Source organism: Oryzias latipes, chromosome 14 (genome assembly GCF_053564925.1).
Source record: "Oryzias latipes strain Hd-rR chromosome 14, Olatipes_Hd-rR_3.1".
NCBI lineage: Eukaryota > Metazoa > Chordata > Actinopteri > Beloniformes > Adrianichthyidae > Oryzias > Oryzias latipes.
The window spans coordinates 30,790,506-30,859,697 of NC_136250.1; the positions used below are offsets into that span (position 1 = coordinate 30,790,506).

Below are 69,192 nucleotides of genomic sequence, written 5' to 3' on the forward strand. Positions count from 1 at the left end.
GTAAAACAGTAATACAATAGGATGATAAAATATCAAATAGAATAGAATAGAATTGAATAGAAGGGTATTTAATAATCCCTGAGGAAATTTTTTAAAAATGGCCATCTTAAAAAAACACATAAACACACATGCATTACAAATAGAAATATCACAAAATAAAAAAATTGATAATAAAGGTAAATAATTGGAAAATCAGTGGGTAAAATTAAAAGAAATTACTTGTAAGATGCCCTGCCAGAGAGTTGTATTGCCTGATTGTTATTCCTAGAGAATAAATAAAAACACAACAAACATGGATTAGATCATTTAGCTGTATGATCTTAAATTACATAATTTTCAAATATATGAAAGGGGAATTTTTTTAAAACACTCTTGCTATGATAACTTGAGCTTGTAGTAAAGAACACCTTTAAAAAAAAATCAGAGACAAGACACTGATCACAGGAAGCCTGTGTGTAATACTTACAGTAACTTCTACTCAAATCACTGTTGACAGCTGATTTCTCCCATCCGCCCTTTCTGTGACTACTTATCGACTACAAAACAGCCTAAAAACATAATGTTTGGGATTCTTGTCATTACGTCATTGGAAGTAAAGAGATACGGGGATTTTAGTGGCTGTCACTCTGACACAATCTCACAGGGCTGGTCATCACAATGAATACGGGTTCTAACGTTAGAAACTTAATGAGGCTTCTTTCATTCAACAGTGGATTCATGTATGTTATATTTAAAAAATGTCGTTTTCATGAATGTCATATGAATTAACTTTGTTGCACAGTCCACCCCGTCTTAAAGTCTGGGTTGTGAAAATGCTGTGTCTAACTTTAACCCGGATCGCGTTTACATAAAGGCAGCACACGGAACAACTAGCTAGTTAGCATAGCATAGCATCAGTGTTTAAACAAATCGCCGTCTCCAAATCAATACTTTTTATTAAACTTTCTTTGCTGCTGTAAATCCGGCATGCTTTTCCCCTTAGTTCTATCTGAATCATGTTAAGAACCTACAGATCATTGGCTATAGACACTAGCTTGAACCGACACCAGCTTGAACTTCACTCACACTCACAGGCAGACACAACTTGCACAGGGTAAGCAAAACAAAGCTGAGCTAATTTGCGGTGGGGGTACTCTGCAAACGACTCGGCTGCAGTGTTCATAAAGCATTCACACATGTCACTTGGCAAAGGAGAACGCTTCAACTTAGTATTCAATAACATTACAGGACGTACAACGAGGGAATGATCAAATGCATTACTTACGGGCTGAGACTGATCCCGTTCAGAAGACCTCTCCGCCATGTTTGCCGCCCGCGTCCTCCCAACTGCTGTGCTGAACAGCTCCCTCCCTCGTCACTTTGAAAGTGAGGAGTGTAAGGGGCCATTCGATTGGCTAAAAGCGAACCCGCCTGCTTTGCCGATGAGTTTGATTGACAGATTCACTAGCCAATGGTGACATTAGTTGACCCGCTCCGTCAGATGACTCTCAATATTCACCGTAGAAAAATCTCTCACACACACGGGGAGATTCACAAACGAGAACGGGATTTTGAATGCACAGTCTGCAGTTCGAATGATCTGTGAGTTCACATCACATGTGTACCTAAAAATCATGTTTGTGAAGCACTTACTGTGCATTTCTGATACATTTATTGTGAATTTCTAAAATGTTTTTGTGAAAAACAGTGTGCACATTTGTGAGAAACACTTATTGTGCATTTGTAAAACATTTAGTGTGCATGTGTGAAACACAATCTGTGTGTTTGTGAAACACAGGGTGTGTATTTCCGAATTTATTTTTCACGTTTGCATAAAATGACATTTGTGAATCGGAGCGTGTGTATTTGTAAAACAGATTGTGTGCATTTCTGATTATTGAGACTGAATTAACTCCATACCATCCTAACTGATTGTGTTCACCTGTGTCTCGGTTGTCTGTATGTATTTAAGTCTTGTCATTCCCTTCCTCTTGGGCTGGTCCATAGTATGTTAGTCTGCTCCCCCGGTTTGGGGGGTTTAGTGTTTCGAGTTTCTAGCCTGCAATCTGCAGTGGTTTTGGTTTTGTGTCCTTAGTTTTGTTTATTAAAGCCCCCGTTCCCCTGCAACCTCCTGCCTCCTCTCGCTCTCTGCGCCTGGGTGCTTCCTCCCTTCTCCCCCCGTAACAATCCCTCCCCCTCCCCTTCCCTCTGACACACGCGGCTCCGTCTCCATGACGACAGGCGCAGCTGCGGCCCAGAGTTGATTGTCAGATAGAAAATGACTCCCAATCACCTGTTAGTGTGATTCAGCCAGCCACCGGTGAGTTGCGCCCCCCTCTCGAGTTTTTTGACTTATGTTCCAAAGACTACCGCAAAGAGGTGTGGCCGCAAGCGTCTTGCAGCAGAGGGCGGTGGTCACGTGCGCGTCGGGTCTGCTGTGTCGGAGCAAGGAATTGTGGGAAATAATCCCCATTGCCTGCTTTTGTCGAAATTGGGTTGAGCATGGGGGTTTTTTCTGCCTAATTCCTTTTCATGTGCCTGTTTTACGTTGTTTCACTCTGAGTTATTTCATCTTTTTTTTTTTTTTTTTTTTTTTGGACCATAAGTGTGAAGGGGAAACAGGATGAAGACATTCTTAATAGTCTGATGTGTCAAGATAAAAGTGTTATGTGTCGGCAGCTGAAGCAATTTCAAATTAAAAGCACAAAGTTTACTCTTTGAATATAGTAGCTTCTTTGAATATAGTAGCACATTATGTAAAACGCATCGGACATGGCAAATGCCGCCCCCTATGAAGTGCATATCAAAAACCGCCACTGGCTGTCTGTCAAAAACGCTCTTCATCAGCTGTGTTTTTTCTGGCTTTCATGACCGCACTATGGCGTCACTCTGTGAGCTGCAAAGAGATTGGTCGTTATCCCGGAAGAGCGGCAGGTTACGTCACCGCCCACCTGCAGCAGAGTCCTCGTTAAGGGTAATTAGGAGCAGGTGCGCCACAGCCTTTGGTCCTGCGGGATGTGTCTGTGCTGGAGCTTCAGGTCAGCGGTTCTTCATTCTGCTCGGTTGGTTTTGTGGTTTTTCTGCTTTTCACCCTGAACCTTGGAGTCAAATGGGATGTTTTATGGAGCTGCTGTTCTGCTGTGAGGACTTTGTGCTTCCTTCACCCAGAACATCAGACAGAGAAGCAGAAGGTTTTGTTTGTAAAAGGCCTGAAGCTTTCATTCATGCGCACAAAAACGGAAAAAGTTTGATTTAGGGTTAAGTATTTTCTAATTAAATTTTTAAATAACTATCGAATGATCTCTCTATGAAAATCTATATGAAATATGCATTTTAAAATTGTAAAAAGAAATCAATATAACCTAAAATGTGTATTTCAAAATCTCTTTAGTGTATTCCACAGACATTACAGATTTGTTGTGAAGTTAACAGATTTTACAGAAGTCTGATCCTCAACAGTGCAGCAGAGAACATTCTGCTTCGTTTGAGATCCTACATAAAAAATGCGTTCCTCAGCGTCCAATCAAATGGAATCGGTTCAACAATGCATAATGTGTAGTTTTTAGATTTTAAAATGTCCTCCAAGTGCACCAGCCTCATCGATTTTGGCGCTTGCCTCCGGCATTTCAAGTGTCCTGCCATCTTGGAAATTTATTTACATTCGGATCTTCAAAAAAGAAGGAAAAGGTATGGGAGACTTTTTTTTTCTTCTTGTTTTTATTGCAGATACCTCACATTTTAAATTTAAATTAGCATCTAATCATTGAAGTCCTCAAATAGGACACGCCCTCTAGCTCTAACCTGCTGTTTCTTTTCCTTCCAGCCTGCCGTATCACCAATGTGCGACCTTCTGGTCACCACGCCATCTTTGTGGCCGCCATGCCCCTCTTTACTTTGTGTCATGCATTGACTTGTATTTGTCTACAATTTAGTCATTTTAAATGCATTGAACTGTAAATTAACTTTACATTTATCTGTTTCACGATTAATCTTTTCTCTTAGATCCTGTTCCAAGTTCTTCCTCATCTGTGGTAAAGTCACCTTTAACGCTGTTTCCTTTGTCAGGTTAATGTTGAGGCTCAGCATCAGTCTTTGGTGTTCAGTTGGTGGACTATCTCTCCAGAGTGTTCAGTTTCTGCAATGCAACTTTGAGAACTGTCTGAGGCGGACAGACGCAAACCCGCCGTGAGGAGTCGAAAGCAATGATTGCTGTCGTTGAAAGTGTGGAACTAAACCTTCACACAGAGATCCTGCTCACTTCATGGCAAAATCTGCAACAAATGTAAACGACCACGAAATGAGGGAAAGAAGCTTTGAAAGTCGCTTGAAAAAAAGGTCTTCAGCTACGTTGCTGTCAACACATCATAGTGTGGAACTGGGTAAGTGGTCCAAACCATTAATAATCAATGGAGCAATTTCAACTAAGGCTTGAAACTCAACTGTGTTGAATAAATCAGACATTGGAGCCATGAAAGTGCAACCCATCATTTACAAGTCACTACAATGAAAAGCTGTTGTTGGCAAAAGGAAACATTACAGCTGGAGTTCCTGAGGGACATGATTTATAGGAAGAAGCTTCTCAATGGGATTGATCAGAAATTGAGCTGCATTCAAGCTGGTGCAAAGTCTGCTTCTACCCCTGGAACGGTTCTACATCCACCTGAAGCTGGGCTGTGCGGCGTAAAGGTCAAAGGTGACATGTGACCAAGAATGCAAGATTGTTTTTTCAGCAAACTGGATGCATTGTAGGCATTTTGGTGAGTACCGTTGTGAATAACTAGTACTAGAACTTTTGACAGAACATAATGGACACTCATCACAGAGAACACATGGAAATGAAGTTTTCAAGAACAAGGGGGAAGTTGGAGTACAGACAAAAGATATTACAGAGAATCAAAAATAAGGAGTAAATGAAGCTGAAAGTCAGTCCAGAGTGGAATTTACATTTTCTTGGAAGTGAAAGTAACACCTGATGATAAATTAAAGTGAGAGTGCTTTAGATTCCAAACTCAGAGCTGGACAAAAAAACAACCGAAAAACTTCATAAAACATGAAAAGCATTCTAAAAACAAACTCACTCATGCACACATTCCATGACAACACCCACACGGTTTCACCAACATGACCGTCAATCCCTCATATTGAGACGGAGGAAACTGAAAAACTGTAGCCATGAGAGAAACATCGGGTTTGGTTCTGCTGTGAGGAAACTGTATTTTGGGATCTGTTTACTTCAGAACCAGGCCTGACCACAGGGGCATCCTCACTACAGCGCTCGCCCAGACTCCAGCACCATTACCAACCTGCAGACAGTGCTGGGTAAATGTTGGGTAACTTTGTAACATCCGGTCTTCATTCTACACACACCAGACAACGGTTGTGTGATGGGTTTGGGTTGAGATGGTTAATCGTCACAAATGAACAAACCATTTTATTTTGGCTTATATATACATGGGGTAGTACAGTGTTTTCAACCTTTTCTGAGCCACGGCACACTTTAACCTTGACAAAAATCCCGTGGCACACCAGCATCCAAAAATTTATAACAAGGAGAAACTCATAGTCTGTATTGATCTACAGCCCCTCCATAATCTCACATGCATGTTTGTGATAATTGTGGCAGAAAAAGCTGGAAGCTGCAGCTGTTTCTTTCTAAAAGATGTAATAAAAGTTAAGTTAGAAGATTTAAAAACTGTTCGTTGTGGTTTCAAGACGTTAAAGGAAGACTCATTGTGCACCGAGACACTCTCACTTTAACCCAATGCATCATGGGAGATGTAGTGATGGCAGACAGACTCATTGTTTTGTTCTCTTGTTCCACGGTCTGACACCGGATTCTGTGGAAAGCTACACCGCTAAAGACGAGCTTTAGCTGGTATTTCTGTTGGAACTGAGAGACTTTATGAGCAGAATCAGAACAAGGAAGTGAAGACTTTAACCACTTCTGATTGGTCAGACTGCTGACATGTGATTAAGCCTCCAAGAATGATTGGTGGAGACAGTTAAAGGGGCGGGACTTTTCCAAAAACAGATCTACCGGTATCTGCTAAAACGGTGGCTAAATCATCATTCTTATCAAAGTGTCTTTGATAGAATCAAATGAACACAAAGAAAATATTTTGTGATCTTTCATATTCCTTACTACTCAGTGTTTTATCAGGACCTGTTTGGATGAACACAGAGCTGATATCTTGGAGATGGAAAATGTTTTTAGAAAGGTTTATGAGGGCAATTTCCCATGGCACACCTGACCGTTTCCCACGGCACACTGGTGGAAAAACACTGGGGTAGTACATGTGAAATGGTACATGAGAATGTTTAAACATGTCTTTAAGGTTGATTGTGGTAATTTTCAAAACAAAAGCTGTGGAAAAACCATGTCTCCTGAGACATTCATGTTTCTCTGAACTCTGGGTTTTGTTCTGAAAAGTGGCTCAAAAATACATTCAGGAAGTTCAAACTAAACTAACAAAGTTGTCTTGAGTGAAGGTTGGATTTTTTTTCTAGCAGGACTTTGTGGTTTGATGTTTATTTTGAAACAAAGGTGTATATTTTGCTTTGAACTCAATACATTTTTATATCTCTAATAATATTCCTTCACAAAACTGTCCTAATTCACCTTAAATGTTGCCTCGTGGTCCTAAAGACATCTTTTCCGTTGCTCTGACCTGTTAGACTGACTGTCCTGGTGAAAATTAAGCTGCTCGTTTTCTTTGTGGTGGCAGAAAAAACTTCCTCTGAGTTTAGTGGGGAGTCTTCATTTACAGTCTCCAGGTTTCTACACGTCTTGATGGCCTAAAGCAACTTCACACTAAGCATTGGCTGGTGAAGTCCACCTCCATGTGATTGCCTTATTTTTCCAGTAATGTGATGACATTTCAACCTCGTTTAATTGAATAAACTCTGCTCAGCCTCAAACTTGGTTAACTGAAGTTCATGTGGGGTCAGGTCTCTATAGGGGTCTGGGGGGTCTAAAGCTAGAACCTCCTTCTGAATGGATTTCTACCTTCTTTTTGGGCTAAAGTGGTTTGTATGCTGGGAATGTTTTACAATTAAGTCCTTCAAGGTTTTTTTTTCTTTTTATTTAAAAAAAAGGGTAAAAATGACTTTCTTTGGTCTGTCAAACCATTCAAATCAAATTCTTAATGAGATGTGAGTAACATGTCATTAGAGTTGCATCTCTTTACCTACAACTTCACTAAATTCCTTCCCTGAAGTCTGACTGAGGTGTCTCCGGTATGTTAACGTGACCCTGTGGACGGATGGGTTGGCTTCCCTCTCACAGTCCTCTATGCCGTCCTAACTTGGATGTTGACTAAAAGGCTCCAACAAACTTGTTAAAATTACACTAAACCTAATTTTTTTTATTTCTTGATGGTTAAAGAAATTAAACTCCTAGGTGGGTCTCTTTTGCCCCTGGATCAAAACATAACAGTTTAATGCTTTGAATCCAGTGGATGGATGGTGGTCTTTTGATGCTTTTTATCCACACTGACTGCATTTTATTCTAATTGGGTGGGTGGTGAGTCCTCAGGATCATTTACTTGGTTGAACTTTTGTTTTTTTCTTATTCTACATCCTAAAAAAACCTGGTATGTTGCTGTTTTTGAAGATGGTATTCACAGTAAGTAGCTCTGTGACGTACCATGGATCTCTAAACACCTGATGAAGACATTTACCAAAAGCACAGACGACTGTTTGGCTTCGCTTCTGCGGTGCTTCTTTTGATCATTTTGAGTTTCTTATCCTTGGAAAAAGTCATCTTTCTTTCTCTCTGAAGGTTTCTGGGTATCTGCATGACTTCATCCCCGGATGAAACTTTGGGCTAAACATAGTGGTGGGCTGCTAAAGTCCACCCTGCGCATTCTTTAGTTTTCTCTACAAAAACAAACTTTTTGACTTTTTGTTTTGATTTAGTATTGTCATGATAGAAAAACTGGTTTGTCTGAAGTGTAACCTTTAGACATGAAACTTGATGCAGTGTTGGGTTTGTGGTATTTGTCACATTTACCAGAACATTTCCATGGGTCCATCGAAACATTCAAATATCCACATCTGTTCATGTTGGGTTGAACATGAGGTTCTGTTTGTGTGGAACAAAAACCAAACCCACATGAACTGATCTCTACAATCATAGCAACTGTTTCCTTACAGGGTTTACTTCAGCAGTGAGGGTGCTGTTGCTGGGAAACCAGGATTGGTATTTGCTGGTGAAACTGCAGCAATTTCAAGTTATTTTTTGGACTAGAAAAGTAAGAAGCTTGTGCTTGTAAGAGGAGAACATCAAGTACGAAGGGAAGTGCCTGCTTTAATACAGATGGTTCCTATGAAAACGCCTGATTTTCACCAACTTACTGACGTGATCCTAGTTTGCTGGACAAACTGGTCCCATTGATTTTCGTCCATCAAAGGATTGGTATTTCAAAGGGTTTTTGTTTGATTTCTTGGGTGCAGTTTTGTAACATTCAATTCAATTCAATTCAATTCAATTTTATTTGTATAGCCCAAAATCACAACAGTCGTCTCGATGGGCTTCGAAGTAAAACATGAAATCAAAAGGATCACGAATACAAAGAGTTCAATAGAAAAATACTAAAATGAACTAACAAACTGACTAAGCTATACTGGCATCCCTGCCCTTAGACCCCCCTTCGCGGTAAGGAAAAACTCCCAAAAAAACCGGATTCCGGAAAAAACGAAGAAACCTCAGGGGTGCCCACATGAAGGAGGGATCCTCCCCCAGGACGGACTGGTGGCTAAACGCTCTACCTCCAACCGTACTTTTACCAATTCTAGGAACCACAAGCAGTCCTGCATTTTGCGAGCGAAGTGTTCTGATTGGTTGGTAAGGGACTATGAGGTCCTTAATATAGGACGGGGCCATTCCATGTAAGGCCTTATAGGTTAACAGGAGGATCTTGAACTTAATTCTAGAATCAACTGGGAGCCAATGGAGCGAAACCAACACAGGAGTGATGTGATCTCTTCTGCTGGTTCCAGCTAACAATCTAGCTGCTGCGTTCTGAACAAGCTGGAGACTTCTTAAGGAACTCTTAGGACACGCTGCTAACAAGGAGTTACAGTAATCCAGCCTCGACGTAACAAATGCATGGATGAGTTTTTCAGCATCACTCTTAGAAAGTATATTTCTGATCTTAGCAATATTCCGCAGGTGAAAAAAGGCAGTTCTACACGCCTGAGATATATGAGCCTTAAATGATAAATCCTGGTCAAGTAAAACCCCAAGGTTTCTAACTGTGGAATTGGGGGCTATACTTATACCATCCAGGGAGACTATCTGAGCAGACAGAGCATCTCTGAGGTTTTTAGGACCAAGTATAATGACCTCAGTTTTTTCTGGGTTCAAGAGGAGGTCATTAATTGTCATCCAGGTCTTGATGTCACTGATGCAGGCGTTCAGTTTCTCTATCTGGTCATTCTGGTCAGGCTTTATGGATAAATACAACTGCGTATCGTCGGCATAACAATGAAAATTAATGCTGTGTTTCCTGATTATGTTTCTTAGGGGTAACATATAAAGCGTAAACAGGATCGGTCCCAAGACTGAGCCCTGTGGGACTCCATAGTTGACTCGAGTGCACTGAGAGGAATGGCCATTTACATTAACGAACTGATACCTATCAGACAGATAGGATTTAAACCACTGGAGAGCAGATCCTCTGATCCCCATGTCCTGCTCTAATCTATGGAGTAAAATACCGTGGTCGATAGTGTCAAAGGCAGCACTGAGGTCCAACAGGACCAGAATAGAAAGTAGTCCCTTTTCTGAGGCCAATAACAAGTCATTAGAGACTCTAACTAGTGCAGTTTCCGTACTGTGGTGAGGTCTAAACCCCGACTGAAAGTCTTCAAAGTGGCTGTTGTCCTGTAGGTGGCAGTAAAGCTGCTTAACTACAACTCTTTCTAGGATTTTAGAAATAAAGGGCAGGTTTGATATCTGTCTATAGTTGGCCAAGATGCTAGGATCCAAACTGGGCTTTTTCAGAAGAGGTTTAACAACTGCATATTTAAAAGACTGTGGCACGTAACCCGTTTCCAGAGAGGCATTTATCATTGTTAATATGGGATCATTAATTAGGGGAAAAGTTTCTTTAAAAAGTCTAGTGGGAATTGGGTCTAACAGACACGTTGAGGATTTGGAGGACGTAATAATTGATGTTATTTCCGCTTGATCCACAGCAGTGAAGCAGTCTAATGTTACAGAGGTTTCTATGGATGCCTCCATTTCTACCGCTTCAGCCTGTTCTGGGCTGATAGTAGGAATAACTTGATTTAACTTATGTCTAATATTTGAGATTTTACTATCGAAAAATGTAAGAAAATCATCAGAGCTGAGAGAAACAGGAACATGTGGTTCTACTGAGCTCTGACTGCGAGTTAATTTAGCTATAGTGCTAAAAAGAAATCTTGGATTGTTTCCATTCTCTGATATTAAGGTTGAATAGTACTGGCTTCTAGCTCTACGCAGAGCTTTTTTATAATTTAATAGGCTATGTTTCCAGATATCCAGAGACTGCTCTGAACCGGAGCGGCGCCATTCTCTTTCCAACTTACGGGTTTCTTGTTTAAGAGAACGAGTTTCAGCGTTAAACCACGGTGCTACTCGGTTTTGTCTGACGAACTTAGGTTTCAAGGGGGCAACAACATCGAGTGTACTCCTGAGGGCTTGTAAGGCATCATTAACAAAGTGGTCATTTATACTAGGACTGATGCTATGGGAGCTGGTCTCAGAGTATTTTCTCAGAATATCACTAAGTACTGGCTGAACTGTGTGTTTAAACTCAGACACAGAACGGTCAGTTAAGGTTCTTCTAAGCTGTTTCTTATTCACTGGGGCAGAAGGATGTTCCAGTGTAAGCTGGAAGGTAATCATAAAGTGATCAGAAATGATGGGGTTAAGAGGAAGGACACTCAGCTGGCTGATCTCTATACCATGGGTTAGAACAAGGTCCAGGGTGTGCTTATGACAGTAACATGAAGGGGATCAAGACGGTATCTGTGGAGTGTTTTTTTTTTCAGAGGTTCTTTCATTTGTCAGATGCATAGCTTTCACTGGTACACATATACACGTCAGAACAACCTAACATTGACTGCGGTGCAGCTGAGGTGGTCTGCCTTATTTATTTTAAACGTATGGAATCTTTTTTTTCATGTTAGAGTGGACTGTTTGCATTGGAATAAATTTAATGTTAGGAGATTTGAGTCTTGGTGTTTGGATATTTAAGCTGTTGGGAAAATGTGGGCATCAAAATGTAAACGCGCTCATCTGAGGTTGAGAGATAACTCTGTTCGTCTCTCGGTGGGGAAATTTCCATAGGCTCCACAAACACCTGCGTGGATTTACTCGACTGTTCCAATAAACAGCCGATTCTGGTTGCAGAGTGGATCATCTGGAAGGAGCGGTTTTCTATTTAATACAAATATCTCATAAAAAGTAATGATACAATTTCAACACATCCTTTTTTTTTTTTTTATTTTAGAAGATGGAAGAGACAAACCAAAAATATGCTGCAACTAAATACATTTGCATTTTCATCATCTGTTAGTTGAATTGCTTTTCATTAAAAAAAAAGGAAACTGTTTCTATGGAATAAATTTCTACTTTGAAATTCTTAAAAAGGAAAACCAGAGGTTGTTCTATAAAAATCCAGACTAATAACAGTTTGGTATTTTCAAGTGAAATTTGTGAATGTTTCTGACAATATGGAGCAGAACTGTAATCCAGAATGCTTTGCATTATTAAAGTTTCTAACTTAAGTTCTGCTTCTGGCCAACTAACGCTGAGGGTGGCAGCGTTGTTTGCAAGTTCAGGGCTCCAGGATTTAGTGAATCACCCACAGGTACATGTTCATTAAAAAAAATAAAAAGTCTGAGGGTTCAGTTCTGAAGTCTGGTCTGGATCCATCTGTCATCATGGAAACCCATCTGGATAATGGAGACCAGACTGTGAGTGAGCTGCTGACCTCCAGACACAGATCGTCACAGCGCTGGAGGAACGATGGTGTTGGAGGAAGATCAGAGACACTACCACAGAAGAAAAGGAGTTTCCATCTCCACACAGGCAGTTTGCTAACGTGACGATCAGAGGAGGAACTCACTAAATTGGGTTAACTAATTTGGGTTCAGATGTTTGATAGAACTCTGTGATGAACAGAACAGCTTCAGATTACCTGCTCATCACGTTTTAATTTTTGTTTTAAACCACTCAGGATTATTGTTGGTTTGATGTCTTTAACCTCAATGTGTGAAGATTACTTCGTCCAGAGAAAAATCCATGTGATGTGAGTCTTTGGCCAGCAGAGGGCAGCATTGTCTCCAACTCTTAATCAATTAAACTTTATTTATAAAGCACTTTTCATATAATAGTATAACACAAAGTGCTTTACATAAAAAAGAAAAAAATAAATAATATGAAAACAAGCAAGAAAACTAAAATAAACATGCACAAAATAAATAAAAATAGGGCCCCCTCCCGTACCTAGACAACCCCCCACTTCTTTCACATCTCCCACCCCCAATGAGAAATAGAAACAGGCTGAGCACTAAAACAAGATGTTGGAAACGCTGATAATTGGAACCTCCCTCTTTGTGAACAGCCGCACAACCAGCCAAATGCAGCATCACAGGCGGGGACCGCTCCACCACAGCAAAGAGGTGATGCAGGTCCCCATCCAGAGTCGCAGTGGCTGAACATTAGCCGACCCAGAGGGAGAGGTCCAACTGAGGAAGCACCGAAAAAAAAAGTAAACATATTGATAAAAGCTATAAACAATAAAACTGTGAAATGAAGTTAATTAAAATTAAAGTACCGGTAATACATTAAAATCTATTGTAAGTTCATAAAAAAAAAAGATAAAATGGATAAAGAAATAAATAAATAATGGTAGTAAAAAATTAGCCAAAGGCCATGTTAAAAAGATGGTCTTTGGCCTTTTCTTAAAAACTTCAATGCTCTCTGCGGCTCTCAGGTCCTCTGGCAGACTGTTCCATAAACGGGGGCCATAGTGCTGAAACGATGCTTCTCCGTATGTTCTGGATTTTACAATTGGAATGGTTAACAGACCAGAGCCAGAGGATCTCAGGGTCCGCGAGGGTTCATACTTTAGTACAAGATTGGATAAATAAGAAGGCGCAAGACCATTAAGACATTTAAAAATGCTTAAAAGTATCTTAAAATCAATCCTGAAGCATATGGGGAGCCAATGCAGGGATTTTAAAATTGGGGCGATGTGAACCCGCCTCCTGGTCTGTGTAAGAACTCGTGCAGCAGAATTTTGGAGAAGCTAAAGGTTCTTAATGTTGGTTTTTGGAAGACCAGCAAGCAGGGCGTTGCAGTAATCAATTTTACTCATGATAAAAGCATGCATTAGCATCTCCATATTAGCAGAAGGCTATAAGAAAAACGACAAGCAATATTGACCTGAATCTCCATCTGTTCTTTGAGCAGAGCTGCTGGACACTTCAGAGGAACCACTACTGCAGAAGAACTTCTTCCAAGCTTTGATCCATGTTTGGTTTTGGAAAAGGAATAAAAGCATCCAAACTGCTTTGGTCTTTCTGTCCTCGAGTTGCTCTAAACTTTATAAAGTGGTTGTGCTGAACAGAACTATGCTTAGTGAATGCTGAATCCTGAACTTCAAATGATTGTTTGGCTCCTTTGGGACTTAGAACCTTCCGAAAACACCTTTAAGGACCATGAAGAGGAAACTGTTGGTATTACTTTATCTCGTTGGTCATATTACAATTTTTATTGTTTTTATTTATTTTTTTACTATTGATAAATGTACTTTTCATCGAGTCATAGTTTTTAAAGACAGCTTTCTCGGGCACTTGTAAAAATGAACAAATAAATAAAGCTCTTTTTAAAAAAAAAAGTTAAGTAATTATTTTAAAGTTTCTATCGTTTCCGGTTTTGTTCAAGGAAATTTAAATGAACCGGCAGGGACTAAGAATGTTTCAAAATAAATCGTAGCTAAATGTTAGCTCATTCAATCGAGTTTTTATAACCGTGATATTTCTTAAATCCTAAATCAAGTGTACACTTAGAATTTTTACCTCAATTTCAGAACCAAATGTAGTCAAAGTTGTATCTTTTTAAAATCATTCACGTGCACACTTTAGGAAACAACTTTTATTTTGATAGGGGAAGAATCACTCGCTATCTTCCGTTGTCCAATATGACGTGGCTAATCCGATCTGTAGAACATAAACACTAAAATATGAACCACTAAGGGTCTGAAATCCAAAGGAAATTGTCTCTAACTAGAACTTTCTTTAAATCAGATTAGTTTCGTTCATCAGATTTCTTTTAGCAAAGAGAACTACAAACAGATTTGAGTTGACGTCAGCAGCTAGCATAAAAAGTCTTTGAAAAGCTGAGCATCGGAAAAGGTGAGTTTTATATTATTTATTATACAATATTTATTGTATAATCCTGAACCCAAAATGAATGCTTAAAAATGATGGCATGTCATTATTAACGCGCAGAATAAGCACTGAGACATTTTTATTAGTGCAGCTTCTGGGACCCTGAACGCATCAGATCTTGTGAAATCACAGATTAGTCATCGAGCTGCAGGTACAGACGAACTGTTTGTTTGATGGACAGAATTGAACCTCCTGTTTCAAACTGGAGACGTGTTGTGGACTTTGTGCTCATGCGCAGACGTGCCATGTGTGAAATGTCCCACAACTTTGAATGCAGTTTATTCAAATGGTTCAGTAAAGAAAAAACCCTGAACCATAACTTTGTTTGAGAGGTTTAAATAGTATTCTGACAAAGTTCTTGGTGCTGACCCACCTGCTGATATTATTATTGAGGATTGTAAAGTGCTTTCTAAATAAAGTTTTATTCCTTCATTCAGGCATGCACTGAGAGATGTCGGACAGTGAAATGTCCCACACAGCTGACGGTTCAGAGGAGGTCCACGTGGTTCCGGATCCTCCTCCTGCTGAAACACCGGACAACTCCTCCACACCCGATAACTCCACTGATGTAGCCCCGACGAGAAAAGCCAGAAGGAGACCCGAGTCCAAACCCACCGCGGAACCAGCGGTCACTCCAAAAGAGGACAAGGATCCACCCAAGGTAGATAGATCTGTCCTCTGTTACTGCGCTGTGGAAAACTAACCGGGGGGAGTTACACTGTTGAGAAAATGTAGCAGAAATTTAATGATTTTAAACCAAAACCCACCTTTGCCTGACGGGATGTGGATAGGCTCCAGCAGCCCCATAATCTTGCACAGGAGTAAGGAGGTTTAGACATTGGATGGATGAACAGCTCCGTTAGTTGTTTGCGTTAAATAAGTCACTTTTTTTAGATTTTGGATGATTTAACATCCATCATATTGTATTAATCAGATTTTTCCGCCTCTCAGTTTGCTTTTACTACTTATAACATATTCTTTGTTGCTCTGTTTTTTCCCCTCCTCTTGTCTTCTTTCAATCTTCAGACTTCCAGTGATTCCACTGTGTCTGAGGGCGGGTGGGGATACTGGGGCAGTTGGGGCAAGTCTCTCCTGTCTACAGCAACAGCCACTGTGGCCACTGTGGGTGAGTGTCCCACTGCTTTGTGTGCAGTGACTTCTGTGCACCTTTTCCCGGCTCGGTCGTCCAAAAACGAGATAACGTTTCTTTACCTTCATCCCAGCAGCTGCTTCATTCTCAGGAGTTTTCCTCCGTTTCAGCTGCTGAAGCTTTTTCTGCTCCCAGAAGCTTCTGCAGCTCGTTTGTGTCGGAAGCTGTCGTGGTTTGCCTCCTCTGTGCTGACCGCTCCGTGTTCTGTTTGATCCGGGTCAGGACAGGGGCTCAGCCAAGTGATCGAGAAGGCAGAGACGACGCTGGGAATTCCCAGTCCCACCGAACTGTCCGCTCAGGTGGAAGAGGAGCAGAGGCAGCAGGGTGAGAGCTTCTCCACCTCCACACAGAGGGTTAGTTCCTGACGTCCAAACGCAGAACCTTTTCTGCTCAGAACCCACAGGTGAAGGGGGGGGCAGCCCTGAGGGGGACAGAGTGGGGCAGGATGGATCGTCGGCTGTGGGGGGCGCGATGGGGATGCTGTCTTCGCTCACCAGCGTTGTTCAGACCACAGTGAGTGTTGGTTCCTGTTGATCCGCTCTGGAAACTGGAAGCAGGTCGCCACCGGCGGTGATTTGAAAAACTGGCGTCTGCTCTCAGGGAAAGACGGTGATAACAGGAGGTCTGGATGCTCTGGAGTTCATCGGCAAAAAAACCATGGATGTGATCGCAGAAGGAGATCCCGGCTTTAAGAAGACCAAGGGCCTGATGAACAGGAACTCCACTCTGTCCCAGGTGAGCCGCTGAGAACGGTCAGCCTTTCAGGGCCTCTGGAACTGGAGGATTGATGTCGGTTCTGGTGTGCTGTCTAGGTTCTGCGGGAGGCCAAGGAGCGAGAGGAGCTGCAGGATGCAGAGAAAGAGTCTTCTGATGGAGAGAAGAAGGTGGTCGCCCACTACGGGATGCTGTTTGATGAATTTCAGGGTCTGTCTCACCTGGAGGCGTTGGAGCTTCTGTCCCGAGAGAGCGAGTCCAAGGTGGGTTCTCACTCTGCTACGACCCAGGTTTTGCTTTGCCTCCTTACTCAAACACCGTGAGCAGCTGTTCTGTTGGCTCAGCGATGATGTTTGAGGAACCTTCAGCTGCCGATCCAAAGCTGGCCTCATCCTGGGCCGTCCAGTGGAGAATAAAGGTCCTCGTGTCTGTGGAGGACGGCTGTTCCTCTGTGGAATCCAGAAACACTTTAGATTGTTTCCAGCATGAAGGACTGTTTAGAAACACCAAACAGAACCTCGTTGGAGGATCTTCTCCTTCAGGCTTTTCTGGTAGACGTCACTATCAGGATCCAACTGCAGGTCGCTCCTAGTGCAACCATTCCAGGTTCAAGCTTGACGTTCTCTGAGAATATTTAAGTCACACGTTCATCTTTTAAGCTCCTAGAGAAGTCTGGAGGTCACAATGAGAGAAAGAAAAGCTTTATTTTTAGCTAAAAGCGGTTTCATATCTCCAGCCTCACTTAGGAGCGCTGTGATGAGAGGATTGTGTGTGAAACTCCTGAGGCTGCTCCTTGAAGAGGCTGGGCGTAGACGAAGACCCTCAGGAACCTGACATGTGGATGTTTTCCATCATAGGTGAAGTCGGTGCTGACCACTCTGTCTGGAGACGAGCTGCTGCAGCTCAGGGAGGAGCTGGAGGCCATCAAGGACTCCTTCTCCATGGTGGAGTTTGACGAGGAGGAGGTCGATGAGAGGAAGGGTAAAAGCGGACGTGGAAGTAAAAGCAGAACTTTCAGCTCCTTGCAGCTGAACTGACGGGAGGTTCTGGTTCCAGATGAGGACGGGGGGGAGTTTGAGAAGGAGCTGACAGAGGCTCTGGGGGGCCTGGAGATCTCCGCTGCAGCCGGCAAACTCAGCACGGTACGAGTCTCTGAGCTTCACGTTTGGAAAACACGTCAGGGTTCTGTCGAGTAAATGTGGCCCAACAGGAAAAATGAAGCCCAAATTCTGCAGGTTTTGAGTTTGATACCAGGAGATGAGAGGAAACGATGCAGCAGGAGACTCCAAGCTTTTTCACAGAACGGTTGCTGCTTTTGCATGATCCTGCTGGTGTTTGGAAAACCTCCTTCTTTCCTGTCCTCCGTTTGACCAAAGGCCTCACAAGAGGAACAGTGAGAACAGAGCATTGGTCTCATGGTAACAGGAATAGCGGTTGTTTTTCTGGCCTCCAATAGGCCTGTAAGGAGGCCTGCAGCAGCATCAGGGACATGAGCACACCAGCAGAGGAGGAAGAGGAGGAGGACGGAAGTGGGATGAAGAAAGCCCACTCTGTGGAGGTATGTCTTACACACATTCCTTCACATCACCTGAACTCCTCTGATCTTTTAAAAACTCCAGAAGTTCCCTTTTTATCGTCTTCATGATATATTTAAAACCCAAGGGTGACATTTGCATCTCCATTTAGCCTTTCAGTCCTCAGACTTTCTGCTTTATTGTTATTCAGGAAGTAGAATTCACACCTTCACAGAAACCTCCTGGATTTTTTTTCCTTTCCCCGTCAGGACGTTCACGCCGCTGCCATCAGGAGCCTGGCAGAGCTGACGGCTCGATCCATCGAGCTTTTTCACAAACTGGCAGAGATGATCCTCTTCTCCAATGGCAGCGCAGACGCCAGCGTCCTGTCACAGTGAGGCGCTTTCCTCTGAGCAGCTCTCCTGCCCGTCCAGCCTCTCATTGGCTCCTGTGTTGCGTGTCTTCAGGTTGACTGTTGTCCTGTGTAAAGAAGTCTCTCTGCTCTCCAAGAAGTTCACGTCCTGCTTGACGGCAGCGGGGGTAAGAGGGCAGCGTCAGTGTCTTCTTCCAGAAGCTCCTGTTAGACGGCTGGAACTGAGACTGACGACATTCAAGAGTTCCTCCTGCAGAAAGCCCAGTAGCGCCCGGTCCTGCAGTGAGGCCACGGCTGCAGTTGCCATAGAAACCAGGGTTTTTCCATTCAAATGTCCAAAGTTTCACTTTTCCTCCACCTTTTATTTCTTAATATAGATTTGAGTCAAAAACGAGTTTTATAGAAGATGCGTTTATTGTTGTTGGTAAATAAAATGAAACACTAGAATAGGCAGGAAGGGGTTAAAGCACAGAACCGAACTGCAGGATGCTTTCAGGTCCGCTTGATCCCGGTACCGGTTCCACAGACGTTCTCTCTCTGCAGGCTAACGCTTTGCCCTGTTTTTCAGTCTCAGGACAAAGGAGACGTGCTGAACCCCCTGATTACAGGAGTCTTTCTTGAGGTGGGTGTGCCATCGCTGAATGTTCATGTTGCCCCTCCCACAGCGCTCCTAGAAATGCTCCTCCCACACAGGCGTCCAACAGCGCGTCCTACATCCAGGACGCTTTCCAGCTTCTCATGCCGATCCTGGAGATCTCCCACATCCAGAGGAGCGCCGCGTCTCCAGAGAACCGACGCCGCTGAAAGCCTTTTGAAGAACTTCGGCCGGAAGGAGAAAAGCTTTTAGTCGCACCGTTCTGGGGGTTTGTGAAGCACAGAAGCAAACATGAGGCGTCCTGACCTACAGGGACTCCACTGCTTCTGCAGAAACAAACAGGGAAACACTTTATTATCACACTTCTGCTCAAAAAATTCTTTTAATGAAAAAAATCGAATGAAAACTTGTAGGGTAAGGTGGGACGCTTTAAATAAGAAAAAAAAAATTAAAAACAAAAATCTGAAACAATTAGAAACGACCCAAAAATGTGTGATGTTTGCACTTTTGTCCCGGTATCTTTGTTGTTTTTCTCCGAAGGTTCTTTGACTCTCCCCATCAGCAGAGACGCTGTCGCCCTTAAGGGTCATCTAGGGATTCTGACTCAGAGTTGCCTCACCTGAGCACGAGTAAAGGAGGGTTCCTCGCTGCACTTGTAACCTCCACCAAGGCTTAGTGCTACATGGAGGGGTGGGGTCCCGTGGGAGGATGGGTTCTGCCCCCAGGCGGTAGCAGACAGAAGTCATTTTACTACTAATCAATAAAGAAGCTTCTGCAGTCACTTTGCGTTGACGAAGCAGAAGCAGCTTCACCTGCAAGGTGGCCTTCAAAGCCACACCCTCTTTTTAATAATTTTCCTTATTTTTAATCCCCTGCTGTTGTTTTACTTTATTATGAAGTTGTTCTTCTGTGTTTTTCCCTTAAAGCTGCAGCTGTTTCTGTGCTAAACATGATGTTTCTGTGGAGGACTGAAACTCACTTCATTCAATTGTGTAAAAATGTAAAATAAAAGGGTTCGGATGGACCGATTTGAACGCTGTTTTTCATTAGTTTCCTGTGACTTTTTGTCAAATCTTTTCCTTTCATGGTCATTGGTATCACATGGTCTACAGAGGGAACTACAGAGGGAGCAGCATGTGCAGCAGCTGCTCTTTCACCATTTTTTACCTCATCTAGGTTTCCGCGTCGCTCAGCAGATGCGTGTTTGGGGAAAGAAATACACATTCGTTTATACATTAAAAATACAGTTTCACATGAAAATACCTGTAAAACACAAGGAGTAATGAATGTTTCAATGAAATGTTGATATTCAAACAAAAACATGATATACCTACATGTCTCATGCTGTCTTTCATATGTTAAACTAAATTCATATTTACATTTTAATTATATGTGTATTGGAACCGTTACAAAGGTTATCATGGTTGAGTCCTGCACAATATAACCATCATATAGTTTGATAAATAATGTTTATTCTAATGTGTTCTCTGCTTGGCATTTTAGTTACATATTTGGGTTTATTGTTTTCAGTTTACAAACTTTTTTTTAAATAGTGTTTTTTTTTGTATTTCTGACATTTTTATTATGATTATTCCTATAATTTATTAAAAAGGTACAATGAATGACCCATTTACTGCATGGATGAGGGCCTTTAGGAAAAAATTTGTGTTGAAGTAGTTAATATGAATTTGACATATGAATATATTTAAGTAACAAAAAAATGTAAAGATAAGTCATACATTTTTATTTAATGGATGGATGTCAACAAATGAAGTAGCGTTGTGGAGCTTCCGCTCCGGACCGGCAGGGGGCAGTGTGCACGTTTATAGTCCACTCCAAACCGGAAGTGAGACGGTAGGAAATGAAGGAAGCAGACGACAGCGTTGTGTCGAGGGAATTTTAAGGTAAACCGGTTACCTAATTAAACGACTACATTTTTTTTCCCGGGCAGCTTCAGTCAGATTAAACACTTTAACAGGGCCACGTCATTTATTTATTCTTCAATGCTGCGTCATCTCTGCAACTTGACCGCGCGCGAATATTAACGTCTATGCTAACTGTTAGCATCGATCACGGTTTGTTTTCATTTTCTTTTCTGCTTAAGAACAATTTTAAAGTATATTTGTTTTATTTATAGTGTTAGAATGATTGAAAATATCGGTTTTATATTTGTATTTCGGCTGAAGTTAAATTAGTAAAGCCAGTTCCGCACTACAGTCAGTACGGAGTCGGCTGTCATGGCAACAACAGCGTTTTTTTAATGCTGTTCTTTGTTGTTTCTATTTTTATTGTTAGTTTTTGCTCGTTTTGAGAGCCTCCATACAGCGTGTACTTTCATTATATATAAAGATCTATGTGGAAACGCGTCAGGTAGACTGTAAAAATCCCAGTTACAGACTACAGAAACGTCATTTTACCATGTAACTTTCAGTGCTGCTGTTGAACTGATTTTTTTTTTAAACCAAATATATGGTGACACCCAAGACTACTTGGTGGATTATTACATACAGAAAGCAGTTAGTCTTCAATCTATCAATAGCATTTTGAATCAAATTGATGCTGTGAAACAGGGAAACAATTGTTAAGGGGTCAAAGCAGGACAGAGTAAAGACACGGTTTGACCCTGCATTTGACCTTAGATCAGTAAATGATGCCATCATGACTGGGTAACTTTTGAATAAATTAAGTAGACTCTTATTAGATGCTCAGCTTCCAAAGATTCCCTATTTTTATGTTGTATACTTGTGATGATTTGACGGCATTACTCTGAGATTTAAGTACGTTTTTTCTAAATCTCCTTTCGCAGTTCTTTTTTTGTTGCACGGTCCCCCTTCCCACCCCCCCTTGAAGCCCTGCAGGACCGTCGGGTCTCCTAGGAACCTGCCAACATGCCAGCTGCTCTTCAAGATTCCAGCCAGATGATCTGTGAAGTCTGGGCGAGCAACGTGGGGGAAGAGATGAGGAAGATACGGCAAATTATCCAAAGCTACAACTACGTTGCCATGGTTACAGGCTCTCCTTTCTTTGTTGACAGTTGAATTCTAAAAAGAAAAACAAAGAACGTAAATGTGGTGATTGCAAATGTGTGCTAGTCTCTTCCTTTCCTGGAGTGTCCTAACCCTGCATTTCTGTGTCTTAGGACACGGAGTTTCCCGGAGTCGTGGTCCGACCCATAGGCGAGTTTCGCAGTACGGTAGATTACCAGTACCAGCTGCTGCGGTGCAACGTGGATCTGCTGAAGATCATCCAGCTTGGTCTCACATTCATGAACGAGGATGGGGATTACCCCCCCGGCACGACCACGTGGCAATTCAACTTCAAGTTCAACCTGACGTAGGTGCTTCGTCGTCTCATGGGACTGAAAACGTTCGCTGCTTCCTGTCAACCTGCTGGCAGCCTAAGCCACTTATGTGCTATGATGACAACAGTCTTTAAAAATAATAAAAAACATAAACAGAGACGCCTGTAAATTAAACTCCAGTACGTAAGCCTTAAACAGGCTGTGAAAGATGCAATGAGCCACTTCTCCACTAGGAGACAGTATTTCACACAGAAGTTTGTGCCTCAGCTGTTCTACTGTGGTGTTAAACTGCATGAACTTTTTACTTTTTTTTTTTTATTAGATGTATTTTAATAATTAAAAAAAGGTTGATTTACATTTTTGTTTACTCCTTTTCATAAATCTCTGAAAAGTGAAAGGTTCACAGGTTTTCTAGTGAAATAAGATGATCAAGTCCTGAAATGATCCTTGATGTTCTCTAACGTTGTGTGCAGTGAGGATATGTACTCCCAGGACTCCATAGACCTGCTCCAGAACTCGGGTCTGCAGTTCAAAAAACACGAAGAAGAAGGAATCGACACGCTGTACTTCGCCGAGCTCCTCATGACGTCGGGTCTGGTTCTGTGTGAGAACGTCAAGTGGCTGTCCTTCCACAGGTCGGTTGTCTGCTGGCTTGTTCCATGAACGGGGGTGGGAGGGGGTCTTCTGTTTGATCTTTCAGAAATCATAAAATATAATTAAAATCACTTTAACCCAGTAGAACCCACGGTGACGTCAGTGTAACAGAAAATATCAGAAATGGATTCTTTGGTCCATTTGGTTTGTGGTTAAAATATGCACTTTATTTTAAACAACAAATGGGTCTGGGTACTTATGGGTTAACACCAGAATAGAGATCCAGATAAAACAATGTAAGCAGGTCAAAAACATCTCTTTTACTCTGAACTTAATCCTTGTCAGAGGAAAAACTTCTCTGGGATCTTCAGGGAGAAATTTCAGAGATTAGCTGCATGGAGCTGAATTCTGAGCTCCAGTTAAAGTTCTGCCTCTGGTTCATTCCAAATATGATCTCTGATGCTAAAGCATGAAGAGACTTGAACAGAAGCAGAACTATTTGAAAGGCTGTTGTGTGACCTCGGGACTGATGGTCAAAATCAGAAGCGGAGCAGCAGCGTTCTGGATGAACTGCTGCTTCTTTTCTGGGTCCAGACGTTACAGCAGTCTGACCTGCTGGAGACAAACTCCACAATAAACTGGTATCTTAGTCCTCTTTGGTTCTGCTGATGTTTCTTAGACGATATAATGTAGATGACGTTCAAGATTATGGAACTTTAAGTCTTTGCAGAGCTTTTTAGAGCGACCGTCACCATTTTCCCTGTCTTCCTCTGAGACAGACACGATCTAGAAAAGGTTTCTGGGATGCTGCTTCTATTCACATTGATAGTAAACTTTTGCAGAACCTCTGAAACTGTTCAATGTCTAGAGGAGTTGATTCTCTGAGTTTTTAATCATTAATAATTTTTGTTTTGTCTCAGTGGTTATGACTTTGGCTATCTGGTGAAACTCCTGACGGATGCGCGGCTTCCAGAGGAGGAACACGAGTTCTTTCAGATCTTAAACTTGTTTTTTCCTGCAATTTACGATGTGAAGTATTTGATGAAGAGCTGCAAAAGTCTGAAGGTAAGGCCTGCGGGTCACAGGGTTTATTGCTTTCTACATCCCCGAGGAACGTGGAGCCGTCTCACTCCGTCTCCGCTTGTTCCTGCAGGGGGGGTTGCAGGAAGTGGCCGATCAGCTGGAGCTGAAGAGGATTGGCCGGCAGCATCAGGCGGGGTCGGATTCGCTGCTCACGGGCATGGCTTTCTTCAGGATGAAGGAGGTACAGTCTTCATCGTTTTCCGGCTGACAGCTGTTCTGTTGCAGCTGGAAGTTTTTGTGAATCTGCTTAGATGGTTTATAAAATGTCTTTCGAGAAATGCATTTATAAATGCGTAGAATTGTAGATCTTTAGTGTTTTATGTGTGGACATACACTCACCCACTTTAGCAGCTCCACTTTGCTTGTACCCTCTTTAGCCTTCAGAACCGCCTTAATCCTCTGTGGTTTAGAATCAGCAAGGTTCTGGAAACATTCCTCAGAGACTTTGGTCCATGTTGACATGACAGCATCAGTTGCTGCAGATTTGTCAGCTGTACATCCATGATGCCGATCTCCAGTTCCACCGCATCCCAAAGGTTCTCTATTGGGTTCTGGTGACTGTGGAGGCAGTTTGAGTCCAGAGAACTCATTGTCATGTTCTAGAAACCAGTCTGAGATGATTCCAGCTTCATGACATGGAGCCTTATCCTGCTGGAAGTAGCATCAGAAGATGGTCCACTGTGGTCATGAAGGGATGGACATGGTCAGCATCAATACTCTGGTAGACTGTGGTGCTGGAACCATGCTCAGTTGGTACAAAGAAAACATCCCCACACCATGACACCACCACCACCAGCCTGAACCGTTGATACAGGGCAGGATGGATCCATGCTTTCATTTTGTTGAGGCCAGATTCTGACTCTACCATCTGAATGTGGCAGCAGAAATGGAGACTCATCAGACCAGACAACGTTTTTCCATCTTCTATGGTCCAGTTTTGGTGAGTCTGTGTGAATTGTAGCCTCAGTTTCCTGTTCTTAGCTGACAGCAGTGGTACCCGGTGTGGTCTTCTGCTGCTGTAGTCCATCTGCCTCCAGGTTGGACGGGTTGTTCTTTCATTGATGCTCTTCTGCAGACCTCTGTTGGAACCAGTGGTTCTTTGAGTTCCTGTTGTCTTCTATCAGCTGGAACCAATCTGACCTCTGGCACCAACGAGGCATTTCCATCCACAGAACTGCTGCTCTCTGGATGTTTTCTCTTTAAGGACCGTTCTTTGTAAACCCTAGAGATGGTTGTGGGTGAAAATCCCAGTAGATCAGCAGTTTCTGAAATCCTCAGACCAGCCCGTCTGGAACCAACAAGCACGTTCAGAGTCCCTTCAATCACCTTTCTTCCTCGTTCTGATGCTCGGTTTGATCGTCTGGACCATGTCTAATTAATGCACAGAGCTGCTGCCATGTGATTGGCTGGTTGGACAGGTGTGCCTAATAAAGTCGCCGCAGTTCAATAAAAAGGCTGCTTTGTTTCATTTATTTCATTTTATTTCATCTGAAAATGTGAAACTTTAGCATCAGCTGGATTATTATGAACACATCAAAAATGTCATTTCTTAATTGTCTGCAGGTTTGTGGATGTTTGGTTCAGTGTGAAGGTGGTGCAGAAATAATCCCAACAGACTCGTTTGTTTGTCTGTCGCAGCTTTTCTTCGAGGACAACATCGACGACGCCAAATACTGCGGGAGGCTGTACGGCCTCGGCTCCGGCTCCAGTCAGCCGCAGAACGGCCTCGCCGGCTCCACGGGCGATGAGGCCAACAACAAGCACTGAGCCCCCCCCCCAGAGTGTTTTAAAAGCCAACCAGCGGGTTTCTGCTCCCATCTTCTCACTAAATACCCCAATGTGAGCCCTCACCGCCTCTGCAGGCTGCAGTGGCCCCGCCCCTCATGGCAGTCAGCAGTGGCCCCCTCCCCGGGCTCGCTCTTTCTTTTAGTCACTTTTTACTTCATTTCCAAACACTTTTTAAAACGCCTCATTTGCAGCATGGGACCAGCTTCAGGATGATTCTGCCCCCCAGCAGGATCTCCTTGTAGGTTACACTCATGTAAATGAACATGTTTTAGCTCATGTCCACTCAGAAGGTGGTGGTTCTCCAGCAGACCACACTCTTCCGCTCACTGTTTTTACATTCTGCATCGTTGTCAACAGTTGTATATTAAATTGTTTTGTATTTTCAGTGTAATCGTGGAGCGTTTGGTCATTTCTGGACAATCCTTTTATTCTGTTCTTCAAACACCTCTGTGGTCAAGTCAAAGCGATGCTCAGAAATGACTCGTCAGAACCGGGATCTAGAGCCGAGTCATGTTTTAGGAAAGAGAGGACGAGCATGCTTGGGGAAACTGGGCTAAACCTGGTCCTCGGTTCTTACAGGTGGGGCAGAACAGGGGTCTTCAGCATCATCTCTGCTCCTCCTGCTGGAAGGTGGACGAAGGCGTGTTCTGCAGCAGACTAAGAGAAAAGGCAGCAGGGAAAGAAAGAACTTTGACAGAAACTTAGTGGACGTGACGGGCAGCAGAACTTTGGATCTCCTGTGTGATCAAGAGATCAGAGGAAAGAGTGCTGGGCCTCGCCGGTCGGGCCATGTTTACAACACTTATTGTGGACCCCCTCTTCCCTGGGGTGTCCTCCTCCTGGGCGGGGACGGCTGGCCCCTGCCTTGCTCCTTCCTGGACCAACCGTGGGCCGGGCGGATGGCTGCCTGGAGTGCGGGTCGGGTCTCCCTTGGGGGGTCCTGGCTCGTACCTGGGGTTTGGGCGGGGGGATGCCCGGAACTCCTCGGTGGTGATGGGGTGCTCGTCTGGGGCTGTGGGTGTTCTTCTGGGGCGGTGCCCCGCGTTGAGCCTTCCCGGCGTAGCGGTGGGGCTGCTCTCCTGTTAGGCCGGAGCAGCACTCTCTTTACCCCATCCCTCCCCTGCTCTCTGCCTCTGGGGGGCCGCAATGGTCCTGCTGGCCCTGGCCTGGGTGGCGGATGTGATCGCCCAGGGGGGGCGGTTGTCCTCCATCTGGTACCGTGCGGGTGTTGGGGAGTCTTGGTGTGGGGGTGGCTGGTCACTCTCTCTCCTTCTTTTCACATTCCACCATCCATTTTAGAAGAACATAAACACTCACCTGAGCACAGGTGTTAGCTCACCTTTGCACTAATAGTTTGCATGATTGAATGAAATATTTCACACTAGTTGGTTTAAAGGCATAAGTATGCGTGTGTGAACACTATCTGTTTTGTGTACATGTGGACATTTTTTGCAGCTAACGGGTGTGTTGATAATATTTGAGTGTGTGGACAGGCCCCGCCCTTTTTGTACTACATTTACATTTACATTTTACAGTAAACTTGTTGCTTTATGCTGCTTCATGGTCTTATCCCCCCTCCCACTATCACCCCCCCCCCCCCTCTCTAACATTCCTCTCTCTTCTTCCTTTCTTTCCCTTTCCGTCCGGTCCAACACCAAAGATTTTCAAACATGATTGAAATTAATAAATTTTGGCCTCAATTACAAAAGGGGTTTATTCAGACACACCTTTGGTTTGTCAGAAGATGAATAACCCCTGTTGTTAAAGTAAAATATGTCCAACACAAGAGGCCCTCAGCTCTCATCTGTCTGCCCAGCTGTTGGACAGGACAAGTTAAAATAAATAAAAAGAGACCAGAGGAAAGAGGACAAAGCTGCTTTAAGACATCTGATCTTGATGAGGCTGGAAAGACTTGGATCCTGAAGCAGAGCAGGTAGAATGTGAGGTCCAGCGGGACAAGTCACACATCCTGCAGGTTGTTCCACCAAAACTCTGACTTTGGTCTGTTGTGTTTATCATGACTTCATGAAAGACTAAATGTGAGAAAGAGTCCAGATAATCATTTTGATTCATTTTTAACGAATGTATGTGTATAATGGAGCAGAACATATAGCAAACGTTCATCTCATCACTGAAAGAGGTCAAAGGTCTCCTGAAGGTCTTCAGGTTCGGTATGTGATGTTTTGGGACATTCACCATTGATTCTCTGATTGAAAACCCTCCAGAACCACAAAATGCTCTTTACGTAGCCACTTTCTTGTTGCCATGACGATGTGTTTGCGATCACTGACACGTTCTCTTTCCTGGAAGAGTTTCTCGTCCAAAATCTCACCATGCATGGATCCATTCATCCTTTCCTTCATAAGGACCGGTCGTTCTGTGCTCTCAGCAGAAAAACAGGCCCATAACATGATGATTCCACCCCCATGCTTCACGGTGCGTCTGTGTTCTCTTCCAAACCCAGCAAGTGGCGTTTATACCAAAGAGTTCCGTTTTGGTCTCATCTGACCACCTGACTTCCTCCTCATCCTCCGGATCATCTGGACAGGAAGGGGGGCCTTTTGGAGCACTGGAGGACGTTGTGTGTTACCATAGTAACCGGAGTTACTGTGACCCCAGCTCTCCTCAGGTCATCGATCACTTTCCCTGTGACGTTCTGGGCTGCTCCTCACCGTTCTAAAGATCACGGAGATCTTCCATGAAGCTCCAGGTGGAGAGAGATTTGAAGGGTCCAAGCAGAACCTGACCCAAACTAAAAGGTCTGTTAGGAGATGCTAATGTCTTTACATGAACAGAATTTACTAAATGTTAAACCACAAAAAATGGAGTTAATCTACTAATTAATATATAAATGATTATATGTACTGTTCTATGATAGAATCACAGTCATTATATGGGCCCAATATTTATTCACATTTAAATATATGAATGGGCAGTTTTTTTACCCCTTAGCAGATGAGTGTTCAGATGCACAGAACAAGAATCCACCTGAACATCAGATCTACAGCAGAAACCTGGACCCAGAAAGTCCGGAGCTGCAGAAAACTCCTGCGGTTCTCCCTGCTGGACTTTAGCTCAGAATGATCTTCATCAAACATCCCATAGAAACTCCCAAAATGGGCAACACGCTGACACACAAACCGTCGCCGATAACAAAAGGCAGAGGGCAGCAGAGCAGTCAGGAGAATCTGGTCTCCACTTTGGAGAAACCTTCTCAACAAGCGGGGGTCTGAGGCCCTTCCATGTTCAAGCCGGCCTCCATGTCTGTGTCCACATGCTCCACCAGCTGCTAGAGCCGAAGGACGTCCCAGAGACATCTTCCATGGTCCAGCCACGCTGAAGAACAGAGTCCTGCGAGGGGGCGGAGTCAAAGCAGGAGAAATGTCTGAGTTTGACTCCACCTGTAGCCTCCATCAGCTGCTGAAGTCACGCTTCCATGCTGTTCTAGCACCACCTAGTGGCCAAGCGTGGTAACAATCACTACCACCAAAAGTTTCCTCAAAACATTTGAACTGAACTTTTGTAATTTACCAAACATTTGGAGTTTCTTTTTTTTTACTTTGTGTAACCCTTGTGCTATCTTAGATGACCCCCCCCCCCTTCCATTGAGGTGTTCTCCCTACCATGACAAAGGTGGATAAAGGTGGAAAGATTTCATGTAATCCATGGACACCAGTGAAGATCACAAATCATTGAAGAAAAAAGGTTCATAGCACTGTCTAGTGGGTCTAGATGACCCAACTCCCAATGTTAGAGTGCCTAGGATAGAACAAGGGGTAAGAATTAGTATAATAATCAAAAATAGTTTAAATAATTAGTTTATAGTTTAACTGTTCCTCAGTTCTGAGCTCAGATCCTGAACTTTATGAGGTTTAACCACTTTTATAAATGCTATTAGTAAAAATGTAACTGTTTTCACAAACTAAAGGAAAAACTACTTTAAAATGACCAAAATGATTTTAGAGGAGCTCTGATTCAGGTGACTTTCATGTGTCCTTTATTAACCAAAACTGTACAGGTGCAGAGGTTCAGCAGCAGACGTGTTCATGTGATGAAGCGCCGATAGGCGTTCAGAATGGAGGGACTCCTCCCGTGTTTCTGCAGCAGGTCTTCGGCTTTCTGTCGCAGCGACGGACACACGGCGCCCGCAGATCGGCCGAGGTGCAAAAGCACGAGGGAACACTCCAGGACGTCTGGATGAGGAAACATCTGAGGGACGAAGAGGACGCAGTTACAGCTCCAGATCAAACACAGAACCCATGAGAGCGTGTCCAGATGGAGGAGTGGAGGCCGACCTTCAGGGTGTCGGGCAGGTCGACCAGCTGCTGCTGGTATTTGGACATCTTGGAGGACAGAGACAGAAGAGTCTCCTGATCTTCACAGCTGGAACAAAAACTTCTAGTTAACTGAATGAAGCACAAACTAGAAGAAAAAGTCCATGGCAGACGCTGCTGGACCTGACGGAAACATGACCAGGGTTAAGGTATTTCATTTATTTTACAACATAAACCAGATCAAAGTGATGTTTTTTTTAATATTTAAATGATTCAAATGATCCAACTTCCTGAACTCAAATTTCACACCATCATCGTGAAAAAAACGTGCACTTCCTGGCCTGGTCGTTGTGAGCGATGTTTGCATCAGAATCTGACCTGTGCTCTGCAGAGTTCTGGTTCCCCACAGGGAGCGGGTCTTCCTGCGCTCGGCTGTGCTGCGCCACCATGGCCGCCAGCCGCTCCCGGATCTCCTGCACCGACCTCTGCAGGCTCTGACAGGCGGCGTGCGGCTCGGACAGCAGCACTTCAAAGTCCTCCTGGCCTTCGCCCGCTGCTCCCTTTTGGACCTCCACCTGCTCCGCGGCGCTCCTCCACCAGCACTCGTACAGGCGGTGATAGCGGACCAAGGCCTGCAGGCTGCTGAGCGCAGCGCTCGCCTCAGCCTCGGTCCCCTTCAGGGTCTTTGGACGTTTCCTGGAGAACAGACCAACATCACCTAGACGACAGAAAACAGGAATGTTGTTTTAAATCCATTTTTAGAAACACAGAAATAAAATCCAAACTGAGCTCGTCTCAACGGTTCTGTGAAACGCTTCATCAGTTTTTCACGTGTTTCTTCTGTTTGTGTTCTACTTTTTTGATCTCGTACAGAAACGGCTTCAGAGAAAATGCGATTTGTTGTTTTGAGACGTTATGGGGTCAGAAGTCTGAAGCGGAGTCTGAACACGTGTGACGGCTTCAGAGGGAGGCGTGTTGGACCTTCGGGGAACAGCCGCCTGCACAGCTCTGCGGAGGCGCAGAAGAGTCCGGCGTCTCTGATCCAGGCCGCCGCCCACCACAGCTCCTTCAGCAGCTGCGCGTCGTCGTTCAGGATCCAGCTCAGCACGCCGCGGGTCAGATGGAGCGAGGCCTGCAGCAGGACCTGAGGAGAAAGCACAGACAGTTTCCTGCGTTGGACTGATGACGTTGTGCCGCCGTGGCCGTTTGGAGGTCAGTACCTGTTTCAGGGGGGCGGTGGGGGCCGGACTCTCCACGGACCTCAGCTCCTGCAGGAGAGCCTCCATGCTGCCGTCTTCTGGTGCGTTTGCAGAAATGCCAAACTCCTCCTCCCACACGTCTCTGACTCGGTCCTGGATGCTGGCGGGATGTTTTCTTGGCTCCGCCCATGTGTGGGTGGAGCTGCAGGAGGCTGCAGGGATGACCCCGGCGTCACGCAGCTCCACAGTCAGCAGCTCCGCCACGCAGAGATGCAGCCTGTGGACCTGCAGAAGGTGAAACATCTCGGTGAGAGGCTTCCTGTTCCTTTCCAGGGGGGATCAGGAGAGTGTGAGCTGCTGACCAGAAGGTCGTCCTGACCGCTCAGGACCTCCTGCGCCGTCAGCCAATCCTGAGCAGCCGCCAGATCTTTGGCGCATCGCAGCGCCAGCGTCTGAGCCAGAGCCCCCTCCCCTGAGATCCTGGCCACGCCGGCTGCCGTCCTCAAAGACGCGACGTCATTCTTCTTGGCGATGACTTTGGCGGCGTCGAAACCGGAGCCGGCGGCGAGGTGACTGAAAGAAGCAGGTCAGACGGATCAGGCGGAGGAAGAGCGCTGGTCTGTGAGGCCGGACTCTTCCCTTCAGACCATTTAGCTGCTGCGGACAGATGGCCGTCCTTCTCCAACACCGCAGCCCAGCCGCCGTACAGCTCCTTCAGGACCGGCTCGTCCGGCGCCAGCCGCGCTTTCGCCAGAGCGATGGCCTCCCTGACGAACGACAAGCTCTGGTTGATGGAGCTGCTCCACAAACTCCTTCAGTCAAACGGCCGAGCGGCTCAGACCTGAAGAGCTTGTGTGATCGCAGCAGGTCCACGGCCTCGTAGACTCTGTTGATGGACAGCAGGTGGGACGCCGCCTTCAGGTACTGCTCCTGCAGACACAGCTGCCTGACGTAGGCCTCCACCGCGCGGCTCCAGGCCTCAAAACCAGCTGGAGGAGGTGAAGAACCAACACATCATGAGGTCACTTCCTGTCCCCTCGTCAGCTTTTATCGATGCAATAAAAATCTAGAGAATTTCCTGTGAGAAATGTTTTTTAGTGCTCTTAGACCAGCAGCAGCCAAAACCTTCTCTTTTTTTGCATCAAACTGGCTTCCTGACGTCTGCACAGACACTTCAACCGGCATCTTCCCGCTCTTTACCCATCGCAGCGACGGACAGCAGGTGGTCGTTCAGCTCTCCTTTCTCCGTTGCCAGCTGCAGCGCCCCCTGCAGGTCTCCGCTCCACAGCCGCAGGTACACCACCGAGTCGAAGTGCCCCGCCTGCACGTGACCTTCCTCTGAGGGTCGACAGGAAGTTGAACGTTACGCTGAAACGCCCAAAGCCAGGAAGGGAGAACCAACAAACCTTCTGCCTCCAGCATGAGGCGCAGAGCCCGCCGGTCTGCAAACAGGCCCAGGTGGACATGGTCGCCATGTCCCGGGCTGCAGCCAGCAGGTGGCGCTGAAAACACACAATCAGCCCTGCTTTGTGAAAAAAGGGTCGAACTGAAGACTTAAGCTCGTTTAAGTTTTCTGACATTTTTATTTTGCATTTGGAGACCATCTGCCAGTTTTCTCTCACCTGAGGCGTGTCTGACGGCGGCCAGAGTGACGCAGTCCTGCAGCAGCTCCTCCCTGGGCCGGTGGTCCATGGACGTGCTGAGGGGCAGCATGGAGCGAGGCTTCTTCTTCTTCAGGAGGCTCAAATCTGCTGCGGAGCCAGCAAGGGACATGTTCAGAACCCAAAGAAAAAGCCGTTTGAACAAGAATCAGACACAAACCTGGTGGCTTCTCTTTACTTCTGGAGACAGATGAGGATTTCTTCTCCAAAGATGCTAAAAAAAGGAAAAAATGATTAGAAAAATGCGATTTGACATGAATCCTTCAGGCCTCAGACGCATTCACCTCCTGGAGGATGCATGCTGCTCGTGGAGCCGACCTCCTCCTCCTCCTCCTCAGACAGATCCTTCTCTCCGTCGCCGTTCATCTTTGGCACCACATCTCCTCCGAGCCCCGGCGCGCTCTTGCTCTTCTTCTTCTGCTTGGAGCCGGACTTCTTCTTCTCCTGCAGCGTGCTCATCTTCCTCCCTGGGAGGAGAACATGTCAGTCGTGAGCAGGAGGACCTGGCTGGATCCCCCCTCAGAGCCTCATCGTCACCTTTAGGTGGCTTTGTGAACTCCTGTTGGGAGACCTTCCACTCCTGCACGGTGAAGTCTTTTCCTCCGGTCCAGATCACGTCTGGATCAACGGGGGACCAGTCCACGCTCAGCAGATACCCCACGTGACCCCGGTAGTTAGAGATGGGCGCCTCCTCCAGGACGTCCCACACCTGAAACGAGACCCGCCCATCAGACCTCAGAACAGCATTTTGGCTTCACCTGTGTGGAGCAGCAGACCTGTGCCGTGCCGTCATACGAGGCCGTGACCAGCCGAGCGCTGTGATGTGGACTCCACGCCATCCCGGTGATCTTGGCTGTGTGACCGCACAACCGCCGGTACGGCTCCGTCAGGACCACAGGAGTCTCTGGAGGGTTCTCTGAAGACCAGGAAGACTCGTAAAGATGTGGGTTCCATAAGGAATTACTGCCATCTATCCATCCAACCATCCAGCTATCCACCTATTCATCCATCTGACGATTCATTTATCCATCCATCCATCCGTCTTCGTGTAAAGTTGTAGACCTAAGTTTCAAAACTGGAAATATTAAATCTACATCCAAACTGCAAGTATTCGTCCTGAACGACAGTTGATGTTTGATAAACTGATCCAAAGGAAACCAAACAACAAAATGGGATGAAGGTGAAGAAGATGAGAATTCTGAAGGGATCCCAGAAACGGTCATATCCTCTCTGACAGTGGGGTAACTGGGAGGATTCAGAGCAGGTTGGAGCCGTTTATTGGACGCTTGTGTTGTCATGTGACTATTGTTGTGAACGTAAGGTCCCCACCTATCACGGAGCGGAGGTCGTGCACGTAGACGATGGCGTTGCTGGAGCCCGAGGCCAGGAGCGTGTGCAGCTCTGAGGCGGAGCCGTGCTGGTGATGCCACCGCAGCGAGTTGATGATCTTGTGGTGCTGCTGGACGCTGCACAGTTGCTTCAGGTTGGGGGCTTGGAAAACATCAATGCACCTGATGAAAGAGATGAAAAGACCGGTGAAAGAGGCCAGTTTCCAGGAAAACAAGCAACTTTTGACATGTTTACTTTGTGATGCAACCTGACAGAAAACCTCAAAGCTCCACCGCTCCTCATCTCTGCTTCAGATGTTTTAACCATTAGATCAAAAAGTCTGGTTGGCGTTTCTAAGGGTTCACGTGTGAAAACAACTCACCCATCCTCGTTACCGATGGCAACGACTTTCCCATCCGGCTTCCAGCTGAGGTCGGTGTGTGGAGACAGCTTGTGCTGTTGGAGATAAAGATCAGTTTCAGGGTCGGTGCAGCTCAGCTGCTTTCAGGACAAACGGCAGAAACTCGCCGCCATTCTCAGCCTGAAACGGCAGAAACTCGCCGGCATTCTCAGCCTGAAACGGCAGAAACTCGCCGCCATTCTCAGCCTGAAACGGCAGAAACTCGCCGCCAGTCTCAGCCTGAAACGGCAGAAACTCGCCGCCAGTCTCAGCCTGAAACTCGCCGCCATTCTCAGCCTGAAACGGCAGAAACTCGCCGCCAGTCTCAGCCTGAAACGGCAGAAACTCGCCGCCAGTCTCAGCCTGAAACGGCAGAAACTCGCCGCCAGTCTCAGCCTGAAACTCGCCGCCATTCTCAGCCTGAAACGGCAGAAACTCGCCGCCAGTCTCAGCCTGAAACGGCAGAAACTCGCCGCCAGTCTCAGCCTGAAACGGCAGAAACTCGCCGCCATTCTCAGCCTGAAACGGCAGAAACTCGCCGCCATTCTCAGCCTGAAACGGCAGAAACTCGCCGCCAGTCTCAGCCTGAAACGGCAGAAACTCGCCGCCAGTCTCAGCCTGAAACTCGCCGCCATTCTCAGCCTGAAACGGCAGAAACTCGCCGCCAGTCTCAGCCTGAAACGGCAGAAACTCGCCGCCAGTCTCAGCCTAAAACAGCAGAAACTCGCCGCCAGTCTCAGCCTGAAACGGCAGAAACTCGCCGCCAGTCTCAGCCTGAAACGGCAGAAACTCGCCGCCATTCTCAGCCTGAAACGGCAGAAACTCGCCGCCAGTCTCAGCCTGAAACGGCAGAAACTCGCCGCCAGTCTCAGCCTGAAACGGCAGAAACTCGCCGCCATTCTCAGCCTGTAACGGCAGAAACTCGCCGCCAGTCTCAGCCTGAAACGGCAGAAACTCGCCGCCAGTCTCAGCCTGAAACGGCAGAAACTCGCCGCCAGTCTCAGCCTGAAACGGCAGAAACTCGCCGCCAGTCTCAGCCTGAAACGGCAGAAACTCGCCGCCATTCTCAGCCTGAAACGGCAGAAACTCGCCGCCAGTCTCAGCCTGAAACGGCAGAAACTCGCCGCCAGTCTCAGCCTGAAACGGCAGAAACTCGCCGCCAGTCTCAGCCTGAAACGGCAGAAACTCGCCGCCAGTCTCAGCCTGAAACGGCAGAAACTCGCCGCCAGTCTCAGCCTGAAACGGCAGAAACTCGCCGCCATTCTCAGCCTGAAACGGCAGAAACTCGCCGCCAGTCTCAGCCTGAAACGGCAGAAACTCGCCGCCAGTCTCAGCCTGAAACGGCAGAAACTCGCCGCCATTCTCAGCCTGAAACGGCAGAAACTCGCCGCCAGTCTCAGCCTGAAACTCGCCGCCATTCTCAGCCTGAAACGGCAGAAACTCGCCGCCATTCTCAGCCTGTAACGGCAGAAACTTGCCGCCAGTCTCAGCCTGAAACGGCAGAAACTCGCCGCCAGTCTCAGCCTGAAACGGCAGAAACTCGCCGCCAGTCTCAGCCTGAAACGGCAGAAACTCGCTGCCATTCTCAGCCTGAAACGGCAGAAACTCGCCGCCAGTCTCAGCCTGAAACTCGCCGCCATTCTCAGCCTGAAACGGCAGAAACTCGCCGCCATTCTCAGCCTGTAACGGCAGAAACTCGCCGCCAGTCTCAGCCTGAAACGGCAGAAACTCGCCGCCAGTCTCAGCCTGAAACGGCAGAAACTCGCCGCCATTCTCAGCCTGAAACGGCAGAAACTCGCCGCCAGTCTCAGCCTGAAACGGCAGAAACTCGCCGCCATTCTCAGCCTGAAACGGCAGAAACTCGCCGCCATTCTCAGCCTGTAACGGCAGAAACTCGCCGCCAGTCTCAGCCTGAAACGGCAGAAACTCGCCGCCAGTCTCAGCCTGAAACGGCAGAAACTCGCCGCCAGTCTCAGCCTGAAACGGCAGAAACTCGCCGCCAGTCTCAGCCTGAAACGGCAGAAACTCGCCGCCATTCTCAGCCTGAAACGGCAGAAACTCGCCGCCATTCTCAGCCTGAAACGGCAGAAACTCGCCGCCAGTCTCAGCCTGAAACGGCAGAAACTCGCCGCCAGTCTCAGCCTGAAACGGCAGAAACTCGCCGCCAGTCTCAGCCTGAAACTCGCCGCCATTCTCAGCCTGAAACGGCAGAAACTCGCCGCCAGTCTCAGCCTGAAACGGCAGAAACTCGCCGCCAGTCTCAGCCTGAAACGGCAGAAACTCGCCGCCATTCTCAGCCTGAAACGGCAGAAACTCGCCGCCATTCTCAGCCTGAAACGGCAGAAACTCGCCGCCAGTCTCAGCCTGAAACTCGCCGCCATTCTCAGCCTGAAACGGCAGAAACTCGCCGCCAGTCTCAGCCTGAAACGGCAGAAACTCGCCGCCAGTCTCAGCCTAAAACAGCAGAAACTCGCCGCCAGTCTCAGCCTGAAACGGCAGAAACTCGCCGCCATTCTCAGCCTGTAACGGCAGAAACTCGCCGCCAGTCTCAGCCTGAAACGGCAGAAACTCGCCGCCATTCTCAGCCTGAAACGGCAGAAACTCGCCGCCAGTCTCAGCCTGAAACGGCAGAAACTCGCCGCCAGTCTCAGCCTGAAACGGCAGAAACTCGCCGCCATTCTCAGCCTGTAACGGCAGAAACTTGCCGCCAGTCTCAGCCTGAAACGGCAGAAACTCGCCGCCAGTCTCAGCCTGAAACGGCAGAAACTCGCCGCCAGTCTCAGCCTGAAACGGCAGAAACTCGCCGCCAGTCTCAGCCTGAAACGGCAGAAACTCGCCGCCATTCTCAGCCTGAAACGGCAGAAACTCGCCGCCAGTCTCAGCCTGAAACGGCAGAAACTCGCCGCCAGTCTCAGCCTGAAACGGCAGAAACTCGCCGCCAGTCTCAGCCTGAAACGGCAGAAACTCGCCGCCATTCTCAGCCTGAAACGGCAGAAACTTGCCGCCAGTCTCAGCCTGAAACGGCAGAAACTCGCCGCCAGTCTCAGCCTGAAACGGCAGAAACTCGCCGCCATTCTCAGCCTGTAACGGCAGAAACTCGCCGCCAGTCTCAGCCTGAAACGGCAGAAACTCGCCGCCATTCTCAGCCTGAAACGGCAGAAACTCGCCGCCAGTCTCAGCCTGAAACGGCAGAAACTCGCCGCCAGTCTCAGCCTGAAACGGCAGAAACTCGCCGCCAGTCTCAGCCTGAAACGGCAGAAACTCGCCGCCAGTCTCAGCCTGAAACGGCAGAAACTCGCCGCCAGTCTCAGCCTGAAACGGCAGAAACTCGCCGCCAGTCTCAGCCTGAAACGGCAGAAACTCGCCGCCATTCTCAGCCTGAAACGGCAGAAACTCGCCGCCAGTCTCAGCCTGAAACTCGCCGCCATTCTCAGCCTGAAACGGCAGAAACTCGCCGCCATTCTCAGCCTGTAACGGCAGAAACTTGCCGCCAGTCTCAGCCTGAAACGGCAGAAACTCGCTGCCAGTCTCAGCATGAAACGGCAGAAACTCGCCGCCATTCTCAGCCTGTAACGGCAGAAACTTGCCGCCAGTCTCAGCCTGAAACGGCAGAAACTCGCTGCCAGTCTCAGCATGAAACGGCAGAAACTCGCCGCCATTCTCAGCCTGTAACGGCAGAAACTTGCCGCCAGTCTCAGCCTGAAACGGCAGAAACTCGCTGCCAGTCTCAGCATGAAACGGCAGAAACTCGCCGCCAGTCTCAGCCTGAAACGGCAGAAACTCGCCGCCAGTCTCAGCCTGAAACGGCAGAAACTCGCCGCCAGTCTCAGCCTGAAACTCGCCGCCATTCTCAGCCTGAAACGGCAGAAACTCGCCGCCATTCTCAGCCTGTAACGGCAGAAACTTGCCGCCAGTCTCAGCCTGAAACGGCAGAAACTCGCCGCCAGTCTCAGCCTGAAACGGCAGAAACTCGCCGCCAGTCTCAGCCTGAAACGGCAGAAACTCGCCGCCAGTCTCAGCCTGAAACGGCAGAAACTCGCCGCCAGTCTCAGCCTGAAACGGCAGAAACTCGCCGCCATTCTCAGCCTGAAACGGCAGAAACTCGCCGCCAGTCTCAGCCTGAAACGGCAGAAACTCGCCGCCAGTCTCAGCCTGAAACGGCAGAAACTCGCCGCCAGTCTCAGCCTGAAACGGCAGAAACTCGCCGCCATTCTCAGCCTGAAACGGCAGAAACCCGCCGCCAGTCTCAGCCTGAAACGGCAGAAACTTGCCGCCATTCTCAGCCTGAAACGGCAGAAACTTGCCGCCAGTCTCAGCCTGAAACGGCAGAAACTCGCCGCCAGTCTCAGCCTGAAACGGCAGAAACTCGCCGCCATTCTCAGCCTGTAACGGCAGAAACTCGCCGCCAGTCTCAGCCTGAAACGGCAGAAACTCGCCGCCATTCTCAGCCTGAAACGGCAGAAACTCGCCGCCATTCTCAGCCTGAAACGGCAGAAACTCGCCGCCATTCTCAGCCTGTAACGGCAGAAACTCGCCGCCAGTCTCAGCCTGAAACGGCAGAAACTCGCCGCCAGTCTCAGCCTGAAACGGCAGAAACTCGCCGCCAGTCTCAGCCTGAAACGGCAGAAACTCGCCGCCAGTCTCAGCCTGAAACGGCAGAAACTCGCCGCCAGTCTCAGCCTGAAACGGCAGAAACTCGCCGCCAGTCTCAGCCTGAAACGGCAGAAACTCGCCGCCAGTCTCAGCCTGAAACGGCAGAAACTCGCCGCCATTCTCAGCCTGAAACGGCAGAAACTCGCCGCCAGTCTCAGCCTGAAACTCGCCGCCATTCTCAGCCTGAAACGGCAGAAACTCGCCGTCATTCTCAGCCTGTAACGGCAGAAACTTGCCGCCAGTCTCAGCCTGAAACGGCAGAAACTCGCCGCCAGTCTCAGCCTGAAACGGCAGAAACTCGCCGCCAGTCTCAGCCTGAAACGGCAGAAACTCGCCGCCAGTCTCAGCCTGAAACGGCAGAAACTCGCCGCCAGTCTCAGCCTGAAACGGCAGAAACTCGCCGCCAGTCTCAGCCTGAAACGGCAGAAACTCGCCGCCAGCCTCAGCCTGAAACGGCAGAAACTCGCCGCCAGTCTCAGCCTGAAACGGCAGAAACTCGCCGCCAGTCTCAGCCTGAAACGGCAGAAACTCGCCGCCAGTCTCAGCCTAAAACGGCAGAAACTCGCCGCCAGTCTCAGCCTGAAACGGCAGAAACTCGCCGCCAGCCTCAGCCTGAAACGGCAGAAACTCGCCGCCAGTCTCAGCCTGAGAAGTTTCCTTCAAGAGCCGCCCCCTCAGCATTGCCAGGCGGCTGTCTTTACTCAAGTGTGCTTTTAAGAGCATCCCGACGACCACAAAAGCTGCTTTTCCTTTTCCTCGGGTCCCCATCGTCCCACCTTGATGTCGTTGGTGTCTTTGATGAGCCTGTCGATGTCCGTTGCCTCGCTGCTCAGCTTTGCCGGGTCGTGCTGCAGAATCACGCCTTCGCCTGCGCAGCTGTACAGGCCGAAGCTCTGCTTTCCCGCTGTACCTGAACGGTTCACATGGTTTGGTCAGTGTGAACCTCTGCCGGAGAGACTAAACAAAGTCTCCCTTTCCCAGTGATTTCTAAGTATTGATTATGGCCTTTTATAAACTGATTCATTCGTTAAGCTGGAAAAAGAAAATGTCTTTGAGCTGAGGTGAAAGGTCGTTGTTTGGCGTCAGAACGTCCCACAGAGACTTACCGAAGGACAGCGGGGGCACGGGGGGCCCCCAGGCCAGCGTGTACACAGTCTTCCTGTGGTAGGAGCTGGATATCTGAGGAGGCCTGAGAGGAGGAGGAGAAGAAGAACCGTCAGATGGCGGGAAAATGACTCCAGGAGGTTCAGGAGCAGACGAGCTTCATCGCTCCAAGTCCATCCCAATAATAATTGATACTTTATTTATCCCACAATGGGAAAATTCTTCTCCACATTTGGCCCCGTCCCCTGGGGGGAGCAGTGAGCTGCAGACTGGCCGCGCTCGGGGGGATCGATCCACCGACCCTTTGGGTGTTGGACGACCTGCTCTACCGCCTGAGCTACACTGCTGCCCTCAATGGTCATTCAAGCCGGTTTTCCTTCCTCACACTGGGTTTGTCAGCTCCCTAAGACATGAAACAACCTCCTCCTCCATCATCATCCTCATCATCATCATCATCATCATCCTCCTCCTCCATCATCATCATCATCATCATCATCCTCCTCCTCCATCATCCTCATCATCATCATCATCATCATCCTCCTCCTCCATCATCCTCATCATCATCATCATCATCATCCTCCTCCTCCATCATCATCCTCATCATCATCATCATCCTCATCATCCTCATCCTCATCAAAAGGAGTTTGGATCGTCACAATCCTATTCAGGGGTCCATTTGTGAAAGCTCAGATGCTTCTGTCTGTGTTCTGCTGAAGGTCCCGGTCAGGGGGAGCAAAGACTGCTGGGTAAAAACATCCAGCTCCAGGAACAGGTGCAGACCATGTGAGCGGGACCTTCAGCAGGAGCTCAGGAGGCTGACAAATGTTAGCCATGTTTCTGAAAACCTGTGTCAGAAAAGCTGAAGGAATCGATGCCATCCGTACCTGCTGGAGAAGACCTCGTAGATTCCCACTTTACCGTCTTCTGTTCCAAAAGACAGGGTTCCCTCTTTCTGGGGGTGCCACGCCAGCTGCAGAGACAAACACAGGAGTCTCACTTTATGGACTCAAACCGACGCCAGAGACGACATCACTTCAAACGTTCAAACGCTCCTCCACGTCTGCAGCAGGAGCATCAAACCTCTGACTCTAACAAAGGGTCGGCGGTTTGATCCCCGCTCCCCCCAGTCAACCGTATATGCCCCACCAGTCTGCCCCAGGGCAGCTGAGGTTACATCAGTAGCTACCATCACCAAGTCTGACTGAATGATGGACACTCTGGAAGAACGCTGAGCCTCTGGAAAAGCAGATCTAATAATCAAATCTATACTTGTTATAAAATCCAGATTTATAATTCTAGTTTTTCACTGTTGTTCTCTGCTTTCTCCCTCAAAGCCCCTCAAAGGTCTGAGCACCAATAGAGCCCCCCAACATGGACCCCCGCCTTCCAGAAATCTCTTTACCGCAGTCACTTTGGACTTGACGCCTTGCCAGAAGGTCCGGATGTCGTACTTGTTCTGGCTGCTCAGAGTGTTCCACACCCGGATCATGTTGTCCCCCGCGCCCACCGCCAAACATCCTGCACCCACAGGGGAGAAGGTCAGGGAGTACACCACGCCCCCCAGGGAGAAGAGGGTCCAGCAGCAGCTGAGGGTCTTCAGGTCCCAACATTTGATCTGAGGATGGAGAACAAAAGTCACAGATCTGACCTGCAGGTTTCCCTGGAGAACACCTGAAGAAGGGAACGCTAAACGGATTCATTCATAAAAACCACTAAAGGATCCGTCTTCCTGTCATGAACACACATAACTATTATTACTGCAGATCTAACAGGAGAAATCCGCTTTCATGCCAAGATCTGGGAGCTGCTCGGAGGATTTTATCATGAATCACAAAGCAGTTTTCCTTCAGCCTTCACCTCTGCAGCACAAGAATCGGACAACTTCATACTGAAAATGAAGAATAGCTGCAGAAATCTGAACGAAATGGAAGAAATTTCTGAGTTTGAAGCCAAAAGATCTGATTCTGAAATCAGATCTTTTGTGTTTAGCAGGAGAAGACTCGCCTCCCGGTCCATGGAGGTGCTGAAGAGCAGCTCCCCTCCGTCCTGCAGACGCAGCGAGCTGGTGTTGAAGACGATCCGGCTGTGGTTCTGACCCTCTGAGGAGGACCCGAACAACGTCCAGCGCTGCTTCCCGCCTTTGGTCAGGTCCCACAGCAGCAGCTCTCCGCTGGGGGAGCACAGAGGAACATGAAGGTGCGGTCGCAGCTCCGAGCGGGACGCTGCCGGATCTACCTGAAGCAGCTGGACACCAGCTCGGTGGGTCGTCCCGGGGGCCAGAGGACGCTGAGCCAGATCCGCTCTTTGACCCCGGGGTCGACGGCGGAGGCTCTTCTCTTCAGAAACGGCAGCTTTAAGGTCATCACTCCTGCAGGAGGAGAGCAGCGTTCTCACCTTTAACAGCTTTTTACTCGATACGAAAACTCCACGGGCAGAGATGTTTGGGAAGGAGGAAAAAGATGACCAGAATGGAGTGTTATTTACGCCGCCACGCTGCGAACTCAACTTCCTAAGTTGTCAAGGAAAATATTTTTGCTTTATCAAAAATAAACATGCAAATGTTTGACCTGATTGGTTAGAATCTGGATTCTGGGCCGCTGCTGCTGCGGCGGGGGTCTTGGGATGGGGGTGGCTGGTCACTCTCTCTCCCTTCTTTTCACATTCCACCATCCATTTTAGAAGAACATAAACACTCACCTGAACACAGGTGTTAGCTCACCTTTGCACTAATAGTTTGCATGATTGAATAAAATATTTCACACTAGTTGGTTTGAGGCATAAGTATGCGTGTGTGAACACTATCTGTTTTGTGTACATGTTGACATGTGGACATTTTTGCAGCTAGAAAGCGTGTTGATAACATTTGAGTGTGTGGACAGGCCCCGCCCTTTTGAGATTTGTATTCTATCTGTAACTTACCGTAATGATAAACATCCAGAAACTTGTTGCTTTATGCTGCTTCATGGTTTTACCCCCCATTTTTTATAATCACCCTCCTATGCCACTCTCTCTAATATCCCTCTCTCTTCTTCCCTCCTTTCCTTTTCCGTCCGGTCCAACACAAAAAAATTAATAAAGTTTGGCCTGGATTCCAAAAGGGGTTTATTCAGTCATACCTCTGGTTTGTCTGAAGATTCATAACCCCTCTTGTTAAAGTAAAATATGTCCAACACAAGAGGCCCTCAGCTCTCATCTGCCTGCCCAGCTGTTGGACAGGACAAGTTAAGAAAAAACTATTTGAAAGCAAATATTTAATATTTTCATTTGCGACTTAGAAGGTTTTGTCTGCAACGTGGTGGCATAGATATCACTCCATAGAACAGAGGAGCTGCTGCAGCTCCCGATGAGAAAATGTTCCGATCTTCTCCCCTCACCTTTGCCCCTGGAGGTGCTCCACACCCTCACCGTCTGGTCTTTGCTCCCAGAAGCGAGGTAGCATCCGTGTTCTCCTGCAGACCCTCCGTTTGCTGCTGCAAAACCACAGAATCCGTTTAGAGTCGCTGCTGAAACGACCTGCAGCCCAAACCCGCTCCGTTCTGCAGAACCTTCGTCGTCCTCAGCTCTGCTGAACAGCGCCGACTCCCCCGACACAGGCGACCACGCCAGCGAGTGGATCTCATTGTCGTGTCCACGGAGACGGTGCATCACCTCCCCTTTCTTACTGACATCCACCAGCACGATCATCCCGTCTTTGTACCTGCAGCCAAGAAAAAATAAAAAAATCACACACAACGTCCTGACCTCCAGTCTTTCTCCTCTGATTCACTTCTCTGAAGGATTTTCAAAACAAAGCTTGGAAACTCTAAAACATGGATAGCTGCTCTGAGTCTAGACGGTAACCATGGTGATTTCCCAGTACCCAATAGCCACAGAGCTCCAGGTGTGAGGCGAGCAGGTGAGGCAGACGATGGTCCTGGGCTCAGGGAAGAAGCTGGCGGTGTCTCCGGTGTGGAACCAGTGGCACACCACCACCCCTTTCTCGTCCCCCGACACCACCAGGTCTTTGTCCACAGGAGACCAGTGCAGAGCCGAGACGGGGGTCTGTGTGGAAAACCGCATCTCCGTGAGGACCACCAGAACATCCACTTCCCTCCGACAGCTCCGACTAAAACAGTGGAGCCTGTGGGAGGGGCCAACGTGACCTGAAACCTCACCTGATGAGCCACCTGCTCCCTGACCAACGTCCTGCTGTTTGAGTCCCAGAAGCGGACGCTGCCGTCGGTGGAGGAGCTGGCGCAGACATGGTTCTGACCCGCGTGCTGACAGAAAGAAAAGCCCGACACCAGGTCCGCGTGGCCCACCAGCTGTCCTGCAGAACCCACAGCAACAGCCGGGTCAGCCGTGGGAGCGGAGCTCAAAGAAAACACGACTGCCCCATGAAGGGCAGAGGGGGAGCAGGTTGGAACGGGGGGAGGAAGGGTCCGGTGTGACCAAAGAGTGTCATGAATTATGAAAGATGGTGGAGAGAGCACCAATGTTGACGGCTTAGAGACAGGAAGCAGAGATGAAGATGCTGAGCTTCTCTTTGGGACCAGGATGGATCAGGAATGAGTCCATCAGAGGAACAGACAGGTAGATGTTCTGGAGACCCATGCAGGAAAGCAGATGGAGATGTTTGGACAGGTTAGAGGAGGAACAGGGAAGCTACCAGGAAAGAGGAGGATGAGGAGGATGAAGGCAGGGTTAGGGGGAGATTGTGGCTGCGGGAACAGACTCCACAGTTTCCTGTTCGTCTGTTTCAGGGCAGAGATCCCACTCACCTGTGACTCGGCACGCGGAGGCGCTCACGTCAATCAAATAAACCACATTTCTGGCACCGACACCCAGTAAGCCACTGCTGCTGACGTCACTGCAGCGCGAGCAGTACCAGTTCGGCGAGGCGGGCAGAGACCTGTCGGCCATGGCGCCCTGCAAACTTTAAAAAAAGGTGATTTCTGCTCCTGAAGTTTAAAATCAAGCTCCTCACGTGTCCTCAACGTAACAACACAAACTGCCGCACGAGGTGTCTGCTGTCGTAAATCTCGTGCATAGATTACGGCACCCTAACTGGGTCAAATATATCAGACTTTGCTCTTTTATTTTTCCTTATTGCGTTTTCATTTATATTTTTATATAATCATAAAAAATAAAGTAAAAACGTTTTTTAAAGTATTTAAGATCTCAAATGACCGGATAATCTTCATTTCTTTCCCCCGGAAGTATTTACGACAGTCAGGCGAAGAATGCGGCTGATCAGAAATCCATCATGGCGGCCGCAGGGGCTGGATCTGGTGAGAAATGAAAAGAAAAACTTCATTTAAATCTACAAATGCTTACATTTAAAAGTGGTTTGTTTGAGTCTGTCTCTGCTTTGACTTTATCTAACTCTTGGTTCAGGTTTCTCCTTCGTCAGAAGCCTTTCCGGACTATTTCGTTCAAGGTGAGAACAAACGGTTTCAACAAACGTTTTGGTTTTTTTTTCTCTTTTTTTGAAGGTAAAAACTAAATTCAAAGAATATTTTAGAATGGATCAGAAACGATTGATTACGTTTACTACTGACATAAACGTGCTTAGTGACATTAAATTAGACAAACAACCTGGACATACTAAGAAAACGAGGTTATATGGTTTAAAATGGGAATTATTTTCTGCTTTTATTATATTTGAGCAAAAGCTGCAAAATAACTGATGAAAACATTACAGAGGAAATATTGTAATATTTTTAAAGCAACTACTAAATAAACATAAAATAATTTCATAATAATTTTGAAAAGGTGAATAAAATTCACATAAAACGTGTAAAAATGGCTGAAAGACTGGCAGTTTTAAGAGTTAAACATGTAAAAGTGAGCACACAGCGATTGCAATGATTTTCATCGCTGCTCTCTTCCTCAGCAGGTTGGCCGCTCCACCCCAGCGGCTCTCGTGGCTCCACACCGGCTCTTCGCTGAGCTCAAAGAGCTGGGAGAGGAAGAACCTGAAGGTGTTTCCACCCCAGCAGCCAGAGGAGCCCCGCAGACCAGCCGTGAGTCCGTCCGCTGACCGCCTGAGAACGTTTCCGCTGCTGCTTTTCCATCAAGCTGGCTTTCCTCTTCCTGCAGGAGATCCACCACTGCAGGAGGCAGATCAAATACAGCAAAGACAAGATGTGGTACCTGGCTAAAATGGTGAGAAGTCTGAGCTGGATCTGAGAACCATGACTGTAAATGAAACTCAGTGGTTAAACCTCTACATTGATATTCACCGAAGTTCTGCAGATGAAATACTCTGTCAAGTCTGATTCTTTGTGTTGTAAAGCACACAAAGAGTCATTTAAATTCATTAAAACTTTATTGTTCCACTAAGGAACTCTGACATGGACTTTAGGGCTCCGCTTTGCCTTGTCCGCTCGTCGCACGTCAGTCGTTAGCTTGTGCAGCCTTCCTCTGTACAGAGTTGGCTTCAGAAACCTGCAGCTCTTTCCTCGGCGCAGGAGGAGGCTTGGTCATCAGCTTTTGAGCTGCAGGTCGGCTTCTTCACAGGAACAGAAGGAAGCGAGCACAGAATCTGCCCTGCAGAGGTTCTTCTGAAAACTATCAGGGTCTGCGGTTTGGGCCGTGTTCTGGTAGCCACCTGTCAGTGAAACATTTACTTCCTGCTTCATTTCTGTTTGTGACACAAACCTCTGCCCTGTCAAAACTTAAGAATAAGGACATCTAGTGAAGCATCATCAGATGGGTTAAAGACATTCGTGTTTCATAGAAAGCCTCACATCTGACAGCGGGTCGGGTTTCTGGTTGTGTCCTCAGATCCGCGGCATGAGCATCGATGAGGCCGTCGCCCAGCTGGAGTTCAACGACAAGAAAGGAGCCAAAATCATGAAAGAGGTCTGAACTGAAGGCTATGCTGGATTTATCACACGCACACTCATGCAGAGGAACACACACTCGTGTAGAGTACATGCACACACAATACAAACACACATGCACACGTACGACGTCTGATGTTCACACATGGATGCAAATAGACATGAATAGGTGTGGACACACTGACACAGATACACACACACATGCACACACATGCAAATGCACAACAGTAATATGAGCACACCCACTCACGTGCACACACATGCATACACCCACTCACGTGCACACACATGCATACACCCACTCACGTGCACACACATGCATACACCCACTCACGTGCACACATGCATACACCCACACACATGCATACACCCACTCACGTGCACACACATGCATACACCCACTCATGTGCACACACATGCATACACCCACTCACGTGCGCATACATGCATACACCCACTCACGTGCACACACATGCATACACCCACTCACGTGCACACACATGCATACACCCACTCACGTGCACACACATGCATACACCCACTCATGTCTACACACATGCATACACCCACTCATGTGCACACACATACATACACCCACTCACGTGCACACACATGCATACACCCACTCATGTCTACACACATGCATACACCCACTCATGTGCACACACATACATACACCCACTCACGTGCACACACATGCATACACCCACACACGTCTACACACATACATACACCCACTCACGTGCACACACATGCATACACCCACTCACGTGCACACACATGCATACACCCACTCACGTGCACACACATGCATACACCCACACACGTCTACACACATACATACACCCACTCACGTGCACACACATGCATACACCCACTCACGTGCACACACATGCATACACCCACTCACGTGCACACACATGCATACACCCACACACGTCTACACACATGCATACACCCACTCACGTGCACACACATGCATACACCCACTCAAGTGCACACACATGCATACACCCACTCACGTGCACACACATGCATACACCCACTCACGTCTACACACATGCATACACCCACTCACGTGCACACACATGCATACACCCACTCACGTGCACACACATGCATACACCCACTCATGTCTACACACATGCATACACCCACTCACGTGCACACACATGCATACACCCACTCAAGTGCACACACATGCATACACCCACTCACGTGCACACACATGCATACACCCACTCACGTGCACACACATGCATACACCCACTCACGTGCACACACATGCATACACCCACTCATGTCTACACACATGCATACACCCACTCATGTGCACACACATACATACACCCACTCACGTGCACACACATGCATACACCCACACACGTCTACACACATACATACACCCACTCACGTGCACACACATGCATACACCCACACACGTCTACACACATACATACACCCACTCACGTGCACACACATGCATACACCCACTCACGTGCACACACATGCATACACCCACTCACGTGCACACACATGCATACACCCACACACGTCTACACACATACATACACCCACTCACGTGCACACACATGCATACACCCACTCACGTGCACACACATGCATACACCCACTCACGTGCACACACATGCATACACCCACACACGTCTACACACATACATACACCCACTCACGTGCACACACATGCATACACCCACTCACGTGCACACACATGCATACACCCACTCACGTGCACACACATGCATACACCCACTCATGTCTACACACATGCATACACCCACTCACGTGCACACACATGCATACACCCACTCAAGTGCACACACATGCATACACCCACTCACGTGCACACACATGCATACACCCACTCACGTCTACACACATGCATACACCCACTCACGTCTACACACATGCATACACCCACTCACGTGCACACACATGCATACACCCACTCACGTGCACACATGCATACACCCACACACATGCATACACTCACTCACGTGCACACACATGCATACACCCACTCAAGTGCACACACATGCATACACCCACACACATGCATACACTCACTCACGTGCACACACATGCATACACCCACTCAAGTGCACACACATGCATACACCCACTCACGTGCACACACATGCATACACCCACTCACGTGCACACACATGCATACACCCACACACGAATACACACATGCATACACCCACTCACGTGCACACACATGCATACACCCACTCATGTCTACACACATGCATACACCCACTCACGTGCACACACATGCATACACCCACTCACATGCACACACATGCATACACCCACTCACGTCTACACACATGCATACACCCACTCACGTGCACACACATGCATACACCCACTCAAGTGCACACACATGCATACACCCACTCACGTGCACACACATGCATACACCCACTCATGTCTACACACATGCATACACCCACTCAGATGCACACACATGCATACACCCACTCAAGTGCACACACATGCATACACCCACTCACATGCACACACATGCATACACCCACTCACGTGCACACACATGCATACACCCACTCACGTCTACACACATGCATACACCCACTCATGTGCACACACATGCATACACCCACTCATGTCTACACACATGCATACACCCACACACGTCTACACACATGCATACACCCACTCACGTGCACACACATGCATACACCCACTCACGTGCACACACATGCATACACCCACTCACGTGCACACACATGCATACACCCACTCACGTGCACACACATGCATACACCCACTCACGTGCACACACATGCATACACCCACTCACGTGCACACACATGCATACACCCACTCACATGCACACACATGCATACACCCACTCACGTGCACACACATGCTTCCCCCCATCATGTCTACACACATGCATACACCCACTCACATGCGCACACATGCATACACCCACTCACGTGCACATACATGCATACACCCACTCACGTGCACATACATGCATACACCCACTCATGTGCACACACATGCATACACCCACTCACGTGCACACACATGCATACACCCACTCATGTTTACACACATGCATACACCCACTCACGTGCACACACATGCATACACCCACTCATGTTTACACACATGCATACACCCACTCACGTGCACACACATGCATACACCCACTCACGTGCACACACATGCATACACCCACTCACGTGCACACACATGCATACACCCACTCATGTTTACACACATGCATACACCCACTCACGTGCACATACATGCATACACCCACTCATGTGCACACACATGCATACACCCACTCACGTGCGCATACATGCATACACCCACTCACGTGCACATACATGCATACACCCACTCATGTGCACACACATGCATACACCCACTCACGTGCACACACATGCATACACCCACTCACGTCTACACACATGCATACACTCACTCACGTGCACACACATGCATACACCCACACACGTCTACACACATGCATACACCCACTCACGTGCACACACATGCATACACCCACTCACGTGCACATGTGAACGAGTCCCTTGTTTCCGTTGTACAGGTCCTCCTTGAAGCTCAGGAGATGGCCGTGAAGACTCACAATGTGGAGTACAAGTCCAACCTGCATGTGGGTGAGTGTGACGGATCCCTGTGCTGCTCTAAAACACCTGAGTCACAGGTAAAAGATGGGCGTGTCCGGGCTGACAGCCGTGTGGCTCGTCGACAGATCGTTTGTTTCCGAATCACGAGGCTCCAAAAGAAAGGAAGAAGCTCTGCTGCGCGGCAGCGAGGGCGAGACGCTCCTAGCGGCTCAGAGGGATTGTTTTTGAAGAACAGTTTTAAAAATAGATTTCTGTTGAAAACGTCTGCTTTGTTTCTCTGGTGGTGGGGGTTGTTCTGGTAGAAGCAAACCCACCCTTTGGAAGCCGTGTAAACGTTTTTCAGGCTCCGAATAAATTCATGTTTTGGCTGGACCCCCCCCACACACACACACACACATTTATTTTGTTCGCTGCAGCTGTTAAACCTACCGGTCCATCTCCTCAGAACCATCTGAGTTCTGGAGTTGTCCTGCCTGAAAGGAGGTTTTTCCACTCCTGCAGCATCAAACCGTCGTGTTTACATGGTCCATCCAGCTGGACGGACCAGAACTGTGCCAGGATTTCCTCCTTCAGCTGCTCCTCAGTGAGGAACGTAACCTTCTGCTTCTCCTCCCCCCTGCAGCAGAGTCCTTCTCCAGCAAAGGGAAGTACCTGAAGCGGATCCGCTACCACGGACGGGGCATGTTCGGCATCATGGACAGAGTTTACTGCCACTACTTTGTAAAACTGGTGGAAGGGCCGCCGCCCAGAACGGAGCAGAAGACGGGCTTGGACCAGGCCAAGGAGTACGTTCAGATGCTGAAGGATCGGACCGTCATCCACAGCCTGTAGATCTTTTCAAATGTTGTAGCGTTGTGTCTTATCTGTAAATAAACTGCAGCGGAAAACAACCTGAGCAGCCTTTCATTGCAAATCACTGAGGTGATCAGCTTCTGCACCATGGAAGCTCCGCCGCTGCAGAGCAGCTGTGTCTGTGGTGGACTTTCTGCAGTCCTTATCCTGCAGAACCTTTGGTGGGTTTAAGGATTTGTAGTTGATTTATGCTCCAATCACTGGTGACATTCATGTTCCAGAACACATGAGGCTCAGGATGATGGACCACCAGGATTTTGATGCAAAGCGTCATCCCTCACACCTTTACGGTCGTGTCTAACTCAGAGGATCGCAGCTGAAACCGCCCAGAGGTTCTGCTCCAGGCCACCTTCTGATTTTGTGACCCACATGACCAGAACGTCACGTTTTCTTGGACTGAAAGCAGCAGCCGTTCAGCCGCATTCTCCTCTAAATCCTCCACGCTGTCGACATCGCTCTTCCTCCTCAAACACGGCAGCAGGTTTTTATGAAACGACAGATGATGCTGCTGTTTTCTGTTTCCTCTTATCTGAAGGAGAAACATTCTCTCCGTCTTATCTGCTGCCCCTCACCTTCTCATCATGCTGTTAATGACGTTCATTTGAATTTTCCAGACTGGGTCGTCCGCTCTGCTTCTGATTCTGCTAATAAATTGAACGGAGAGGCAAACAAAACAAGCCCAGGAGAGCAAAGGCAGGAGGAGTGGAGAACATTTCTATTTTCCAGAGGTCAGTGTGTCTGATTGTTCTGCAGCCCGGAGCTTCATTCTCCGCCGATCCTAATTGGCCTTCAGCTTCCTGTGTTTGATGTGGTCGGTCCAGCGCCGGTTCCCGCCTGTCGCCAAGGCTCTCGTCAGTTTTTTCAGATAAAGTGCCATCTGCTGGCCTCAATTTCAGCAGACGTGTGCCCCCAATCTGAGCGGGGGGGCGGCTCCATCTCCCGTCGTCTGGCTCCAAACTCGTCTCAGCTCAACTTTAGGATCTGGCTGTGGGTCAGTGGGTTGAGCCTTCTGCCTTTTGTTAGTTGGTTCAGATAGTCTGATCTCAGGTTGACGTCCCACTCCGATCGTTCCGGTGGTCCTTTAACTATGATGATGCGATTTTTAGCCAAAATCTAAACGGCTGCCGTTTTCTGCAGAGCAGCAGGAGTTCATCAGAAATTCACCTCTGAGTTATGCTTTCAATTGCTAAGAACTGTCTGTTTACACTCCCACTAGCCTACAGCCCCTCATAAACTCAACTTAACATTAGCATTGCATCAAAAATGGCAGCAACATCAGATCCATCCATCCGTCCAGTTCTGGTCCAGATTCCAGCTCAGACCAGGAAAACAAAGACGTTCATGGATCTGTTGGTCTGCAGGTGGATGATCAGAAAGGGGCGGGGAGGAAGCAGAAAACAACCCTACCCAAAACAAACATTTTAATTTTAATTCTAATTCACAAGAGGTTGAGTCTGCCCCCCTCCACCCAGACTGACAGAAGAAGTCCTGACTCATGGTCCACAAAGCGGTCTGAGTGCAGGACTCGGATGCAAACAGGGGTCTAACACTGACATCTCTCTGATCAGGGAGCATCGTCTCACTCCTGTATCCACTGCAAACATGCAAACGTCCTGCAGTTTCCTGAATCAAATATCAGGTCGGTGAGAAGGAGAATGTTTTCACGAGGCGCATCAATAAATGATCTAAGAAGGAACCGCCTGCTTACACAAAGAGAATTATGGAACTTCCAGATGTTTGTGGAGGAGACGAGAAAGATGCTGCTGACGTCTGAGAGGCCCGTTCAGTTATTCATCCCAGTGAAACAGAGGATGTATAGCTCTGAGTCACAGCCTCACACCTCCCTGAAAGCTGGGATTTCAGGACGGCCCCTTCATCTGCTGTGAGCGCCGGCTGTGGGTCAGGGCGCCGGGCGACCCGGCCCAGGTTCCAGCTGAGGAACAAACCGAATGAGAAGCCTGTGGTGCCGGGAGCACCTCAGCTTGTTCCCTTTAACATTTCCATGTGATGTCCTCTGTCAGAGCTGGGGGCGAGCGCAGAAGGCTGCAAATGAAATCTGACGACAGAGCTGGCTGCCTGCAGGCGCAGCCGACTGCCTGCAGACGCAGCTGCAGACGCTTAGGCCATCCTGACATTGCACTGTGGTCTCCACTTTCTCCACTGCCTTTTGCGTACAGTTCTATGCTGCTGCGAGTCCCCCCCCCCCCCCCCCCCTGAGCACATTGAGCACTAACTCATATTGACCAGAAAATAGACAGAAAATAAAGTCTGAAAGGTGAATTTAAATAAAAAATAAAAACCAGCTCCCAGGAAGGATGGACAGGTGTTTCATTCATCAGTACATTATTACATTAGAATTAACCTCCGCTGCATTTCATGTAACTGAGAGAAAATGCCAGAGTCTACAAAACCTAATTAACGAAGTAAAGAGGGTTTCTGTAGTCCAGTAATTGTATTTAATTACCAAAATATGCGCTGTAATTTGTTGCGTTCCTCCGTCACCGACAAAAGTAATGAAGTTACAGTAATTTTCCATTACCCCCAACACTGTCCATGTACTGATGTTGGTGTTAGTTACCTGTGTGTGGTCTGTAGCTGTTAATACTGAGCTATGTAAATGTTAAGCTCCTGTGAGCCACCAGGGGGCAGTAAGGACCATAAAGAGAACTCAGATCAGCACATTGACGTCTGCAGATCACAAGAATGCAGGACAATAGAAAAGCAGCTGTGAGGATTGATAGTTAGCAAACTGTTCAAAAATGAACATAATGTGAAATGAGTGAATACCACAACCACTCAACTCAACCCAGTCATTTTCTGCTGTATTTACAGTCCAGTCATGATTTCTGTCATTGTTTCATTTAAAAAAGTTAACTTGAGGAGAAATCAGACCAAGTTTTTCTCAGCCTGCTTTAAAAACCGATATTTTTGTTCAAATGTGAATCATCTGGAACAGACCTTCAGATTATTTATAAATTACAAAGTTTGGAAGCATTCAGTTTTTTTTCTGTCTTTTATTGCTTGCTGCAAACTGGAGAAGCTTTTCACTTTATTCTGACAGAGACCCTTCACACTTCAATCATTAGAAACAATTAAAAGCCCAAACTGATTCTTGTGTTGACTTACTTTGACTCTGTTTTATCTGGTGGCTGCAAAAGCCTGCACTTTTCCTCCACCAGGGGTCGCTCTTGCACCAGTCGCGGCGTCAGTCTGAGCATCCTCACCGTGCTCTGCAGGAGGCGGACGACATGTGTGCAGGATGTCATCCTACAGGAAACCAAAGACAAATCCTGCTGAGTCTCAGTGCTGCATGACGGTGAATTCCTGGAGATGAACTCCTGTATCTCAATTTGTCACAGAGGCTGCAGCAGCGTGCAGGGAGGTGCGAGGGTGCAGCAGGCGGAGGCAGAGGAGCCTCTGGAGGCAGCAAAACGGACTTTTGATCATTCAAACACAGCGGGCCTGCATCCTCATATTCCATTACGGCGGCATAGCAGCTAATCAAATGTGCAGCCGCTCAGCTCGGAATGACGAGCTCGCATGAATTAGCCCCGATGCTTGAAGCCCACACGGATCCCACTCAACACAAATCCACCTTAAGCCGAGGGAAGAGAGAAGCAGCTGTTCCACTTCATCTCTCTCCCATCAAAGGTCTCAGAAAGCTGCCGTGTCCTTGAAAAGCAAGTTTGGGCTCATAAACAGGATCCTGGACTGCTGGACCAAATCTGGAGTTTAATACCACCCCAAAAACAAAACAAACAACAAGAAAAATATCTATATATACAGGCCTATATGGACACGCAAATGTAACCTAGTGTAAGCTGATGTTTGTTTTAAAGATCAACCTGCATAAACAGATTCAGGGTTCTGTTCTCAGCACTGACGCAGTTCCTTTCTGCACGGTCGTATTTGTTTATTGTGGAGTTTGCAGACTCTGCCTTGACACGCGTCCTTTTCTTCTGAAATACTCATTTCAGGCTGTTTGTCCTCATAATTGACCTGCATCCAGGTTTTTCTTCAGCTGTTTGGTTCTGTGATGAATCTCATAAATCCAGACTTTGACTGAATAAAGAGGATTTGTGGCCTTAAGGAAGGAGAGAGCTAAACTCTGTCGTCTGCTAAACCTTTCTAACCCTTTTCCAACAGATAACACCTTTTATTAATTTATCCATCATTTATCCAGGCCAAGAGAGCGATTACAAAATAACCCCAGAAATTCTGTCCAATGAAAACAATAGAAAGATGAAAAACCCCAACATGCTCATCCTTTCCATCATGGAGTTGGGGGATGTGGAGGATGAAGTTTGGCGCCGATACTGAAATGCTGTCTTTCCTTCTCTGTCCTGACTCTAATGTTGAATTTATATACTTTATTTATCTTTATTTTAAGATGTTTAAGAACATATTGATAACTACTAACCTTGTGACCTCATGTTACCACGGCAACCCAGTTCTGAATGAAGGTGGGGAGGGGGCGGACACCCTCAGTGCTGTTTGGAGCAGAGGTGTCGAAGGGTTGTCTGTTTCCAGCTCTCCTGTCGGTTTTTTTACACCGTCTTGTCTTTACAGAAATATCTTTGACAAATTGGTGCTTCCAACTAACAAGCAACCATCCTGGGGAGTTGAGAGGGTCCGTCAGGGGTCTTCACCTCCACTGAAGACAGCAGCTAACCATCATGGACCACACAATGACACACAAAGAGACGTGAAAAAGTGAATCCAGCATGTGCAGAGCCTGGACTGAGGTATGTGTGACATCATTCAGAAATGTTGCAGCAACAAATGACAGAAACTCAACTTTAGACAAACTTCTGTCACCAGAGGATCGATATAAAGCTGAAAGACAAACGTGACAACATGTACGGTGGCCTGGAAGAGAAAACTAACCACATTAAAGATCACAGTAACAGTAAAAAAAGCAAAACAAATGATAAAAAACAGCACTATGTTCCAGAAACCAAAGCATAAATACCATGCCCCCCCCCTAAAAAACGGAAGTCAAAAGGAAATGTTTTAGAAAACAAAAGGAAATTCAAGAAAGAAAAAAAGTAAGAAAAAACAAAATGAGACACTGGAAAAGGTAGGAATTATGGGATATCACGGATATATGATGTTGTTCGTTCACTTTCACAACGGGAAGTGATTTGCTGATATCTTCCAAACAAGATATTTCTTTAAGCTTCAGGCCACGCCCACCCAAAAGTCATCATTGCTCAGTGACGTCCCATGAGACTTCCTGTTCCCGTTTGTCTCGTTTTTAACATTTCACTTTGATTCCTTCAATTTTCTTTTGTTTTTCTTCTTTATGTTTTTGGTTGCAGGGATTTCGTTTGGATTTATGAAACTATATTATTTGTTCTTGGTAGGATCTTGAATGTTTTTGCGTTGAGTGATTTGTTGATGTGATTTGAACTTCAGGGCCACCGTACTGAAGGGCTCCAATCAGAAACCCAAATGTTTGATTTTGAAGTCTTCCAGCTGGTGACAGAGTGAAGTGAGAGTCTCTCCATCCCTTCACCGAGGCCAGAACACGAAACATCCGTCTCATCTAACCTACCGGGACGTTTTTCCAAATGTGGGAAGGGTTTTTAGAGCGAGGGGCGAGCAGGTGCTGTGCAGCCGCGCCCCACCCTGACGGGTCTCTAACCCAAACCTTCCCTCTGTGTGGAGCCTCTTGATTAACATTACCCCCCCATCCGGTTAATGAAATATTGATTTGGAAGTTGTAGCGTAAGACGGCAGAAAGCCTTAAAGTGCTGCGTGGCCTTGCTCAGATCCAGCTTCATCAGTTATTATTTTTTAATGGTATTATTTGAAAAGGCTTCTAAAGAGCCGAGTGCGAAGCCTCATTTTCCAGGAGACTCGCCGCGGCGGGCCGCTTCAGTTTGGACTTCATGGTTGTTTTTTGGCGGATGAGCCTCATCGTGACGACGGCAGCAGGACTTTTCTGCTTTAATGAGGCGTTTGCTTCATCTCCAGTCAGCTGCTGGAAGACAGAAACCATCCCATCTTCAGACCTTCAGCCTCACACCTGCCTCGGTCCTGAGGGGGGGCTGCTCCGGGTGGGGGGCCTGCCCCTACGGAGGTGACTCCTACATGGCTTCTCTCTCTGCATGAAAGGGTGGAACCAAACCTGTGACCCTCAGATGAAGGTTCACGCATGTTGAGGGAGGGGTCAGCCAGTGATGTCTTGGGGAGTGGTCTACGTGGCCGTGGAGCCTCCCCCGTTGATCACTGTGTGGTGCTGGGCCTTTCCTCTTGATTTTGATTGAATTTAGACATAAAGGTTCAAACCCCCTCAGCTGTCTCACCCGGGTGTAATTTTTTTCCCCTACATTAGACCACTCTCCTGGGGCAGCTGCACACGATTTAACCATCAAATGGTTCAGAGACGTACCCAGCATGCATGTCTCTGGCTCTGCTGATCACCTGGACCAGGTGTGTTTGGGAGCAGGAAGCTGTTAACAGTCCTGAGGATGGACTCTCCTGACCTGTGAGACTATGAGCTTCAAGATGATTCTGTGGATCAGACTCCCAAAGTTCAAAGTCTTCTCTCCCCACCTTCTTTTATTTTGAAATAACCCTGTTCTGCAGTTCAGCCAGCTCCACTTCCTGTCTTTTTTTATTTTCTGGTTTTCTCCTAAAATGCCCACTTCCTGCTTTCATCCTCATTCTCCTGGTTATGAAATATTGATTCAGGACGGGATGGTAACCTGTCACAGTGTTTTGTGCCTTCACTCACATCCAGCTTCATCAATTATTAGTTTTTAATGGTTCCCTTCCAAACTGCTCCCAAAGCAGGGAGCAGCTTCCCCCTCAGGCGTGGCGTGCCCGGTGACCTCGATTAGAGGAATACTGCTGTTTTTGGAGGGAACGCGGGTCCCCGACGGCGGCATGTTTCCCTCCCTCCCGTCATTATGCCCAAACCCGGCATCAGACCGGGTTTGGGCATAATGACGACAGTGGGACACGGCTGAATTAATGATGCGTTTGTTCCCGCGCCGCTCAGCTGTTCACACACTAATCAAAGAGGAACATTGAAACGGTTTCTGAAGATAGTCTGGAGCAGCCTGTCAGCCGCATGTGTCCGGGGTCCCAGCTGGGTCAGGACCCTCCTGATTCAAAAGGGCCGACAAAGGATGTTCGAATCCGTCTGCAAAGGAAAGATAAGACGGCAAATCCAACCGAGCTCAACCCACGCGGCGTCTCACTTCAGTGGAAAGTGTGATGAACTCTGAGATTAAAAACTATTACTGCTCTGGATTAAAAGATCAAAGGGGGGAAATAGCCCCAACCGCACATGTGGGACACCAACATCACCATTTTGTCCACAGGATGTTAAAAAGTGAATTTATGGAAGTTTCCACAGGAGTTCAGGTGTTTGCATATTTCAAAAAAGATTAATAAATTCATTTTTGTTCCCTGATCAGGAAGAAAGACACGTGTTTCCTTCAGTGATTGATCTAATGATCTCCATTTCTCTTGACCCGGATCCACATCCCTAAAGCAACAGCTCTGCTTTGACACCTTCATGGAAGAATAACAGGAAACGGCTGCCTGGATTCTGCAGCTTCCAACTTAGAAAGTCAATAAAAAACTTTTTTCTAAACTAATTAAAATATTTCAAAGCAGCCGTCAATCTTTGTTTTTCTGCACAATGTTTTGCTTTTAAACTGCAGCCAAATTCATTTCTGACGTGTTTGTTTTCATGTTTGGCTTTCTCGTCTGTTCAAGGGATTTATTCTTTGAAACTAAAATGTCAAGGTTATACGTTCCGGGTAAACATTCCTTCAGATGGTTGAAAATCCAGAAACAACATTAAAACACGACCTTGAACCGGAGCTTCTCCTTCAACTGTGGAAGTTGCTGTCAGTCGGTGCTGCAGAGGGAGAGGAAGAGCGGCGTTTGGTCTCAGCTGTCAGCGGTCCGCCGCCGCATCATCAGTCGAACGTTGAGTTCTCGCCGTTAACCCTTTAACGCCAGAGCTTCAGCTCCAATAGTGCCGTTCTCTAACCTACTGTTCCTCTTCAACCATTGAGTGACATTCAATCAGAGCAAGGAGAAGCAGCTCTACACTGATATGCAACATCCCACAGTAGCAAGTAACCTAAAGTGTTGCATGTCTGTCCAAAGCAGATAACTTCTCAGTCAGAATGTGTTGAAATGCTGTCGCTCACAACAGCTGCAGTGTTAAAAGGTTAATCAACACCAAATAAAATGGGTGTTTCAGAACGAATGTGGCTGTATGGTGGCCCGTGAGGACCCACCCTGTCTCCAGCCCTGACCCTCTGATCCCATCATAAATGTGTAGAAAAAAGATTGAAGGCTATGATGTAGCTGCTGGTGAAAACCTGTACTGGACAGACATGACATATCAGGGTCATAGACCGCGCTGTGAACCCGTAGAGAGAAAATGTTCTTGCTTGAGGCGACGGGTCGTAGTGAACGCTTCCACAACACGTAAGGGTCAGTAAGGGGGAAGTAGGTGAGACGCAGGCCTGTCATACGGATTTTTCCTTTTTTTTTAAGGCCCCCAAATCCTGTGGACTGGAAAAGGAGCCCATCAAAGCTGTTCGCTTTCTGCAGCCTGACTGTTAGAAATGAGGAAATTAGCCAATCAGAGTGAAGTTTGTGTGGACGTCCTGCGGTTGCTTACAGATCACATCAGCATTTGCATGTGGTCATTAAGGAGCCAGTGGTCACTTCTTACTTAGCGTAAGGACGCTATACGACAGCATAACTCAACGTCATCAGTGTGTGTGGCTTCCATTATCCTTACGAATACTTCATGATACATTTACCACACACACGACAATGTTCCCTTGAGGAGGCCGTACGCGTCTTAAGGGAACTGCAGACATACATGCGCTACCCTAAGGATGCAGCCGCTTCTCTCTAAGACCCTCCACGGACCCGGACAGCTCAAGAACCCACAGAACCCGGATAGATGCAAGACGTTTAATGAACAGAATGTCTCCAATTTGTTCTCTGAAGGGTTCTTCTGAGCAGAATCTTCTGGATGTTCACATGTGCTGCAGCAACAACACGCTGCTTCACACCTTCCTAGCACCTGAACGTTTCAGGCAGACACGTCAACATCGTCATCATCATGATTGATTGATTTATAAAGCACCTTCCACCAAGCAGCCCCAAAGTGCTGCACACATGGAGAACTGAACAGAAAAGAATTAAAAGCATGAACCCAATTTAAAAGAGATTAGAACCAACATGATAACAGGGCCAGGCTGACACCTCTTTCCAACCCTGAAGAACCTGAAGAAACAGCAGCCCAGGACCCCTGACCATTTTCAGGAGTAGACTTCCTCTGCCTGCAGGTCACCACAGGAAGCAGCTTCTTTCCCGAGGCCAAGGAAGACCAGCCTGAACTCTGAGCTTGATAGTTTAAAGCTGACCCTTCAGAACATGTGACTTTACAGGGAACTGTGAGACAGAGGAACCTGATCAGACTCCAGGTATTCTACCCGCTTCATCCTGAATGAGGCCTCATGGGAGAAGATTCACACCTGAGGTTTAAAGGAGCAGCGAGCTCGAGTCCTGAGATGCTCCTCTGCATCTGATTCAACTTTTAGATGCATATTTTCATGGGGGGAACCTTTAGCGTCAACTTCACATCATTAGCTCGAGAGATGCTCCTTAAGGGGACTTGTGGGAAACAGAGTTTCCTGCTAAACTAAAGCTTTTCTTCTCCAAGCACAGGTTTGAAAGTTTGTTTGATTTCCTTCTCCAGCCTTTTCCCAGCATCAGTGCTGAAAGCAGCAATAAATAGCAGCTAATTTGCCCTCAAAATGCCAACTGCAAACACTGCAGGCAGTTTGTTTGCATGAGTTCACCACCACTGAGCCGCTGCCGGCTCTCATGACCACATCACATTTTCATTCATCACCCTCACAGCCGCTCATAAACAAAGGGGAACAGCTGGATTGTCTCCCACATGCCCTGAAAGAAAGCTGCCCCCGCCCTGCACCTCGCCAAGCGTCCCTCATGATGAAAGCGCCTCTAATTTACTGATGACTATCACCTGTTCTCCCTGCTTGGTGCTACACTCAAGATGTTTGCTGAGTAATTGGTCTGTGCCTTTTGCTTGATTAATATGATTGCCACATTTTTCACTGTCCCGTCTCTGGCGGTCGCCGGGCCTCTACAGGTGCAGGCTTTCATTAATTACGTCCTAATTGGTTTGGAAATGTTGCGTAGAAGTTTGTTTTGGAGGACGGCTGCAGTTTGGGGGAGCAGAGGAGAAATGAACCTCCTCTTTCCAGCAGATTGGATTGAAGATTCCAGGAGGAAACCAAATCTGTTGCTGAGATAGATCGCTGCGGAAATTCCCGCCCACACATCAAAACGCCGCGAACACGAAGCTAATGAGGGAACCTGCTGGATCAGAAGGGAAGCGAGAACAATTAAAGATGGATAATGACTTATGCATGGAAAGAATCCACAGCTGTTTTTCAGTTACCGAGCGGAAAACCGTGTAAGCGTTCCTCCATGTTCCCATAAACTAGGAAGATACACGACTTGCTTTTAATTTGCTTCTTTAATTAAGAGATTTATCAGGAAGGTGGAGGCGGAGCTCTCGGATTCTGAATGTCAGGACGACCTGCAGCTTCTCCCAAATTTACTTTTGCAGGTTTTGTCCTCCAAACCAAATTAGAAAGAAGAAACTTACCAGATTAAAGAAAACAACCTTATCTGTGACTCTTCCAAACCTTAACTCATGATGAAATAGATTTTAGAACATTTTGAATCCTAGTTTCATATTTTTGTTTTTCTTTGGGATTTTGTGGACTAAAAGTGAGATTTATTTTTGTGCGTGTTTTTATAAATCAGTGATTTGTCATTGCAATTACTCGAGGGTCCAGACGTTTCTCCACTTAATATATGTTGAAAAAGTGCAGATTAAGAAAAGCACAGAGAAATAACAGCTTGTTTGTCTGACCAAGAGAGGAGAAAACACCATGGGTCTGACCTGGAGATGCTAATTCTCATTCCAGCTGCTTCACACAGAGCACTCTGAAGGTCCTGGTTTGATGAGGCCCACAGAACAACATCATCTGCAAAAATCCCAGATGAAACCCTGAGGTCTCCAAACCAGACCCCCTCCCTGGCTGCTTGTACCGGAAACAGATCTGACTTACTGCAAACCAAACTCCTTTTATGGTTGTTCAGAGATCGGATGGACCCACATTAGCATAACACCTCCACAGGACAGTGCAAAGGAGAAGATCCAACCCTTTCTGTAAACACATACATTAAACGGGTGAACTCCCATGATCCTCAGCAACTCTGTCAGCTGTACAACTGATCCAGCAAAACAAAAAAAACCCTGGATCAAAAAGTTTGACCACCGACCAGATTCTCCTCTCCTGAATCCTGGAGCAGACTTTCTTTTGACGTCCTCCTCAAAGATGATTCATGGAATGTGTGGAGGGAGGTGGAACTTCAGATGGGATATCACTAAGCTTCTCTGCTTTCCCATGAGCCTTTGCAGCAGCTGCAGTGATAAAAGCAGACTTTTTTTATAATTTTTTTTCTGCTGTGAACGCTCAGTTTTTCAGCGTCTCACGGAACGTTCTGGAGGTTTTCCAGTCTCTCCCAGCAACAAAACAAGAAACCCAACAAGGAAACGAGTCTGAATGTGGATGGAAAGTATAAAAGGAACAGCTTCTTCTGTGGGGATGTGACTTCAATTACCGGTTTGTTTCCATGTTTGCTTCATCTTAATCAGTTTCCGTTTTGATGACCCAATGGAGGGTCAGTAAAATCCAGTAAAGGCGTATCTTCGAGCTCATCTGGACTCTGGCTGCTCTGTGCTCCATCCCATCCACTCCTGAGTGACCCTGACATGTTTGTATTTACGGAGGATTTACCCGAAAGTGAACAATTACATTTTCTCCTGGAAAGTAATGGTTGAGAGATTGTTCCACCGTCTGTCCTTCCTTTTCAGGTGGACACTTTGACAGATTTCAAATGAGTGTTACCTGATGTCAAATGTGGCCCAGCAGCCGCCGCTGTTCTTTCCCCCTTCTTTTTTAGAAATGACCTGCGTCTGTGGAAGCCCGGAGCCCGGATCGATGCGCCCCTTACCCACGCTGTAAATTGGATGGCTGGGGAGTGATTCACCTGAGAGCTGCAGGAGAGCTGCGTGCGGCTCCAGAGGCTGAGGTGCACTCACAAACACGCCGTGTTTGCACGCCATCTTTACTCTCCTCAATCATGTAATGCGCTCTGCATCCAGACGCCTGGATCTCCAGCGGCTGATCTGGATAATGGATCTCCAGCACTTGACCCTGTGTGTGCGTCCGTGTGAATGCACACGCGGCCATTTGTCTGGCTGAGCCCGCACTCACAATTCACCCGTTCTCTGGGGGGGTAAGTGCAAGTCATTGCTCTCCACACCACCCAGGAACAAGCGAGGCGTTGCTGAACCACATGCAGGCCGTTACACTGCTGCCGCTACACCACAGCACCAACGGCTCCGTTTGTTTCCAAACAGCATTTCCACTTCTGCACTTTCATCTTTTAACATCCAGGAGGGATTTGTTGAAAAAGCTGTACAGAGCAAATTGTGGCGTCTCTGCCCCCCCTCCCCCCCCAACGCGTCCTGCAGGCTGAATATGATGATCAGTCAGTCAGGAACGTCTTTTATGGAGATTTAAATGACCAGATGTGATAATTCCCCTCAAAGAAGAACAAGATCAAGGATAAACTTGAATAAAAGACAGACTTTTATTGTGAAACATGACAGCACACTGTTTTATGTAAACCCTAAAGCTAAGAAATTATGCAAATGACTCTGCTCATTTTTACAAATGAAAATAATTCTTAAACTCGTCTTTATGTAACACAGAACAAAACATCTTCATTTAATCAGTTTGTTGTAAAAACTGAAACTTTAACATTTTATTTTTTACTTGGAAACAGAACTAGTGTAAACTGTTATTTGAGCCTAAAACTAATAAACTAGCTATTTAACAAATCCATTTTTATTCATTTCAAAATAAGAGTCTGAACAGACTGAAAGGAACAAAGGATCAAGTATTAAATCTTTTATGGAACCTAAAACCTAAACACTTCTTTAAACCTCCTAAAAACACATTTTCAAACCATGAATACGACCAAAGTTACTCAAAGTCTGAGTCGGCTTTGGACTCATTTACAGACTTTTTCTGGAACCTGAAAGGTTTGAGGAAACTATCAGAATCACAGACTATTTTTGTTTTTAGTCATTTGTTTGAAAAATCATCTCGAAATCATAACATTGTGTCACATGAAGTGAGCTCAGTCTGATTATTCAGATGTTTTCTTCAGATCACAAGCCTCCAACGTTATGAGTGAAACATTTACAACAGTTTTAGCTTCAATAGGAGCAAAGATAGGTGGATAGCGCCTCCTTCAGGCTCAGTGTGCCATGACAGCACTTCCTCCATTGCTGACCCTCTCCTGTGGGTTCAGCTTTTGTCTTGTGTCTCATGCCTTTAAAAGCGAAAACCTGGAGAGACGGGAAGCGCCTTTCCAGGGAATCGAACCTGCTAATGGCCTCATATGGAAAGCGGACGCGTTTCTGTGATCATCTGATGGAAAAACAGGAACATCATTCTGATTGATCAAAAGTCTGGATATGTGAATGCTGAAGCTGAAGAAGGTTGAGGAGAACATTCAGGAAACAGGTAAATCATTTCCCGCAGGAGAGGTCTTCTGGATGAGACGACGTCTGGCATGTTTGGGGTAAAGTCAGACCACAGACGGATGAACGGCAGAGCCGGAGCTGATGGTGGTTGACAGCATCGCTCCTGATGGAGAACAGGATGCAGGAGAGCGGGAAAACAGCATGGAGAGATGAGCATTCATACATGTCAAAGAGGGCATATGATGGGCAGATGCTTTACCTTGAGAATGAAGGTGTAATGAGGAGCGACGTGGAGACGTGAAGAACCAGCAGCCAGGAGCTCCTAGAAGTGATGAAGCCAAAGCTTCTAGTTTCTTCTGAGCTTCCCAGTGATCAGCAGATCGTTCATTTTGTTCCTAAATCGCTTAAAGATTATTCAAAAATGTTTTTTTCTATTATTTTCTGTGCATAAAAAACAGTAAAGTGAGCTGCAGAACAAACAGGAATCTCCTTTAGGAGCTGAATGTTTTGACACCAGAATGACTGAAACTGTTGAAAGTCAGCTGATGGAGGAGATCCTAAAGCTTTCACCCAGAACCACAGCGGTTCGGATTGAGTTCTGCCCGTTCTTGTCCCCGGGTCTGAGCAGCGACGGGCCGACCTCCTCGCTCTCTGTCTGGCCGCCGCAGTAGCCGCCGTGGAGCCTGTCAGGAGGCGGCGAGCGGCGCCGGCTGTTAATCAGCTTCCTGCTTTCCACAGAGCTGCTCTGCCTTTGCTGGCAAGCTGATCCAGACAACCCAATTACCCACAATGCCCGTCAAAAGAGGAAGTTCTGGCACCACCACTGCCTTTTTTTTCTCTTCAACTCTACTGTTAAAGAACAGAATTAGACGTGCAGCGTCCTGCAGCTCTGGACTCACCGCTCACTTCAACCATGGAAACAGCTGGTGGTTTGATTCAGACCTGATTCTCAATGAAGATTCACCAAAACAATCTTTTTATTTGACATTAACATCATCCCTACGGTGGCCTAGAGGGCACATGCTCTGCATTTTGACAGCAAATCTAAAAAACCTCCCCAGTTTAACAGAGCATGACCTTCATCTGCCCTCCAGCTTCAGTGGATTCTCACTTTGACTTTTGCCAGATTTGGTGCCACGTGACCAAACTCTGATCTTATCTGGAACTTCTCAGTGTCACGTAAATTTCCCAGGCTTCCTGAACGCATCAGCCTCCAGGGGGGCTGCAGAGGCTGGACCTTTGCTTACGTCTGTCTTTGTTTGACAAATGTAATAGAGTCCGTGCAGATAAAGTCCCTCCAAATTTCTGAAATAAAGAACAATCATCCAGGCAAAAACGATATGGTCTTTCACCTTTTCTTCAGGCCTCAGACTGTAATTAAATCACGTCAGACAGTATTATCAAGTCAGAATTTAATTAAACGTTAAGATTTAACATTACTTCTCCTGCTGGAATTCCACAAAAGAATGGGATTTAGTGGTCCTCCCCTCTTTTGCCTGCATGTTGGAGTGTTTGAGGCGTGCTCTTTCATAAATCAGGGATAATGTAATTGGCTAAGATCGAGTCAGGGAGGAGATTAATTCATCCGACTCCTCCAGCGGCACTCGGGGTGGCATTAACAGCTCTCCAGATGTATTATTCCAATCAGAGAACTCTCTCCCACTGAAAAGCAGGTAAAAAAAATCCTCTTTACTCCTAATTTGCTGCTCTGTTTTTCCACTTTCTCCTGGTTCACTAAGGAAACTTTTTGTTTTTTCCTTTTGTCACGTTTCTGTTTAATCTTTGGACCATAAAGTCTCAGCTTCACCCTCTACCACAGTATTACAGTTTAAAAACATGATATTCAATATGTTTTATTCAGTGACAGAAAAGTTTGAAAGTAGAAACCTTCTTCCTTCATGTGTTCCTCACACAGGAAAAGAGGCACCATCAGCTGAGGTTCTTGATGAAAACCTGGTTGGAGGGGGTAAAGATCCATCCATCAAAAGCCCCCATGGCTCTCTGCTGGAATTAAACAATTAAACTGATTTTAATTAGGCACAGTCGAGGGTTCTTGGATCACTTTGATGAATCACCGTTTTAATTCAGTACCAACCGTTAGCGGTTCTCCTTCCTTCTCCTTCCTTCATGTGCATCAGACTCCGTTTCCGTCGGTTCTGAAGATCCGTCTGAAGGACGGATCATCAGAACCTCCATGACATGGATCCATGTCTCCGGGCACACGTGTTGGGTCAGAGAACGTCGGCATGGAGGACGCTGACATCCTCCTCTGCTTTGAGTTTTCTGCCGTTTGTTGGGGGAACCAAAGGCTCTGAAGAGAGTCGAGTCTCTCAGTGTCCGTCCACGGACTCAAACGTGGACATCCCTTAAACCTTTTAGCTGGTGATGTCGTCCTCTGCTCCGACCGCATGGTTTTTCTAGTGTCTGTGAAGAAACTCGGTTGATTTGTCTGATTTGTTTTTTCTAGGCGACACATTTCTCACGTTCAGATCTAGATTCATTTTATTTTTGGACACATCTGAACGCTTTTTGGAATGGCGGGTCATTGTTCTGCTCCAGAACCTCAGTGCTTTCAGGCTGATCTCATAAATTGATGGATGACTCTTTTGGTTCAAGTTTTCACAGCAAACCGCTCAAAGTAACTCCACACCATCACACTCCCACCTCCTTGTTCCACTCAAAGACTTGAAGTCTGTTAGTTTCCATCCTGATGTTTGGTTCTCCTCTAAGGAAGCCGCTCTTCTGTCTCAACAGAACATTAATGCAGATGTTTAGTGGATCCTCCAGATGTTCCTCTGTGTTCTTTGGACGCGTCTTTCATGGATCCATGTTTGTCCAAAAGTCTCTTTCTGACTGTGGGATCCTGACCTCTGACCTCCAGTGAGGTCTTTCCATCTTCTTCTGCTTCTTTCAGGACCTCCTGGACGAGTCCTCCACATGCTCCTGAGCTCTTTTGTGTTGCTTCTTCCTGTGAAGGTTCTCCTGTGTTCAGTGTTCTCCATGATGGATCTCTGAGGTTCTCTGGAGTCCCAGGAGTCTGTTTCGGACTCGAACCCGAGTCGATGGCAGCATGTTGTGCTGCTCCTTGGAGATCTTTCATGAGCTTCATTCAGTGAAGAAGCTTCTGTTCAGTCTTTGATGATCAAACCTGGACGTCAAAGCAAAACATTGGACAGTTTAAAATGATTTTCATGGGGATTTGTGTTTGTACAAAGTGTGAATGCTTTTATTAAACACAAATGAAATGGAAAACTGTCAAACAAATGAGTGAATTTAAACAATCTTATTTCATCCCAGGAGGTCCTGGAAGCTGCTGTGAGATCACGACCTTCATGTAGAAACGCCACTGCAGCTGCTGGAGGCGAATCGATCAGATGTTTCAGTGAATGTTTAAGGAATCGATCCACAGACGTTTGGATCTTTCAGGTAAACATTCATTATATTTGTCTGAATGAGGCGTTATCATGTGCTCAGAACATCTGGTTAGTCAGACGTCTGTCCTCCTGCTTGTATGTAACGCCTCAGAGGCTCATGAACAAACTCTGGCTGGTATGAGTGGTTACAAAGTTGAGCTTTTTCCTCCTCAGCAGATCATCTGAACTTGATGCGACTCCTTAAGTGGATGTTTTTCACAAAAACCAACTTTAATGTGACTCCACGAGGAAAATAGATGAGCAGTCAACAAAATGCACCTTATTCAGATTCAACCGCGCTGACCTTTTCATCGGCCAACCCTTGAACTGGAGCCTGAATCCAAACAAGCTCATGCATTAATTCAGGAGAATCCGAGCGCACAATCAGCACAAAATGACAAAGAAAGGATAAACGTTGAAAACTTGGTCCATTTCTTTTCTAGTTTCAGTGGATTCCTGAATAAATGAAGGAGGAAACATGTAGCCGAGGCCATTTGGTAGAAATAAAAGAACATTTTCTTTGCATCAAACAGAAAATTCTTGCACAAACATTTAATCTAGTTTTGTATTTTTGACAACACGTTCTCCCTCATAGCTTTGGTCGTGAAGACATCTCTGTTCCTGAGACACGTCTGTCATA

At 46.9% G+C, this 69,192-nt stretch overlaps 5 protein-coding genes across 13 annotated transcripts in view; 3 read left to right on the forward strand and 2 right to left on the reverse strand.

Annotated features, from left to right (window-relative positions):
- LOC101165371 (microfibrillar-associated protein 3-like) overlaps window positions 1–2,295 on the reverse strand; it is a 14,015-nt gene extending 11,720 nt beyond the window's left edge. The window contains exon 1 of the mRNA XM_004084735.5: window positions 2,273–2,295. The gene's annotated coding sequence lies outside the window, so the exon portion shown is untranslated. The remainder of the gene's footprint in view (window positions 1–2,272) is intronic.
- Window positions 2,296–14,129: 11,834 nt separating this feature from the next.
- On the forward strand, window positions 14,130–19,807 carry fam114a2 (family with sequence similarity 114 member A2). Of its 2 annotated transcripts, XM_011483987.4 has the most exons (14): window positions 14,130–14,391; window positions 14,865–15,088; window positions 15,454–15,553; window positions 15,800–15,901; window positions 15,972–16,090; window positions 16,178–16,312; window positions 16,390–16,554; window positions 17,149–17,272; window positions 17,348–17,433; window positions 17,748–17,849; window positions 18,075–18,199; window positions 18,273–18,345; window positions 18,747–18,800; window positions 18,872–19,807. In XM_011483987.4, exons 2-14 carry the CDS (start codon window positions 14,879–14,881, stop codon window positions 18,980–18,982), a joined length of 1,506 nt encoding a protein of 501 aa, XP_011482289.1. In that variant the 5' UTR covers window positions 14,130–14,391; window positions 14,865–14,878; the 3' UTR covers window positions 18,983–19,807. The 2 variants fall into 2 exon arrangements, with proteins under 2 accessions (XP_011482289.1, XP_078787014.1); XM_078930888.1 differs by lacking the exons at window positions 14,130–14,391; window positions 14,865–15,088 and having other exon boundaries at window positions 15,805–15,901.
- A 706-nt stretch (window positions 19,808–20,513) lies between these two features.
- On the forward strand, window positions 20,514–25,930 carry cnot8 (CCR4-NOT transcription complex, subunit 8). Of its 2 annotated transcripts, none has more exons than XM_004076818.5 (7): window positions 20,514–20,677; window positions 21,580–21,778; window positions 21,913–22,106; window positions 22,548–22,709; window positions 23,589–23,733; window positions 23,822–23,932; window positions 25,390–25,930. In XM_004076818.5, exons 2-7 carry the CDS (start codon window positions 21,662–21,664, stop codon window positions 25,516–25,518), a joined length of 858 nt encoding a protein of 285 aa, XP_004076866.1. In that variant the 5' UTR covers window positions 20,514–20,677; window positions 21,580–21,661; the 3' UTR covers window positions 25,519–25,930. The 2 variants fall into 2 exon arrangements, with proteins under 2 accessions (XP_004076866.1, XP_011482290.1); XM_011483988.3 differs by having other exon boundaries at window positions 20,646–20,848.
- Window positions 25,931–29,513: 3,583 nt separating this feature from the next.
- On the reverse strand, window positions 29,514–45,467 carry gemin5 (gem (nuclear organelle) associated protein 5). Of its 6 annotated transcripts, none has more exons than XM_023962429.2 (29): window positions 45,329–45,467; window positions 44,920–45,074; window positions 44,314–44,468; window positions 44,019–44,200; window positions 43,705–43,856; window positions 43,534–43,626; window positions 42,395–42,527; window positions 42,164–42,329; window positions 41,562–41,774; window positions 41,044–41,129; window positions 40,162–40,244; window positions 39,832–39,965; window positions 34,385–34,458; window positions 34,003–34,184; window positions 33,450–33,589; window positions 33,211–33,382; window positions 32,958–33,140; window positions 32,834–32,887; window positions 32,635–32,763; window positions 32,419–32,514; window positions 32,213–32,350; window positions 31,854–32,001; window positions 31,660–31,779; window positions 31,375–31,585; window positions 31,034–31,297; window positions 30,795–30,957; window positions 30,192–30,531; window positions 29,835–29,922; window positions 29,514–29,748 (listed from the first exon to the last, which is right to left on the reverse strand). In XM_023962429.2, exons 1-29 carry the CDS (start codon window positions 45,340–45,342, stop codon window positions 29,584–29,586), a joined length of 4,233 nt encoding a protein of 1,410 aa, XP_023818197.1. In that variant the 5' UTR covers window positions 45,343–45,467; the 3' UTR covers window positions 29,514–29,583. The 6 variants fall into 6 exon arrangements, with proteins under 6 accessions (XP_023818197.1, XP_023818198.1, XP_023818196.1 ...); XM_023962430.2 differs by having other exon boundaries at window positions 32,635–32,760; window positions 43,534–43,629; XM_023962428.2 differs by having other exon boundaries at window positions 43,534–43,629.
- Window positions 45,001–51,529, forward strand: mrpl22 (mitochondrial ribosomal protein L22). Of its 2 annotated transcripts, XM_023962433.2 has the most exons (8): window positions 45,001–45,086; window positions 45,359–45,429; window positions 45,536–45,578; window positions 46,038–46,164; window positions 46,241–46,306; window positions 46,928–47,005; window positions 50,600–50,669; window positions 51,262–51,529. In XM_023962433.2, exons 2-8 carry the CDS (start codon window positions 45,405–45,407, stop codon window positions 51,468–51,470), a joined length of 618 nt encoding a protein of 205 aa, XP_023818201.1. In that variant the 5' UTR covers window positions 45,001–45,086; window positions 45,359–45,404; the 3' UTR covers window positions 51,471–51,529. The 2 variants fall into 2 exon arrangements, with proteins under 2 accessions (XP_023818201.1, XP_023818200.1); XM_023962432.1 differs by lacking the exon at window positions 45,001–45,086 and having other exon boundaries at window positions 46,035–46,164.
- Window positions 51,530–69,192: the final 17,663 nt, after the last annotated feature.

What these genes read in the sequence shown, in the direction of transcription:
- gemin5 (XM_023962428.2), bottom strand. An exon ending in CAGAGCTGAGGACGACGAAG is followed by an intron (nt 43,630 to 43,704) that starts GTTCTGCAGAAC and finishes GTGGTTTTGCAG; the next exon opens with CAGCAAACGGAGGGTCTGCA. An exon ending in CTGGTGTCCAGCTGCTTCAG is followed by an intron (nt 42,330 to 42,394) that starts GTAGATCCGGCA and finishes GTGCTCCCCCAG; the next exon opens with CGGAGAGCTGCTGCTGTGGG.
- mrpl22 (XM_023962432.1), top strand. Translation starts at nt 45,405, where the DNA reads ATGGCGGCCGCAGGGGCTGGATCTG. An exon ending in TGTGGTACCTGGCTAAAATG is followed by an intron (nt 46,307 to 46,927) that starts GTGAGAAGTCTG and finishes TTGTGTCCTCAG; the next exon opens with ATCCGCGGCATGAGCATCGA. An exon ending in CAAGTCCAACCTGCATGTGG is followed by an intron (nt 50,670 to 51,261) that starts GTGAGTGTGACG and finishes TCCCCCCTGCAG; the next exon opens with CAGAGTCCTTCTCCAGCAAA.
- fam114a2 (XM_011483987.4), top strand. Translation starts at nt 14,879, where the DNA reads ATGTCGGACAGTGAAATGTCCCACACAGCTGACGGTTCAGAGGAGGTC. An exon ending in GGAACTCCACTCTGTCCCAG is followed by an intron (nt 16,313 to 16,389) that starts GTGAGCCGCTGA and finishes TGTGCTGTCTAG; the next exon opens with GTTCTGCGGGAGGCCAAGGA. An exon ending in GACGCCAGCGTCCTGTCACA is followed by an intron (nt 18,200 to 18,272) that starts GTGAGGCGCTTT and finishes GCGTGTCTTCAG; the next exon opens with GTTGACTGTTGTCCTGTGTA.
- cnot8 (XM_004076818.5), top strand. Translation starts at nt 21,662, where the DNA reads ATGCCAGCTGCTCTTCAAGATTCCAGCCAGATGATCTGTGAAGTCTGG. An exon ending in AACTTCAAGTTCAACCTGAC is followed by an intron (nt 22,107 to 22,547) that starts GTAGGTGCTTCG and finishes CGTTGTGTGCAG; the next exon opens with TGAGGATATGTACTCCCAGG. An exon ending in AGAGCTGCAAAAGTCTGAAG is followed by an intron (nt 23,734 to 23,821) that starts GTAAGGCCTGCG and finishes TTGTTCCTGCAG; the next exon opens with GGGGGGTTGCAGGAAGTGGC.